The 72,089-nt window shown below is 34.5% G+C and overlaps 2 protein-coding genes across 2 annotated transcripts; one reads left to right on the forward strand and one right to left on the reverse strand.

The window, feature by feature from the left end:
* The first annotated feature begins 25,921 nt into the window (after positions 1 to 25,921).
* Positions 25,922 to 35,634, forward strand: LOC149580377 (uncharacterized). Its single transcript, XM_089790499.1, has 9 exons — positions 25,922 to 26,832; positions 27,656 to 27,879; positions 28,908 to 29,083; positions 29,527 to 29,811; positions 29,900 to 29,958; positions 30,164 to 30,200; positions 30,315 to 30,386; positions 34,323 to 34,647; positions 34,753 to 35,634. The coding sequence occupies exons 1-9, from the start codon at positions 26,622 to 26,624 to the stop codon at positions 35,152 to 35,154; spliced, it is 1,791 nt and encodes a 596-aa protein (XP_089646625.1). The 5' UTR covers positions 25,922 to 26,621; the 3' UTR covers positions 35,155 to 35,634.
* A 26,414-nt stretch (positions 35,635 to 62,048) lies between these two features.
* LOC149580378 (importin subunit alpha-1-like) lies at positions 62,049 to 72,034 on the reverse strand. The gene is made up of 11 exons (XM_089790500.1): positions 71,632 to 72,034; positions 69,221 to 69,317; positions 69,007 to 69,098; positions 68,780 to 68,911; positions 68,487 to 68,672; positions 68,199 to 68,362; positions 67,702 to 67,780; positions 65,511 to 65,639; positions 65,284 to 65,411; positions 62,365 to 62,741; positions 62,049 to 62,277 (listed from the first exon to the last, which is right to left on the reverse strand). The coding sequence occupies exons 1-10, from the start codon at positions 71,830 to 71,832 to the stop codon at positions 62,366 to 62,368; spliced, it is 1,584 nt and encodes a 527-aa protein (XP_089646626.1). The 5' UTR covers positions 71,833 to 72,034; the 3' UTR covers positions 62,049 to 62,277; position 62,365.
* Positions 72,035 to 72,089: the final 55 nt, after the last annotated feature.

Consider the following 72,089-nt stretch of genomic DNA (forward strand, 5'->3'; position numbering starts at 1 on the left):
TAATGCTGCTAAAGTGCCATCCTTGCTGATTTCTTTTGCTTTCTCTTCTTCTTCCTCCTCCTTAGTGTCATGAAATTCCTCATGCTCATCTAAATCAGATTCTGAAGCAACTTCAATATAGTGCACTTGACCTTTCCCCAAAAATCTGTGTCCTGGAACCCATGGTTCTCTACAAGTGAAACAAAGCTTTTTCCTTCGTAATTCACTCCTAGTCTCTTCATCTACCTTCTTTTTTGCCACATTTATCACATCTTTTGGTGGTAGTGTTGGAAAAGTCTTTTTCTAAAAATTCCCCTGATGTTGCCAAAGATTTGGGAGTTTTTTATTAGTGACTGGTCTCATAGGCATGCAAGTTTCAAGTTGCAAGCTTCTTTTGATAGCTTCCTGTAAGGTTGAGGGTGAGAAAGCCTTAACCAAACCCTTAACAGAATTTTTCAAACCATCAAGAAAAAGATAAACAATCCTCTTTTCACTCATATCAGGTACCATAACAGCCACTTTTTGAAACTCTTCGATATACTCATTAACTGATTTGGTTTGCTTCAACTTTGACAATTCTTTAAAATACTCTTCATCATCCTTGAGGTCAAATCTATTTATCACTCTTTGACTAAAATCATCAAATGTAGTTACCTGATCATGACCTTGAGTAGTCATTCCATGATACCACCAATCATAGGTTGCATCTTCCAATTGTAGACTTGCAAATTGAACAACATCACTCTCCTTCATGGGGTTAAGTGTGAAGAAGGTCTATAATTTTTGTAGCCATGCTCTAGCTGAAATTTTATTTGTTCCATCAAAAGTAGGTGTTGTAAACTTGCTTATTTTATTTTTGAGCTCTCGTCCACTTATGTCATGCTCCCTCTTGTACTCTTTCTTGGGCATCAAAGTGTTCATCATATCCACATATTCTCTAAAAGGAACCGAACTGCAAAAGTCATCATCTAAGCCATTGTAAGTAGCTCTTAATGCAATCAAGTTACCTGTAACCTCTTCCACAAGATTAAGGGCTAGATTTGGCATTGGTGGCTCATCTGTAGGCAGGAAAGTAGTTTTTGGTGATTTAGAGGGTATGGGTTTCAGATTTCTTGGCTCCTCTGAAGTGCTCCCTTTCTCATTAATGGATGCAACTCCTTGCAATTTTTCTTTCAATATTCGCAAAGCCTCTCTAGTTTCCGCCAAATTATCCACTGTTTGCTTCTGAGTATTTTAGATGTCTTGGAAGAGTTTCTTTGCCATCTCATCTGGATCAGCCATACTTTTTCCTTCCTTGGATTTTGTACTTTTACTTTCAACTGGAGGTTTGATCAAAATTTCTTTATTCTTTTCTCACTGCAAATATCTCTTTTCTCTTTCACTTAATTGCATGCAAACTTCTACAAACCCTTAGGCTGGCAAGATCATAGCTTTGATACCACTGAAATGTCCCTTTTTCTGATTTTATATGATATTTCAAGCTTCTAATCAGATTTTTAAAATCAAACAACCAATATTTCAAAGATCCACCAATTTCTCAATAAACTCCAAATCTGGTATGCCCGAAATAGTGCCAAAAACTTCATAGCTTCACATATTATTAATAAATCTAAATGTGGACATTTTTACAGAAATTTCAGCAGCATAACCGTCCAAAAAATGACATTTTCATATCTGTATAACGTTTACACAAAAACTCCCAAACTGAGGGCAAAAACAATGCTCATCGTGCTCTCGAAAATAACACAAAATAGCTCGAAAATACCACAAAAACACTAATAATCTATCACAAAATTTTAACCATGAACCAATACATATATTCAACTTTATTTTAACATTTAAATGTCTGAAATATAGCAGCAACCCAAACTGATAAGAAAAACTCAACCGGAAACACCAAACTCTTACAAAAAACACACGCGAAAACCCACAAATTTGCACTATTCAACACAAGGGAAAACTCTGCATGAGCTAGCACATAGAATGGCTTTAAACTCCCATCCTTAGCCTTCTTGAAAACCTACAAACTCTCATCCTTGGGTCTCCTTCTCCACAAGTTTGGCAGCCTCTGAAGAACAACAAAGCAATGAGCAAAAATCAAGTTCTGGAATGAGCCCAAAATGCCTCCAAATCTCTTAAAAGAGGGCATAACCCTAACTCACATCCAAGAGGGGTTAATAAAACATATTTTAATAATAATTTTTTATTTATTAGTCCATTGTTTTCCAAAGATTAGCCCCTTTTTCCGAAACTTCACCTTTTTGGGCCTACCTGCCTTAGCAAAAATTATTATTTTAATTATTTTATAAAGAATAATTTTTATTTTAATAATTATTAATGATAGATATTATTGTTTGGAAACATTACCATTCATATCTTTATGTTAGTATTGATTTATATTTATCTTTACAATCATTTATTTATTTTTTGATCAGTAATAGATATTTATATTTATTAATAAAAACATAAAACATAACATCATAACTATTAATCAAAAATCGCATCTCACCAAGAAAATCAAATTTAAACTAGATCAGCTTCAACGGTCACTCGGATTGCACAAAATGATGAAACCTTAATTCATGTTTTGCCTTAAATATCTTAGTCGTGACCATGTGATTCACATGGTTGTGAATGGTCAAGCACTAACTAATGTTAAGGTTGCGAGGGTGTGCTTACTTTGATTGCACCCAGTCATATGGTCATATTAGCATGCTATAGTTTAAGTTGTGATGGCACGACAGAGCAAGAGTCCCTTTCTTATCCCCTATGTCATCTGATATTTTTGATCAAACGGCCTAGCACATGATCATCGCAGATCAGGAGGTGGTCAAGCTCTAGGTTGTGATTGAGCGATTCCCTTTTGTTGCACTTGGTACCAAGGGTCGGACATTGGTATTTGCTCAAGGTGGTGAGGTAGTGATAACTAGTAACTCATGATTTTGAAAATGGAGGTAGTTATTTAGGGAAGATGGTGGCAAAAATGTGATTGTGGATAGTTGAATGCAAGACGTGAAGATTAGATGCTGACATATTGACATAAAAAAGGAGAAGTGCTTGGTCCACATGGCATAATTGATGATCAAAACTTGGTTGATCCAAAGATCATGATCGAGTTGGATGTCGGTAGTAGCGGTGGGAGTTCCTTGAGCAATCTTTTGATCCCCTAAAACTACTTTCATAGATCCCTAGGCTTGATGAGTGCAAAGAGTTACTCCACAACCATTTGTTGATCTATTCATTCAATCAAAGAGTAAATAACCATCATTTCTGACCTCTCAAGGATTTTTTTGGTAAAGAAGTAATCCTTGCATGCATAGATTTACATGAAAGTCAGATCTTTTCAATTTTTTGCAATGATTCTCCTCTAGAGATTTGATTGTAGTGGTTAAGCTCTGTCTTACGAGAGAAGTCATCCAGGTCATACTAGCACTATAAAAGAAAATATTGTACACTTTCTTAGGGTCAAATTTTCTTTGTTTATTTGGTACTACCTCGACATGCTACTATAAATTCCCTATTGCCTTTAAGTTATATGACTTCTTACCTTATCTCTTTCGACCGTCATTGTACTGTGCAAATTTTCCTTCCTATCGTTGGCATACTGTGAATATCTGTAATCTACACTTTCTGTATTTTTTTGACCCATGAATGATATAAGTAGAGTAATTTTCTTGTATCGATCATATGGTTGCCAATTTTTGTAGCTTATAGATTAAAGCAAAGTTGAATCCATATATCTTAGACTGTCATAATAATATCACTATGCATGTATGGTCAGAGATTGATTCAGACACCCTATTTTCAGTGTATCACCTCTTTAGAATAGATTAGGTAGTTTCTTTCATGTATTCCTTATCCCTTTTCTTCCAAAGATAATTTAGGTGTGTCCTGATAGTAGAGGAAGCCAACCTTCTCTAGAGATTCAACCTCATAGTTCAAGTCCCACAGCTTGGAGGTTGTTTCCATGTTTCACGTAGCTATCCTTAGGTAAGACTTTGGGCAAGGGTGCAAGCTTTCAGGACAACAATAACCATGTATCATAATGTCATAATAAGGCCCTATGACATCCACCATCCCTTCCTAAAGTCCTTTCATCATACTTCTACTTACTTACACCTAAATGTCCACCTCAACTATTACATAGAAGGGCTACGTTACAAATTGATATTTCTAATATCAATCTTGCCGATAAAGCATGATAGAAAAAAAACACCTAGATTTACTAGCTCCTTTCTACATAAAAACTTGAGTCCCATCCGTTCTTGCGTTGTCGTGTCGGTCGTCTATCTACATCACTAGGAACATATCCTTTATCCAACCATATTCACTTAGACTTCAACCTATACGTAGTTAGTATACAAAAACCATAACATCAATTGCCTTTCCAAAATAGGCTGGACTTATCATTTATCCCATTCAACACTACTTCCTTCTCACCATCCTAATAGATAGCATCCATCACCTCCAAACCACTTCATTTGATAGTTTCCTAAACAAAAATTGCATTCCCCAAAACTATGTTCTAACTATCAGAAAATAGTAGGCCGAAGAGTTTACTCTCCAATCATTCCCCCCTAACCCAAACCATGTTCCATCTCTACTCCATTGATGATGAGCAACATTCTTCCATGGCTCTACATCTTTAGTGTGTTCAATCTATTCCACGTGCTCTAATTTCCTCACAACCCTCTACCATGCTTCCTTTACCTTTCTATACATCAAGGGTTTGTCAACTTGGGCTTTCCAACATTGAAATGACACATACCCAAAGCGGTGTGCATCGTCTTCATCTGTAAATCACTCTCTTATGTCTTGTCCAATGCATGTAATTGACCACTCCAAATCAATTCCAACCCACCCACATATCCTTGTCAAACAAAGTCTGCACAACTTTTTCAATATCTTGGATGCTCTTGTTCAACTCCAAGCCCCACACAATGAAAATTGAGATGACATCCAGGTTAGTCCACCTTCTAACAACCCCTTCTTGAAACTATTCCCTAATAACCCCCATGACTGCCAAGACCATCTCCTCCACCTTAAGTTTGAGCAATCCCTTCACCCTTTCCCAGCTTGTTGGTCCTTTGAAAGCCTTCATTGGTCTATCTATATCTACTAAGAACAAAGCCTCCATTTTTACTAATCGCTTACAATCTTACAATGAATGATAAACCCAACTCTTTAAAACAACATTAACCTTGAATGATGGTAATTATATAGTGTAAACTTGTTCCACACTCTTTATCTCTCGTGCTTCACAAGTCTCATCAAATTAATTCCTATTCTGAAAAATTATAACTTCGCCACTGGGAATATCCATCTTCAACGATATAATTGTTGTAATTAATACTTGTCCATAAGTACTATAATCCCCTACATGTCTAACTCCCCCCATGTTATATTGATGGTGCCAACTTAAATTGTATTTTAAAGGCCGAGGCAATCACTGAAATCTTCAACTACCATGTCACCAATGTTAGAAAAGGATGTGGCTAAATTGGCCAACTTATCGACTTCCAAATTACCCACCGTATATGTATCACTGATTTTAAAATTTGTGAACTTGTCCAAAACACCATGTATCCCTTCAATTTGGCTTTGTAAATACCAAGTTTGGGATTGTACAGTACATATTAATTGTACTACTTATTCATGAAGTGTTTAAACTATTGTCAAATATATTATTAGTATATTGTTGAAAAAGTTTAAACTAATGTAAGTATTAGTATAATTCAATTAACTAAATAAATAAAGTTTTAGTTTTAAAATTTTAAAAATCATCTATATTTGATTTTTTAATTTTTCATTAAACTTATCTTAGATTCTATAAAAATAAATCATACTTAATTTTAGAATAAATTCAAATTCAAATTTTAGATATTAAACTTAAAATCCAGATATGTTGTAATCTTCACTTTTTATTCTACAAATATAATCTTTCTATTACGTTTTATATGTAAATCATTACAAATTTTACAAATAAGTTAAATTTTATTCATTTTAGAAAAATGTCAATTAGCATTAAACTTTTTACAAACTAACTAAATGCATAGATTACAAAATGCAACTTTCAATCTACATAAATGCATTTCTCTAATTAGCATATGAATAATCCTCCTAATAATGCATTCTCAATTTCTCATACAAATATTACACTAGCTCTCCATCTAATCTTGTTACTAATTATAATGATTCATTGATATACATGTTTTGTTTGCTTTTATACAAAATTGTTCTTGGTACTTTTATAAATGTATATGATCGCTCTTTACATTTACATCATGATTGAACACTTGCATTGACTTACAATTAACACTCTAACTATAGAATACATTTTCAAAAAATAAAGCATTTTCTCCTCCTACGCTAAAAGGCAAGGACACCAACTTGTCAAGAGCTCTTGTTTGTTTTGTCTTGTTTTACTAATTCAAGTCATAAATAACATTAAACATTATATAAGTATTTTCTTATTTCCCTAACCTTAGTGATTTGTGGAACTAGGTAAAAGGAAAAATTGAAAGAAAGATGAAGAGATGGAATAACAATTACCCATCCTTAGCTAGTAGAATACAAGTATGCCAGAAGAACCTAGCTACATATATTGTTTACTATTCATCACCTTGGCTTTTCAATCAAGCCCACATTAACTATGTACAAAAGGTGATCAAAAACTTCATTTGGTCAGATGGTAGAGGTAAGAAAAAGAAACATGTTGTGAAATGGGAGTGATGTGTCAGAAGGAAAGAAATAGGTGGGTTAGGGTTGAAGGATCTTAGATGCCAAGTGGGAAGCTAAAGCATTGCAAGGAGATGAACCTTGGAAAATCCTAATAAGGAACAATATTACTAGAGGGGTCCCTTAGTTAGGGAAATCATGGAAGAACATGCACATCCATGATCTCCTATCAAGTAAATGGAGAGTTAGAGTGAGTGGATATGATGTTTTCAAGGCAATATGGAAAGGATGGGAACATGTTAGACATCATAGAGTAAGAGAAAAATTGAGTGATAACTCATTTAAACTTTGTGGTGAAAAATCTCCATTTTGAAACCTTGAGAGAAATGGTAAGCCATTGGTCCTGCTACAAGGATGCTCTACTAGACATTGGTGCAAGCTTGGTATCTCCAAGTTTAGTGATTTAATCAAGGATGGTCATTTTCTTCTTTGGAAGGAGCTTTCCCTTAAATTAATTTTACCATCCTGATCATAAAAGAGAACATACTCTATTTTAAATGAAGCCTGGGCCCAAACTAATTTACCCTTTGTTGTTTGTGAAATCACTAACAAACTAATTGTCTTGAAATGGCCCGATGGCTCCCCCATAGTGGAAACCAAAGCCAAATATATCATCTCAATTGAAAATTGAGATTTAACCTAGATCAATCCTATTGGACTAAGTGCTTGCACTCTCTTTGGCATAGACCAATGGAACCCAAGATCCTTTATTTTCTTTGGCAATTCTTGCTTCATAAAATCATGTTTATATGCCTGATGGAAATCCTTACCCATGTATTATTTGTCTCCTACCTAAGTAGGTTGAACATATTTTCTTTGATTGTTCCTTTGCCAAGGCGGTTTGGATGTTGTTTGTCATTAAAATTGGATACCATACTTCCCCTCTTCATGTTATTTCTAGTCATATTCCTAATCTTTCCAAATCTTGTAACACCATATCGGGTACATTCTCTTCTTTAGTGGTTTGGCATTTGTGGATTCTTAGAAATGAGAATATTTTTAGGAGTAGGCATAGGGTTATTACCGGTTCTTTGTGGAGACTCATTATTAGACATATGTTTGCAAGTCTCCACAAATTCAAGGTTAAGGAACATAAATTCCATAAAGTCAAATGTACAAATATCCTCAATAGAGAAGAGCTTACAATTAATATCCATTCATAAGGTAAAGGAGATGCAGATACTGATTGTACTTTGAAAGAGATGTTAAATTAGATCATTATGAAGAAAAGAGTGGCCAACTACACCCCCTGCTAATGAAATTCCTAGTATTTCCAAAGACAATGGACAGTCCACCTGTCATGTCCCCTTTTCAAATAATTAAAAATAATAAACTTTGCTAAGGCAGGCAGGCTCCAAAAAGGTGGAGTTTCGGCAAAAGGGGCTAATCTTTGGAAAACAATGGACTAATAAATAAAAATTATTATTAAATTATATTTTATTAACCCCTCTTGGACGTGAGTTAGGGTTATGCCCTCTTTTAAGGGGTTTGGAGGCATTTTGGGCTCATTCCAAAACTTGATTTTTGCTCATTTCTTTGTTATTCTTCAGAGGCTGCCAAACTTGTGGAGAAGGAGACCCAAGAACGGGAGTTTGCAGGTTTCCAGGAAGGCTGAGGATGGGAGTTTGAAGCCATTCCATGTGCATGCTCATGCAGAGTTTGCCTTTGTGCTGAACAGTGCAGATTTGTGATTTTTCAGGTGTGTTTTTTGTAAGAGTTTGGTGTTTCCGGTTGAGTATTTCATATCAGTTTGGGTTGCTACTGTATTTCAGACTTTTAGATGTTAAAATAGAGCTTAATATATGTATTTGTTCATGATTATACTTCTATGATAGATTATTAGTGTTTTTGTGGTGTTTCCGGGCTATTCTATGTTGTTTTCGGGAGCCTGATGAGCATTGTTTTTATCCTTTGTTTGGGAACTGTTGTGTAAATGTTATACAGATCTGAAAATTTCATTTTGTAGGCTGTTATGGTGCTGAAATTTCTATAAAAATTTCCACTTTCATATTTACTAATAATATGTGAAGCTGTGAAGTTTTTGGCACTATTTCCGGCTACCCGATTTGGGGTTTATTGAGAAATTGGTGGATCTTTGAAAGATTGGTTGTTTGATCTTAAAGATCTGATTAGAGGCTTGAAATATCATATAAAATCAGAAAAGGGGCATTTCACCACCCCTTCTGAGTAGATGGAGCCAAAAACAATAACTCCTTTGCAAATGGTGCCAAGGCAAGCTATCAAAGATGAGGACAACATGAACTAGAACTTTACCACAATTGGTGAAGTGGTTAATAAGATGATCCCCAACAACATAGCTGAAAATATCCTGATTATTGTACTAATATGTTTTTGGATTCAATTGCGTTAAGATTTTAACCATCAAAGTTTTGAATCACACTACGTGATTTGAAATGTTAATGGTAAAAATCTTAACACAATCGAATCCAGAAACATATAAGTAAAATACAATGGATTGTGGAACTTTGATCTCTTTAACCCTGATTATTGTTCATAATGTCGGTGAGCTCAAACCTAGAGCGAGACCCATTGTTACCCTCATCCATGTACCTAAGTCTCCTGTAGTACCTCCTACAACCATACTAAAAAATCCCTTCAATGTCATTAGAGAAGAAGGGTTGTGACTCAGGTGGACTGAAGGGTATGTTGCTTGAACTGTCTAGATGGTAGAATGAATTAGGGGTCCCTTAGCTAGGGAAATAATGGAAGGATGTGCACATTCATGACCTTTTATCAAGTAAATGGAGAGTCAAAGTGAGTGGATATGATGTTTTCAAGGCAATATGGAAAGGGTGGGAACATGTCAAACATCATATAATACAAGAAAAATTGATTGATGACTCATTTAAACTTTGTGGTGAAAAATCTCCATTGTGGAACCTTGAGAGAAATGGTAAGCCATTGGTCAAGGATGCTCTGCTAGACATTGGTGCAGGCTTGGTATCTCCAAGTTTAGTGATTTAATCAAGGATGGTTGTTTTCTTCTTTGGAAGGAGCTTGCCCTTAAATTTATTTTACCATCCTAATCATAAAAGAGAGCATACTCTATTTTAAAGGAAGCCTGGGCCCAAACTAATTTACCCTTTGTTGTTGGAGAAATCACTAACAAGCTATTTGTCCTGAAATGGCTCGATGGCTCCCCCGTAGTGGAAACCAAAGTCCAATATATGTACAGTTTGTTATCTAACTCTGAGATTATCATTAATCGTCTCAATTGAAAATTGAGCTTTAACCTAGATCAATCCTATTGGACTAAGTGCCTGCACTCTCTTTGGCATAGACCAATGGAACCCAAGATCCTTTGTTTTCTTTGGCAAGTCTTGCTTTGTAAAATTCATGTTTATATGCTTGATGGAAATCCTTACCCATCTATTATTTGTCTCCTACCTAAGTCAGTTGAACATATTTTCTTTGATTGTTCCTTTGCTAAGGGGGTTTGGATGTTGTTTGTCATTAAAATTGGATACCATGTCTCCCCTTTTCATGTTATTTCTAGTCATATTCCTAATCTATCCAAATCTTGTAACACCATATGGGGTACATTCTCTTCTTTACTAGTTTGGCATTTGTGGTCTCTATGGAGACTCATTATTAGACATATGTGTTTGCAAGTCTCCACAACTTCAAGGTTAAGGAACATAAATTTCATAAAGTCAATAAGGAATGTACAAATATCCTCAATAGAGAAGAGCTTACATTTGACATCCATTCAGAAGGTAAAGGAGATGCATATACTGATTGTACTTTGAAAGAGATGTTAAACCAGATCATTATGAAGAAAAGAGTGGCCAACTACACCCCTACTGACGACATTCCTAGTGTAGACACCTAAATCTGATTACACAAATAGGTAATCGTATTTAGTCATCTCCTAGGACATTATTGATTAAATATTTATTATTTAATTAATTAATCGGCATCCCCTAGTTAATTAATTAATTTAATTAACTATAGTCCAATTGATAAAATCAAATGCTAACCCAAAATCAATTTATCAATTAAATCCCTATTCCTCCATTAAATTAAATAAATTCTCAAATCTATTTAATTTAATCACATATCCCCATTTTATTAAATAAATCATTTAATAAAATATGTAAACCCCTAAAACATCCCTAAACCTAACCTTTACCCCTAATCCAACCCATTCACCCATACTAACCTCACTTAGCCACCTAACTAACCCATCCCATCAAAGTTAAACCACTTACCCCCTAACCCCCTTTCTAAGCTAATCCTAATCCCCCTCCTAAAAATGTGCACAACCTTAAGCAAGGGTTAGGACTTGCTAACCCAAGCTAAAGTCAAAATATCTCCTCCCCTCACCCTCCAACATTTATGACACTTACATCCCCTTTATGACTCTTACAAAGAATTTATGGAGCCCTTATCTCTTGAGCCTCCTCTGTTGACCATCCACCTTGCCCTTCCCTTTATCCAATCACCCTATGACATCTTTCACTTAACTATTGGCCCTAAACAAGCATAATCCATGTGCTCCCTTTTGAGTGCATCTTGACCGTCCCTCACCATTTTGTCATCCTTGCATCCTAACCATCCGTCTCTCTACCCCTTAGCCTATAAATGGAACTGAAATTTTCCCTTTGTGATTTTATATGATATTTAAAGTCTCTAATCAGATGTTTAAAATCAAACAACCAATATTTCAAAGATTCGCCAATTTCTCAAATAAACCCAAATCGGGTATGCCCAAAATAGTGCCAAAAACTTCACAGCTTCACATATTATTAATAAATTTGAAAGTGGACATTTTTACAAAAATTTCACCAGCATAATGGCCTACAAAATGACATTTCTAGATCTGTATAGATTTTACAAAACAAATCCCAAATAGAGGACAAAAATAATGCTCATCGGGCTCTCGAAAACAACACCAAATAGCTCGAAAACACCACAAAACACTAATAAACTATCAAAGAAGTATAACCATGACCCAATACATATATTTAGCTCTATTTTAACATCTAAATATCTAAAATACAATAGCAACCCAAACTGATATGAAATACTCAACCGAAAACACCAAACTCTTACAAAAAACACACCCGAAAACCCACAAATTTGCACTGTTCAGCACAAGGGAAAACTCTGCATGAGCTTGGACATGGAATGGCTTTAAATACCATCCTTAGCCTTCTTGGAAACTTGGAAAATCCCATCCTTGGGTCTCCTTCTCCATAGGTTTGGCAGCCTATGAAGAACAACAAAGCAATGAGAAAAAATCAAGCTCTAGAATGAGCCCAAAACGCCTCCAAATCCCTTAAAAGAGGGCATAACCATAACTCACATCCAAGAGGGGTTAATAAAACATATTTTAATAATAATTTTTATTTATTAGTCCATTGGTTTCCAAAGATTAGCCCCTTTTGCCGAAACTTCACCTTTTTGGGCCTGCCTGCATTACCAAAGATTATTATTTTTAATTATTTGAAAAGGGGACATGACAAATCCTCCCTTCCCAAATATTGCTTGTCCTCAAGCAATGAAGGTTGGAATGCTCAAGAATATGTGCTCCTTCCCAAGTTGCATCCTCCAATGGTAATCCTTTCCATTTCACCAAATGCTCTATGATGCTCTTATTTCTCAATCTTTTCTCTCTTGTATCCAAAATCTCTTCTGGTATCAAAACTAATTTTCCTTCATCATCAAGAGGTGGTAATTCTATAGATACTATGGTTTGTTGGCCTAGAACCTTCTTCAGGAAAGATACATGGAAAACATTATGTATCTTGCTGTTTGGTGGGAGCTCCAATTCATAAGCTACCTCTCCTACCTTCTTGGTGATCTTATAAGGCCCATAGAACTTTGGCTTGAGTTTCTCTTCCCCACTCTTCTTCAAGGTGCTTTGCTTGTATGGCTACAACCTGATAAATACCAAATCTCCCACCTCAAAATATATTTCGGTCCTTTTGCTATTAGCATACAACTTTTGTTGGTTCTGTGCATGTTGTAGATTATCCTTGAGGGACCTTATTATGTCTTGGCTTTCCTTGACGAAATCACTCGCTGCAGGTACTCTGCTATCTAAAAGTGCTAGATCAACAAAGGAAAGGGCATCATAACCATAAAGAGCACAAAAATGAGGCATACCAATAGACATGTGATGAGATGTATTGTAACAATACTCCCCTAGGTGCAACCATTTCACCCAAGCATGTTGTTGGTTTGACACATAGTTCCTCAAATATCCCTCTATCCATTTATTAACTATCTCTGTTTGTCCATCTGTTTGAGGGTGATAGCTAGTACTGGGAGTGAGTTCAGTTCCTGCCAAATGAAAGAGCTCCTTCCAAAAAGAGCTGAGGAATCTATTGTCCTGGTCACTAACAATCTCTCTCGGCAAGCCATGTAATCTAAAAATTTCCTTGAAGAATAATTCGGCCACTTGTGATGCCTTGAAATCAGATGTGATAAGAAAGAAATGTGCATACTTAGTTAATCTATCTACCACCACATATATGGAATCCTTACCTTGAACCTTGGGCAACCTAGTGATGAAGTCCATGGAAATACTTTCCCATTTTTGTTCAGGAATAGGAAGTGGTTGCAACAACCCTACAGGAAAATTTTGCTCACTCTTGCTTTGTTGGCATACTATACATTCCTTAATGTGTTTAAGGACATCCTCCTTCCTACCCTTCCATGAAAATCGCTCTCGAATTTTCCTATATGTCTTGAAGTATCCCTGATGACCAGCTAAAGGTGTGTCATGAAAGGCCCTCAATATCCTCTCCTTAGTTTTTGATCCTGGCACTAAGAAGATCTTGTTCTTGTAATAAATCAATTCATCAACAACCTTGTACCTATTATCATCCACTAACTTATCCAAAATCTTGGTGGCAAAAGAATCTTTAGCATACTCTAAAATTATGGAGACTTTCCAATCAGCAGAGATAGATGTTAAGGAACACAAAGTGGGCTTTCTTGAGAGAGCATCAGCAACCACATTATTCTTTCCTTTCATGTATTCAATATCAAAATCATAAGCTTGCAATTTGCTTACCCATTTTTGTTGACGATCATTTAAATCCCTTTGGTTCAAGAAGAACCTAAGGCTATTATGGTCTGTCTTTACAATGAATCTCCTACATACCAAATATTGTCTAAACTTATGAAGTGCATGCATGATTGCCAACATTTTCTTATCATAGATGGAGTAACCTTTCTCTGATTGATTTAGTTTTCTACTCTCAAATGCTATTGGATGTGCCCTTTGAGTTAGAATAGCCCCTATACCTTCTCCAGAAGCATTACATTCAACAACAAAAGGTAAAGAGAAATTTAGAATTGCAAGCACAGGGCATGAACTCATTACCTCCTTAAGCTTATCAAAAAAAATTTATGCCTCTTCTGTCCACACAAAAGCTCCTTTCTTTGTCAAATCAGTCAAGGGGGCAGCAAGCTAAGAAAATCCCTTGGCAAATCTCCTATAGTAGCTACACAACTCGAAGAAACCTCTCAACTGTGTAAGATTAGTGGGTGGAGGCCAATCCAAAATTGCCTGAATTTTTTGTTGATCAACCTGTACTCCTTTAGAACTTATAATATGTCCCAAATATAGGATCTTTGTCAAACCAAACTCACATTTAGATAGCTTAGCATAGAAGGATTGCTACTCCAAGATTTCCAAAATAGTGTCTATGTGCTTTAGATGCTCTTCCCATGTTTTACTGTAAATCAAGATATCATCAAAAAATACCAAAACAAATTTTTGAAGATGCTGGCTAAATGCTTTATTCATACAAGATTGGAATGTTACAGGTGCATTAGTGAGGCCAAATGGCATAACAAGAAATTGAAAGTGCCCATAGTGACATCTGAAAGTAGGCTTTTCCACATCTTCACTCCTCATTCGAATTTGATGGTACCCTGATCTTATGTCACTTTTTGAGAAGTATACAACACAATGTAACTCATCAATGAGTTCATCTATGCATGGTATGGGATACCTATTCTTTATGGTCTTCTTGTTTAGAGCCCTGTAGTCTATACACATTCTCATTGTACCATCCTTTTTCTTGACAAGTACCACAGATGATGCAAATGGACTAGAGCTAGGCCTTATGAATCCCATGTCTAGGAGTTCCTTAATAGTTTTTTCAATTTCTTCCTTATAACCTCTTGGATGGCGGTATGGGGTTGTTATAACTGGTTTGGCACCCTGTTCTAACTCTATAACATGCTCAAAACCTCTATCTGGTGGTAATCTTGGAGGCAAGTCATTGAAAACTATACTATGCTTATCAAGAATATTTTGAATTTCAAAATGGAAATTACCTTGATTCTTTGGAGAGCTTGTTGGATGGATTATGACTCATGCTGCCCATGCTACTTGTCCTCTTCGAAAAGTCCTCTCCATCCTCTTTGCAGAAACTGCATTATGTGCTCCATTCGATAAGCCTCTCAATAAGACTTCTTTCCCATTGGAATGAAATTTAAACTCCATAGTTTGATGGTTCCTGTAATAGCCTCCAATAGAGTGCAACCATTGAACACCCAATACAAGATCTGTCTCCCCAATGCCAACAACATAGAAGTCATCACATAACTCATAATCTCCTAAGGTCATCTTGAGTTGTTTCACCACCCGTGTGCAAGGCATAGTGAATCCATCAGCTACTGTAACATTGAATCCCTCAAAATCTTCTGCTTTAAGCCCTCTTTTCATGACAAATCCCTCATCAATAAAATTGTGAGTTGCTCCACTATCAAGAAGAACTGTCAACCATTACCCTGCTAGTACCCCTCAAATTTGAAAGGGATGGTATCTTGGGACTCCTAATAATGCTGCTAAAGTGCCATCCTTGCTGATTTCTTTTCCTTTCTCTTCTTCTTCCTCCTCCTTAGTGTCATGAAATTCCTCATGCTCATCTGAATCAGATTCTGAAGTAACTTCAATATAGTGCACTTGACCTTTCCCTAAACATCTATGTCCTAGAACCCATGGTTCTCTACAAGTGAAACAAAGCTTTTTCCTTTGTAATTCACTCCTAGTCTCTTCATCTACCTTTTTTTTGCCACATTTATCACATCTTTTGGTGGTAGTGTTGGAAAAGTCTTTTTCTAAAAAATCACCTTATGTTGCCAAAGATTTGAGGGTTTTTATTAGTGATTGGTCTCATAGGCACGCAAGTTTCAAGTTGCAAGCTTCTTTTGATAGCTTCCTGTAAGGTTGAGGGTGAGAAAGCCTTAACCAAACCCTTAACAGAATCTTCCAAACCATTACGAAAAAGATAAACAATCCTCTTTTCACTCATATCAGGTACCATAATAGCCACTTTTTGAAACTCTTCTATATACTCATTAACTGATTTGGTTTGCTTCAACTTTGACAATTCTCTAAAATACTCTTCATCATCCTTGAGGTCAAATTTATCTATCACTCTTTGACTGAAATCATCAAATGTAGTTACATGATCATGACCTTGAGTAGTCATTCCATGATACCACCAATCATAGGCTGCATCTTCCAAGTGTAGACTTGCAAATTGAACAACATCACTCTCCTTCATGGGGTTAAGTGTGAAGAATGTCTGTAATTTTTGTAACCATGCTCTAGCTGAAATTTTATTTGTTCCATCAAAAGTAGGTGTTGTAAACTTGCTTATTTTATTTTTGAGCTCTCTTCCACTTATGTCATGCTCCCTCCTGTACTCTTTCTTGGGCATCAAAGTGTTCATCATATCCACATATTCTCTAAAAGGAACCGAATTGCGAAAGTCATCATCTAAGCCATTGTAAGTAGCTCTTAATGCAATCAAGTTACCTGTAACCTCTTCCACGGGATTAAGGGCTGGATTTGGCACTGGTGGCTCATCTGTAGGCAGCAAAATAGTTTTTGTTGATTTAGAAGGTGTGGGTTTCAAATTTCTTGGCTCCTCTAAAGTGCTCCCTTTCTCATTAATAGATGCAACTCCTTGCATTTTTTCTGTCAATATTCGCAAAGCCTCTCTAGTTTCTGCCAAACTATCCACTATTTGCTTCTGAGTATTTTGGATGTCTTGGAAGAATTTCTTCGCCATCTCATCTGGATCAAACATACTTTTTCCTTCCTTAGATTTTGTACTTTTACTTTCAACTGGAGGTTTGATCAAAATTTATTTATTCTTTTCTTGCTGCAAATATCTCTTTTCTCTTTCACTTAGTTGCATGCAAACTTTTACAAACCCTCAGGCTGGCAAGATCATAGCTCTGATACCACTGAAATGTCCCCTTTGTGATTTTATATGATATTTAAAGTCTCTAATCAGATGTTTAAAATCAAACAACCAATATTTCAAAGATCCGCCAATTTCTCAAATAAACCCAAATCGGGTATGCCCAAAATAGTGCCAAAAACTTCACAGCTTCACATATTATTAATAAATCTGAAATTGGACATTTTTACAAAAATTTCACCAGAATAATGGCCTACAAAATGACATTTTCAAATCTATATAGAGTTTACAAAACAACTCCCAAATAAAGGACAAAAACAATGCTCATCGAGCTCCCGAAAACAACACTAAATAGCCCGAGAACACCACAAAACACTAATAAACTATCACTGAATTATAACCATGACCCAATACATATATTCAGCTCTATTTTAACATCTAAATATCTGAAATACAGCAGCAACCAAAACTGATATCAAATACTCAACCGGAAACACCAAACTCTTACAAAAAACACACTTGAAAACCTGCAAATCTGCACTGTTCAGCACAAGGGAAAACTCTACATGAGCTTGCACATGGAATGGCTTTAAAATCCCATCCTTAGCCTTCCTGGAAACCTGAAAACTCCTGTCCTTGGGTCTCCTTCTCCACAGGTTTGGCAGCCTCTGAAGAACAACAAAGCAATGAGCAAAAATCAAGTTCTAGAATGAGCCCAAAACGCCTCCAAATCCCTTAAAAGAGGACATAACCCTAACTCACATCCAAGAGGGATTAATAAAACATATTTTAAAAATAATTTTCATTTATTATTCCATTTGTTTCCAAAGATTATCCCCTTTTGCCAAAACTTCACCTTTTTGGGCTTGCCTGCCTTAACAAAGATTATTATTTTTAATTATTTGAAAATGGGACATGACAGGAACCCTCTCCCTTTACAAATATCATCCACCTTTCATGAAATGTTATAATACTATTTTGAGAGCTTGAAAACTACCAAAATACTATTATAATGTTGAAATCTCTCCATACCTCCATTGTTGAAACCATCCTCCATGCACACCATCCATCCACTTGAAGCTTGAGCACAATCATGAGCACACATCTCTACTTATCAGGGACAAATCCACTTCATCATGGGTTATACCATAAGGAGCCTACCATTCTTGGTTTGCTTCCTTTTGTGGTGATAACCATTAAGTCCTATCTTAAGTGTTAGTTTAGTTTAGTTTTGTTAATGCTCTTATTAGTATTAGTATTCAATTTACACTACTAGATATTAGGTGATACACCTAGTACTTTCAAAGATAATGGGAATTCCACCCCTTCTGAATAGATGGAGCTAGTAACAATAACTCCTCTATAAATGGTGCCAAGGTGGGCTATCAAAGATGAGGACAACATGAACTAGAACTTTACCACAATTGATGAAGTGGTTAATAAGATGATCCCCAACAACACAGTTGATAATATACTGATTATTGTTTGTAATATTAGTGAGCTCAAAGCTAGAGAAAGACTCATTGTTACCCTCATCCTTGTACCTAAGCCTCCTACAGTACCTCCTACAACCATACTAAAAAATCCCTTCAATGTCATCAGAGAAGAAGGGTTGCGATTCAGGTGGACTAAAGGGTATGTTGCTTGAGCTGTCTAGATGGTAGAATAAGTTAACTAAAACTTAGATATTTTGTTATTACTCTTTTTGCTAGAAACAATAGTCCACCAAGATAACTAGGGGGGGGGGGGTGAATCAATTATCCAACAATTAAAACATTTATCAACCTTAAACAATCTTATCCATTCAACCAAAGTAAACAACAACCATAACAAGATGCACATAGACAATTACACTAGATATGTTAACTAGGGAAACCCTTGATCAGAGGGAAAACCCCAGTGGGAATGATGCCCATGAGATGATGTACTAATATAAATATTCTTTATTAGAGGATGGACCCTGTTAGGAGTCTATTACTATATTTAGTACATATGAGTCCCTATTAGGAAACTTTGAATCCATGTTAGGAGATTCCAACCCTGTTAGGAGTTGTAGTACAATGTATGCAAGAAGAGCCCACTGCTCAAACATGCAATTTCAATTACAAGAAGATTCCACTACCCAAACATGCAATTTCAATTACAAGAAGAGCTCACTACCCAAACAAGTAGTTTACTATTAAGTTCCTCTTTCATCTGTTCTATCAACTGAACCAATCACTGCTAGACCTTGTAGGCCAGGTCATGAACCTCAGATCCAAGTATCCAACTTCAGATCACTCAATAAAATCTCAACAATGAAGTTTCCTTCACTTCCGCTCTGCCCTACTCAACTTCACATTTCGCCTTTGTGTTGCTTACAATCACTTCTCTTCAATACTCATGATAAAGGAAAATGTCCTTCCTTTATATATCAAATTCATAAAACAATTTCCTAAGTCAGATGTTACACCTTCTCAATTAATTATTATAGGACCACATTAAGAACACGTTATACTTAGCGATAACATTAATCTTTTTCCTTGAAACTTGAATATTTTTCCATACACGTAACATTATGACGAGTGAACTTAGCTGTGTCATCACCAACATGTTTTCTTCACATCTTTAACTTCAACTTCTCAAAATAACAACTCTACTAAGAGATATAACAAGTTTACCAGAACATGCCTCTCTAAACTCTATCCCAGAATAGTCTTTACCAAAACTTGCATAACTTCTTTCAGACTTAATATCTTGTTCTTGTGAGGTTAGTGACATATACTAGACACTTAGTAGTATCTCCCTTTAACCTTGCTACTAAAAGTACTCAATTATCTATCAGTATTGACTTGATCTTTCCAATGTTCTTTTGTCAGATACCACAGAGAACTATTATGTTGACATCAATGACAAACACAGTCATGAATGTAATATATCATCATGATAACATATCTACAATATACCCCCACATGAATATCATCAACATTCATGCTTCCAACACTTTTTTGATATTTGATAGCCTGATGTTTAAAACTATTATATGATCTGAACAAGCCCAGATCTTAGATACCATTTCTACTTATGTTGTCTATACTCTGATACTCTTTTGAGTTGCAGTTACTCATTTTTTGGCTTATCAAGTATACTTAATAGAAGGAGAGAACAATCTTGTTTTGTTTTGATAGACATTAATTTTCTATTGTGTATTCCTTCTTTTTTCAATAGTTTAGAGTCCATCATATAAAAGAAAGTCAATAATAGAATTGCATAAATAACTATCAAATATGTATAACTTACTCATGTATGATACTTGTCAAGATTGCTTATATTCTACCTTGGAATGCAATAAGGGAAATGCAACCTATTAGGATTGAGACATTGTTTTGATTAAGAAATAAGAACAAAAGACTTATGAGAATTAGGCAATGACTATTTGTAAGCATGTTGATTGAAAGTCTACAACAATACTAAAACAAGAGACACAATGCGTCGTAGTTCCTGCCTAACACATAATGGTTGTAGAGGTGTAGATGCATGAGAATAAGGTTAAATAGTTCTAAACTAACATTGTGAATGCATTAATTTTGGCCTAGAAATGCACTTGTGATCTAATAGGATGGCTCATATTCTATTGTTAAGTTCTCATGTTATATTATTATATCTTTGGGCATTTAAGCCTAAGAATAAGATGCCAAAGTCCCCAATATGGCACTAAGTACTTAATATCATACTACGATCAATACATATGCTTTAAATAAATTTGCACCTTCTACATTGACAACTTAAAATATGTGTAATGAGGAAAGATATCCATGCTAATATTTGAATTATAGAACTTGAAGAAGTGATGAAGCATTTTCTAATCATTACCACTGGACAAAAACTACGATAAAGATATAGATATAGATAAATAACAGTATAGAGCAATAACAACATAAGCATATATGCAGAGGAGAAAAGGATAGATAATATAGAGGAGGAAGAGGAAGACGGATAAAATAGTAAGATAGAGTGATACCAACATAAGTTATGTGTGTGTGTGAGAGAGAGAATTAAATATAATTATTTTTCTTAATTAATAGTGAAAATAAAATCATGGTTATAATAAAAAATTAAAATATATTATATTTTAATTAATGAAACTAATAATTTAATTTTTATATTAAAACTCACATTTATATAAGAAAAATGAAATGTATTGAAATATAAAAATATTTTATAAGTAAAACTAATGTTTAATTTTACACAATTAGAGAAGGTTTACTATTTAATATTTAATATTTCTAAATTTTTTATAAAATTAAGTATTTTTTAATTATGAAATAATATCTATAAAATTTAGTATGTACATTTGTAAATAATAAATAGATGTAATACATATAAATTTGATGTTGATGAATAAATATGATGTAATAAATAAGAAATAGAATATAACTAAATAATTTTAATACATAATTTATAAAAACTTAATAATAATTTATATATCTTTAACAATTGAATTATTTATTTTTTGTGGTTATTTTTGTGAAAAATTTAACTATTGCAATCACTGATTATTAATCTCCTATCATAAACGATTATTAAACTGTTGAAAATAAATTCCTAGCTAATATCGAAAAATAACACAACTGCAACTTCACTTATAAAATACGGAAAGAAATACACAACACAATGAACACAATATTTTCGGACAAATTGTCCCTGGAAAAACCCCTAAGGGAAAACCAGTTCTACAGATGAGAAATTATATTAAACTTCAGCAAATCAAGAGATACAAAATTTCTTGCCTCTTACTGGCAGAATTTCAACAACCTCCTAATTTCTCCCGCTGATATTCCCCACTACTATTCCCACGCTAACACTGTGCCCTTGCTAACATTGCAAAACTGTTTGCTAACACTGCAAACGTTTCTCACTTCATGTTCTCCAAATGCCCCACTGACCTCCTTTTATACTACTCCTGTTGGTAAACCAACGGCCGAGAATGATTTACAATCAACGGTTGAGATTAAAAAAACTTAACAACCCTAACCAAGTTAGTTTCTAGTTGCTTCCAAAAGTAGTCAATTAATTAACAAATATTTGTTTCTAATCTAACCAATTAGTTAGCAAAACAATTACTTGCTAAATAATAACAAATGGACAAACAGTTGTCCAAAGCTAACAAAACTAACAATTTCCTGTAGTATTTTTTTGATATAAAATATAATTATTAATTTTAATATTAAAACATATATATATATATATATATATTTAAGTTTTAAATATATTTAAACTAAATGATAAATTGTTTAAATATAAAATATTAATAATAATAAATAATATAATTTATAAATTGTAACACTTATCAATTATAGATATTACAAACACTATTATAAAATATAATTATAAATAATATTGTTTAATTTATTTTTATCAAATTAAATAATAGTTATAACTTAACTACTTTTATTTAAAAATCAAAGTTTTAAAAAAATAAGAAATTCAAATACAAAGATATAACATATTGAAATTATATTAAACACACACACACACACACACACACACACACACACACCTAATAATACATATATTTAAAATAAGAAATTAAAAATATTTAACTCTATATTTTAACTTGGTAAGAAAATTAGATTGTGATAATTAATATTGATTAGACATGTTAGGATAAAATGATTGAAAAAAAACAAAATCTTATCAACTTGTCACAAATGTGGAAAAGATAGAGTTGTAATTAATGCATTTGTTGAAGTTGTTAAAAAATATTTGTATTTTGGTTGAAATTTTTTAATTTTCTCCCCCACCAAAAATAGTACGGACCAATAGAATGAATGAAAAATATGATTTATAAAATAATGAAAAATTAGAAAAAGATATAAATATTTGAAATTTTATATAAACATTTAATTTTTTTGATTTGATTGGTCAGTGTTAATGTCATATTAGCATTGACATGAATGCATAACTATTCCTACCATGGGCAAGCACTAATAACCTAAAAATAAAGTTCAAGATGGCATGAAGATTATTATTATTAAATTATTTGGTCGTAGATCTAAAACAATCTTTATCTTCATAGAAAATTGATTGCTTATCTCTTTTCTGAAGGATATTATGATTGTAAGTGATCTCTAAGTAGTTATGAGTTGAATCAACAACTCTTACAAGTATGGCATTCATCAAGATTGTTTATGTTTTGATTATTGGGTAGCAACACGATAGTTTATTAATATGCTATTTTAGTCAATACAATTTTCTTTCTATTTAAAATATAAATGTTGTATAGATTGGAACATTGCATGTAAATTATGTATTTCCTATTCATTAGAATTGTTGGTTGAACCTCTAAATGAATACTAGGCTAGAAAAGTCATATAAATGATAAGCATATGTCCCTAGTGCATGCATTGCTCATGTCAAAGAATTGTAGAGAATGAAAGATGTGTGTAGAATCTTGCATGATTAAGAATCTCATGATTCACCATCATGTATAGGTTTCTATTGTAAAGTATGAATGTCTTAGAACACCATCTAAGTAGCACATTAGTTTTCAAGGTAAATCTCAAGACAATATATAACTATATTAGGGATGAAAAAGGAGACAAATGTAATACTACATTTAGAATAAAGGATTTGGTGGAAATATTTGGTAATACCATTTGAAATGGCAAATATGCAAGCCGCATTTGCAACATTGATTCAATGGAATTTTAAAATAGTATATTGATAAACTCATGGTCATTTATCTCAATGATGTTTTCGTGTTTAAAAAGATGAGAGTCAAAGGGAATGACATCTTGTACAATTGACAAGTGTTGTCATAACTAAGGAGGAAGAAGTTATGTAATAGTGTAAATAAATGCACATTCTTGAGGAAAGAGGAAATAAGTTACATATTAAGGATTCATAATGTCTCAAAAAGAATTTAATATGAGCCAAGAAAATGGTAGAGAAAATGTCGAGTATCCAAAACCAAGAAGAACACTTGAGGTTAATTTTTTATGGGTTAGTAACATTCAAATGTTGAGTATCCAAAACCAAGAAGAACAATTAAGGTTAAATTTTAATGGGTTAGTAACATTCTATAATGATGCAAGGAGGAATGAAGAATTAGGCCAAGGACACACCTAGCTATCCAAACCACCTTACAGAGTAAACACAACAGAAACATACAACAAAGAACAACACCAAGGAGAGAGAGAGAGAGAGAGAGAGAGAGAGAGAGAGAGAGAGAGAGAGAGAGAGAGAGAGAGAGAGAGAGAGAGAGAGAGAGAGAGAGAGAGAACTTTATTTTTTATTTTTTATTTTCAAATAATCAGCATACATGCCTAGCTGTAAGGCCTTTTGGGTTATGACCATTTACAAAATACATTCAAGATCCATGATCCAGCTTCAAATTCGCACTTCCAGACACATATGGCTCCTACTTTTGAAACCCTTTAAATTCTACCTTTAACCTAAGCCTAAATACTCTATTTATACTTGCCAAAATGACTTACAAAAGATTTTAGAACATTACATCAAAAAAAGGTCAACCCCAAAATGGTCAACACTCATCCCTAAATAAGATCCTATCATTAAATTCACTATCCAAATTAAATGCGAAAGTCGGCTTCCACTAAGAACTAAAAGACAAACAACTCGGCCAAAGAAGGAACCAAGCATCAACAAATAACATGTTCACTCGACACATGAAAGAACACACAACAAACACTAGACACCATGGTAGCAACTGGAACTTGGGAGCAATTGGCACTCGGTAATAACTGGCACTCAACAATAATTGATAGAATGAACAAAAGTGCAGGATTACAAGGCAACCCAAGATGCTCCTGCATCATATAGGAATTTCATCATGAGCTCTAGTAAAATACAAGGACCCCTAATTCTCTACATACAATAGGCTTGATGGGACCAATGCTGCTACCAAGACTTTTACATTCTTGAAGAAGAAAAAGTAAATAAATGATCTTAAAATGTCACAATATTTGATGAAGGTTTTGCAAATGGGGTTGCAAGTAGAGTTAATTTAACCATAGAAGAAACTATGTTGTTAAGTGCACTCAAGTTGGAGTACTAGAAAGGGTGACCTTGATAAAATCTCAACGCATCACCTTTGTGAGTACCACCTATATCAATGAGTGCTAAGTGTTTCATTCATTCTCATGAGAAATGGATTCATGTAAACCACTACTTATGAAACATGTATAAATGATCATCCATATTGTACTAAGAGGGTAAACCAAGGCTAAGAAAAAATATTTCATAAAATTTAAAAGATTACTACTTTGAATATTTTCATAGACCCCAACTATTTATGTAATCTCCACTTAGCATTACCATGCAAGTAATAAGATAGCCTCAACAACAACTTGGTTTTGGCTATGGGGCAACTTATATGCACTTTAGCCGGTGTTAAATAGTGTAAAACTATAATATTTTCACTACATATAAGTTACACCGTAGACGGCACCCAACAACACCCTCTCACAAATCTAGGGATATTCATAATAGAATTCCAATTTATTACATTAAATAAATATAAAATCCCCCATGCAATTCATTCCGACAAATCTCTCATTTCCAATTTTAAATGCACATCAATCGTCTTTCCTCGTTTCGCTCAAGAATTTAGTGTCTGAACCCCATCCTTACCTCTTTTGAAGAGGACTGCAGTAAATAGACACTTAATTATTATATTATTTATTTTCCCTCAGCTTTCATTAAAAAATAGTTAGGATTCTTGACGTGTCTATATCAGTCAAAAAGCTGTCTGTCTACGAAGGTTAATAATCGTATATACGTACAGTGTACGTAGATTGGCTAACCGTATACGACAAAGCCCATATCAGATCTACGTCGTACGTATAAAATAAAATAAAATATCACGTTGCAAAAAGTGTCTTACGTCGGGGGAATCGTGAAAGGCTTTTTAGGGCTACTAAAAAGTGCACAGCTAATGCTCAACCGACGGCGAGACACACTTCAGAAGCTATATAAAGTCTTTATTCCGCGAGAAGCTAAACAGCACAGCAGATGCACGGCAAAAAAATGCCACGCCATAGTGCAGAGATTGATACGGCAGAAGGGAAGAAAGAGATAAATTAAATAATGCATCAAATATATCAAATCTGGCTTTGAATTTGCAGATTTATGTGCAGTGTCTCTCGAAACAGAAGGATTTAATTTATGGAACCGGAATCGCCGATCTAGACTCCGTCGAACGAGGTGCCATTTGCGAGATATGGACATGGCGAGCTCAATTGATGGTGAATCGGGGGTTAGGATCTTTCTCTGGAGGAAAAAATTGGTTGTGGACTTTGAGTAAGGCTTAACTGTAGTGGTTTTAGATGATCTAGTGGATTTGAGGAGAAATGAAGCTTAATTGATGGTGAATATCGGATTAGGATGTTCCTTTGTAGAAAAAAAATGGATTGAGAAGTGTGAAGGAAGCTTAATTGTAGTGGTTTTGGATACTTTTGTGGACTTGAGTAGGAATGAAGCTTAATTCCGTCAGTTGAGCCGCGAAAAGCTGGAGTCAGATGTTGTTGTGCCTTTGTCGGTGATTTGCTCGTTCCGGAGTATTTTGTCTCGTGTTTTGGCGGGGGGGATTTTTAGAAGTGTGAATGAACTGGATTTGTCTATAAGGTAGAGCCCTTTGCTGGCCATGTGGACTGCGGAGTGGCATTGTCTTGAAGGCTGTGGTCTTTGCTTTGTTTCTAGTTGATGTTGAAGATGGGAGTAAGTACTCGTGTTGTGTGGAGTCGCGGTCCGCGGTTTTGTCGTGAAATGCTGGAAATGTGCGGGAGAGGTGGTGGATTTTTTAGAGTAGTGTTGTCATCTCTTCTTTTGTTGCTTTTTTGTACTGAGATAGCCAAATCAGAGGGTTTCTCGCGCGTTGGAGGTGAATTAGTGCCGACGGAACTGTATATCACTGGTAAGTTGTTGAACTTGATGTTTTTGGTTATACTGCGGAGGCTTGTTTGTAAGATAATTTCCGGTTTGTTCGTTGTTGAAAAAAAGCAATAGCTTTGCTGAAGGATGTACGCCATGCGTATTTCAGAACATCTGCACGTGGGTAACTAATCCTAAAATTTATGGACAGATTTGCCTAAGGATGTACTCGAGTCCGTGTGTTTTCTCTAAAGATTCGCTTAAAACCACTCAACTCTGAAAATTTCAATAGGTTTCTTAAGGATATGCTCAAATCCTTCCGGGAAACATTACTTTCATGCTATCTCCTTCTGCGTCTCATAATTCGATTGTTTTTTTTTAAGCTTTCCTTGCGGATTTGTGATGGAGAATCTTTCTCGAGAATGTTTCTATATTTCTATAAATATTTGCATCGGGGCTTCTGACCCTTAGAAGAAAGATATTAAATGATTGTTCAAGGGGGCGTGTTTCAATTCCTTGTTGAAAATGTTTCTTTCTTAAATTTCATACAAACATTTGTTTAAGGGGGGCTCTCAAGCCTTTAAAGGATTACATAAATTTTCTGGAGTACGTGCTTCTGATCTTCTAGAGTTTATTAAATGCTTATGTTAAGGGTTTGTCTAAGGATTGTTGCTTTTTGAAGTCCAGAAAACCTTGCTAGCTCTGGTGTGACAATATCATTAGTTATTAAAACGACTAAAAATTATAGTTTGTGATTTGATCTTATATCATTGTCAGATCTTTAGATTTGCTGTTCTTTTCCATTTAGGGAAATTGCTTTTGCTTCATAAATATATTTATTGTCTAATGTCAGATCTGTTCTGTAGGAAGACAAAATGCGAACGATATGACTTCGATCCCTTGGATGCGTGGACTGAAACAAATCCTCCCTGCTGCACTTGCTGCTGTGCCTGCATATGCTGAGAGCAGCAGTATAAATTCAAATTATTCTATAATTTTGGCTGAACATCGAAGTAGGCGGCCTGATATTTTGAACAAATTCAGGTTGTATAGAGGTGGATGGAATATTACCAACAGACACTATTGGGCTGTAAGATATCTACCCTAATGCTATTGTTAGATCTTTCCAAAATTATGGAGTTGAACTGCAATTATTGTCTGCTTGAAATTTTTGGGGTGAATGATATAGTTTGCATCTGTGGGGTTCAAAATCTTTTAAGGGGCCCTATGCAATTACATTCTGAGCAAATCCCATATGCTTTCTGTATTCTGAAAGCAGAAAAAAACTCCCATCTCATGCGTTGTATGTATCTCATACACTTATTCATCAACTTTTTTTATGTGATTTTAAATGGTGCACTGGTCCCAGCTTTTTTCTCCATTTCCCTTTTAAGTACAAGTACATATATCCTTGAGATCAGCAGTGTATGATATGGCTTGCATTTTTGGGGTTCAAAATCTCTAGGGACCCCACGCAAGCATTTTCTGCCCAATCCCATATGCTATTTGAATTTTGTTTTATGGGGCAGAAGAAAACTCCCATCTCACGAGAGTCATATATTATGTTATCACACACTTAATTCATCGAACCCTATTATGTGATTTTGAGATGGGACAACTGTCCCATCTCTCTCTCTCCATGTCCAAAAAGTCCTGGTCACTTTGCTTCGGACTTCAGCTCACTAAGATGATAGAAACATTCTGCAGACAAGGTTTTCGTATGAATTGATCTGTTTCTCATATGAAGATTTTTATTTTACCAGAGCTTTTATCTAACTTTAGGTGAATTTGTCAATTTGTAGAGCTGTCTTCGTCACTCTGTTTTATAATGTTAATGACAATGTACTACACCAGACCTACTCGGCTTTATGGGCATATGTTTTTAAAAGAATGCTTCATATGGGATTCCTTCTAGCTTTACAATTGATGCAACCCAAGTTACTTTTCACTGGTTGTAAATTAAAGAATTGTCCAACTTTGACTGCTTTCTGGTTTGCATTTTTGACCATTGAGTTCTTTTGGTTTTCATACTGGGAGCTGAAATTTACTTTCCTGTTTTTAATCAAACATTTTGATAATCGTCATGCAAATAGCTGATTTTGTTTCTCTTTTTTGCAGTCTGTCAGTTTTACTGGCGTGCCTGGTTTTATACTTGCCATTTTATGGTTTACTGCATTTGGTCCAGCCTTTTTTGTGCTTTATTTCTGCGGTCAAATAATCAAAAGGGAGAATCAAGAGCTGCAACTTTCACACTGGGTTCTGCTGCTGTTAATTCTTTTCACAGTCACTGCAGTGTAAGCTTACCGTACCGTTTCTTCTGATGTTAATTAAAGACTTTAAAAGGAAAATTTTCAGGATGTTTGACATTACACTATATGCGATAGGTTATTTAAATGCTGCTAAATCTAAAGGTTTGAACTTAGAGCTTATTTGGTGTCATCATAAGATACACCAAAGTTGAAATTTAGGCATATTTGGCATACTTGAGATTTGGTTTTTGTAACAAGCTATCTTATTTAGCATTTTTTGTATAATGCAAATTCTTTTGTGAAGTCCTGTTATGCAATTTTTCAATGTGGGAGCTATGACATTTTTCATTCTTTGCTCATAAATTACTTAATATTTTTCATGTCTTTCCTCTTAATTTCCCTTGGTAACTTGTAGATTTCTTTTATGATGTCTAGTGAGGGATTTGCTTTTATCTGTTTCTAACACAGATTTTCTTGTCTCTTTTCAGGGTAGGATGTATATTGCTTTCAATGGGTCAGGATAAGTTCCATTATGAGATTTCTCAGACTCTGGATTTTGTAGTTAAACAATCAGACTATGTAGTTGAGAATCTTAGGAATGTCACAGTATACCTCACAGAAGCGGAGAATATAAGTGTAGCTCAGTTTGTGATCCCAGAATCTGAACAAAATCAGATAGGGCAGTTGAATGAAAACTTGGATATTGCAGCAGATGAACTTGAAGAGAAAACAACAGTCAACGAAGAGAAAATACAGAAGGCTCTTGATGCTCTGTAAGATTTTGTTCTCATTTTATTTTTATTGAGTTTTTCCTTAAATGTGATTATCTGGAAGCTAAGATGTTTAAGTTCTATATGGCAGCCGGGATGCCTTAATTGCAGTTGCTGGTGTGATGCTTCTGGTAGCCATTCTTGGTTTCCGTATGTGCCTCTCTCTCTCTCTCTCTCTCTCTCTCTCTCTCTCTCTCTCTCTCTCTCTGCATCATTTCTTACAAACATTAAAAAAGAATATTCCAGCTTTAGTGGCTCTAGACTCTAGTGTTTTTGTTTTTGGCTCCTCTATTCTGCTATAGGTTAAAAAAATCATATATATATACTGATGCTTTTGATGGTGACTGAATGACAGTATTGACTATTCTTGGCTTCAAGCATATTATATGTGGGTAAGCCTTGTATTGGTTTCTTAAAAAATTTAATATGCTTTCATGAAAATATCATTTTATTAGTTTATTTTTTATTTTTTTGGCATCTTGAATAAGATCTACTGTTTCTGGCAGGCTGGTCATTATTGGATGGTTGCTTGTGACGGGTACATTTGTTCTCAGTGGTGTGTTTATTGCACTTGACAAGTAAGTTCCCATTTGTTGAATGTGAATTTCTTACAAATGTTACGATTATTAATCTAATCTACTCTGCCTCTGTGAGTTTGTTTGGTTGAAACTAGGATTCCCACATTTGTTGGTGAAAAGAGATTTAGATTTAAAAGGGGTTAGTGTTATTTCTATAAAGATTAGGACCTTAAAATCCTTTTACTAGAGATAAAATCTGAGGCTTGATTACAGGGTTATTGAATTATCTATGGATGTAACAAATAGCCTTATGAGCTAGAGTCACTTTTTGTACCTAAGAGGCTATCACTTGTATTATTGTGTTTGTGTCTGTTAAAATAACTAGAGCATGGATATTTGGACCTTTCCCGAGGGCATCTATAGCCCATTGGATACCTGTTTATATTGATTTTCTTCCTTCATAGCTATCTTCATATGAGGATTATTACGGACAGAATAGTATTCTTTCTCTAGGTTTTCGCTTCAAGCGTTATACTTTATTGGACAGTCTTATACCTCGGTCCTGGTCTTATACCTTAATCCTGGCATTCGCTGTAAATCTAAAAGGATGAAGCTTCAAAACTTGATTTTAGGGTATAGCAGACAGTTCTGAATTTGTAGTAGAATTTTTCCAAAATACCTCGATACTTGAAAGTTTAAACATTTCCTTCTGTATTCCCTAAATTATTTTTCCCATTTAATTCTCCTAATCTAACATTCTCTTCATTTCAGGATTCATATTTATCTTGATTTGATTCAGCCATACGAGAAACAGTAAAATAATGATGGAACTAACCCTTTTTAGAGATCGGATTTCTGCATTCATTCATACCTTTTTATTTTGTAATCAACCTTGCTCCACTCACTTTTATCAGGTAATGAAACAGTTATCAGATGTTTGCAGATACGTCTGCACTTACGCTTTAGCAGCTAAATTGTTTTTTTGGATACAGAGAAGTGTTCTGCTTCACTCAGGTGATCACCAGCAACATCCATTCCATCAGGCTTCTACAACGCTGCAGATATGATTTTATCATTTTCCCCACATGCCCTCAGACAACAATTAGTGCAGGCCTCATTATTAATCTTGAAGGCCAGATCTAATCCAAAGAAAACTTACAAACGCAATTTTTGGGAAGGAAATTTCAAGGTATTGTTGCAATCACACTATCCCCAAAATAAGAAATTACATCTCTTGAAACTGTTACAGTAATCAGGAGGAGAATATTAATGTCTTAAATGGCCAATGGTGGAGAATTCTATTCCATGGTGTTTGAGAAGTATTACGAGAACAATGTAATTGCGGAACAAATGACAATTCCATATACTTCTCATTAGAATGGAGTTGCATATTGAATTAATACAACATTGATGGAATGGACTAAGACTGTTTAGTTGTGATAAAAACACACATATTCTGAAGGAGAAGAGGTCTAAGTTAGATTTCAGAGCTATGAAATGCATCTTCATTGGTTATGGTGACAGTGTCAAAGGATGCAAGCTTATGAAACTTTTTAGGAATTATGGTATACAGGTGTAAATTGTAATGCTCTCTTTAAAGGGATCAAATCTTCTATTGAGCACCTAGGAGACGAGGAGAAAAAGGAAGTGCATCAGTGCCAAAGATTGATGAAATTGCTCAAGGACATATCTAGAGTTCATGAGGGACTTGCAAAAGGGAAGTGATACAGATGGAATGGACTAGGACTGTTTTGTTGTGATAAAAACTCACATTCTAAAGGAGAAGAGGTGTAAGTTAGATTTTAGAGCTATGAAATGCATCTTCATTGGTTATGGCGACAGTGTCAAAGGATGCAAGCTTTTGAAACTTTTTAGGAATTATGGTATATAGGTGTAAATTGCAATGCTATCTTTAAAGGGATCAAATCTTCTATTGAGCACCTAGGAGACGAGGAGAAAAAGGAAGTGCAATTAGTGCCAAAGATTGATAAAATTGCTTGAGGATGTATCAAAAGTTCATGAGGGACTTGCAAAAGGGAAGTGATACAGATGACGAATCAAAGGAGAAATAAATACCTTGCACACTTTACTCTTGAGAAGGTTTATTCAGAAAAGAAGAGGATCAATGTGTATCACAATTGATTTTGCTATTTTTTTGCATTATCTAGTAGCAATGATGAACCCTAGAACAATGGAGGAGGCAGTTGAACGAGAGGAGAGTAAACCCTGTGATAAAGCTATGGATGAAGAGATGGTGGCTTTAGAAAGACGAAGGCTTGAGAGTAGGTTCACATTTCCAATGACAGGAAACTTGTGGGATTCAAATGAATTTTTATGCACTTCTTTATGGTAAAATTGAAATATATAAGGTATGATTGGTGGAAGGGGCATTTCTAAAGGATTTTTGTAAAGAGGGTTTTTAGATATCTTTATGGCACTTCTAAATATTTTGCTACCAAGGAGGACCTAATTAGGCAAATAGTTGAATATGCAAGGTTTTGTTTTGTGGATTGAATTGGTGATATTTTTATGAGGTCTTTTAGTGTTTATGTGTTCAACGGTCAACCTATTTGGTAGTGTAGTTAATTGGATGACAAGAGAAACTGTGGTGGTACTTTCAATTATGGAAGTTTACATTGTAGCTACTCGTGCTTGGAAGGAGGCAGTTTGGTTTCAAAGAGTGTGATTTGATGTTGGCTTGAGTTAGGGTATAATGTGGATTGATTGTGATACTAGTGTTCTTTGTTTGGACAAGAACTCTTTGTTACATGCATATCCAAAGCACATTGATGTGCACTAACATTTTGTTCATGACATGGTGGAGGGTTAGAGGGTGATGATCAAGAAGATGGCCACTTCTGGAAATGTTGCAGTCTCATTGACCAACCTTTTGGGCACAAAGTGTAGTTGGGTATAGATGTTTCCCGTACTAGTTAGATTCTTTTGTTTGTTTGTTGTTTCCCTTATGCTTGAGTATGAGAGGATATTTTTGGTGGGGAGATGCTCTTTAAATCCTCCTGGAATGACATCAAAATTTTGCTGTAGAATCTAACGTATGAAAATTCTCATTGTATTTGTATAGGTAAATAGATTGTTGGGACTATTATAATTGGTGGCACTGTCATTTTGTCTGGGACACTTACAGTGACCATATCATGCTCGACATCCCTTTAGCTTTGTTGAGCAACTTTTTGGATAATTGTTTTCTCAATTTACCTTTTCCTCTTCCTGATGATGGATCACTGGGTATGATCCAAAATGATGATTGGAACAAATACTGTTTAATCCAAAAGGTTGCTCAACAATGCTTATGGACTATGGAAAACTGGTACCATCCCTTTAGCTTGTGTTCACACTGATACCCTTGCCATAAAGTTTGTCCTCTTCTTGTGTTATGCTTCCCAGCGTTAAAAAGCATGATAACAGCTCTAGATCCAAATTTCTGTTAAATCTTAGATTTGACAATAGCTTTTTGATTCCTATACCATAAGTTTAAATATTCCACAAAGTCCAGAATTTGTTTTGTTTTGACCATATCCATGTGGACATGGCTTCTTGTCTACCTAACTATAATGGGAATTTTCTAAGCTAAATAGTCGAGGGCCTTGCATCTTTATCATATAGAAGTTACTAATTCTTTCCAATTTTGGTGAGTTGCAGGTTGTGTATGAAAAATAAGCTTGGTTTGCAATTTTAGTTTTGTGTGACCCCCTAAAAAATGAAGGCATTTATTTTTCATTATTTATCTTTAGACTTTAACTGGACTCTAAATGTACGAGTTTTATATTTGTCTGCATGTGAGAAAGAATACCTACTTTTGTCTGCATTATTTTTCATTTATTCACAATAAAAGGAGCACATTAGTAATTAAAATGTTTAGGATTTGTAGATGAAATCATTTGGCTTACTATCTACCACTTTATTTCTAGATAAAATAATCAAAAGATTATATTTTCAAAACAAGATTCTTGCTGATATTGTTTCTTTTGGTTGTAGTGCTATTGCAGATACCTGTGTTGCCATGGAAGAGTGGGTGGATCACCCAAATGCAAATACCAACCTTGACCATATCCTTCCTTGTGTAAATCAATCTATGGCAAATCAAACATTATATAGAAGCAAACTAGTAACAAGTGACTTGGTAAATGTTATAAATCAAGTGATATGGAATGTTGCAAACATATATGCCTATCCCCAAGCAGGTCCAACCTATTACAACCAATCTGGACCACAGATGCCTGTGCTCTGTAATCCATATGATAATGAGATGCATGATCGGCAATGTTCGCCCCAAGAAGTTAATTTTACAAATGCAGATCAGGTATACTCAACAGAAAATTTCCAATTGCTCCCTTGTTTTAACATTATTGTGTATGTGTTTTCAACAATGTAATTAGTATCTTATCCACATAGATCTTGTTTGCAGGTCTGGCAGAATTATGTCTGCAACGTTTCCAACAGTACCTGTATTTCGCCTGGAAGGATAACTCCAGATATATATAATCAATTGGTAGTTGCAGTAAACCTTGGTTATGGGTTGAAGCACTATTCCCCATTTCTTGTAGACCTAATCGACTGCAAGTTTGTACGTGATACATTTACAACAATCAATCATTCCTATTGCCCCCATCTTCACCTACATGCTAAGTGGGTGTACATTGGTCTGGTACTTGTATCAGTTGGGGTGATGCTTTCATTGATATTCTGGATTATCTATATACGACATGTACATCACAAGGATGTGCATTTCAAGCTAGTTAATTGGAAAAAGAAGGGAGTAAGTAATCCATCCATGGAAATGGAAAGTGTAGAGAAGCCAGGCATCTAAGTGTGCAATGGCATAGGACACCAAAGTGAGGAGGAGGTGAGGTTCTGATGAACAGTGATGCCCATTAAGTGGGACATAATGTAATTATTTATGTGCCCACAGTGTGGCTGTTATTAGACATATTAGCTATGAAAGTTACAATCAAAATGCACCCCGACACTTTGGTGGTAAATTTCTGTCAGCATCCAGTACTTATATTAGTCATGAAAGTTATATTTTGTTTAAGGTCGAAGGCCTTAAATATTGTGTCAGTCTGCGCCTTTCTTTCTCCTTCCCATCCTAGTTCTGACATGTGCTGAGGCACAGGTATACAGTGTGCTCTACAGAAACATGCAGACTTCCTTTTTCCTGAATAAGATGCTACATCAACTTGATGTCACCAGTCTTTGGTAAGCTATCCACAATGTCATCCATGACTCGTGTAATCTTCTGATGTTTCTATTTTACAATATATTAAATGAAAGTTGGAAGCGTCTCAAAGGCAATCTCTGTTCTCTCAAATCCTTAATATGTTTATGCTTACAATTAAGCCAGAACTTTCACCCTTGTTCATCCAGGATTCTAAGGAGATAGATCTAGTTGTGATGCACACTCATGTTAATGGATACAAATGAACTATTTCATACAACTCCTATACAAAATGAATTGATGTTTATAAACGTCTTGATGATGGACAACTTGTCCTCCTGTTGTAGCAGTGTTGTCAACACACAAGAAGCTTGATAAAGTCCAACTGAATGTATCTTTTTAAGGATGGGCAGTGGAAACAATTTTGGACTTTCCTTTCAGTAGCTTTTTGGTTAGAAATAAAATGCAGAGTGGCTGTTTTGCATATCATCACGATAGCTATCTCTTGCAAAGAGGCCCTCGCTTGGGTTTCATTGTCAAATTCTATTCAGATGCTGAAAACCCACCTATTTGATGATGGCTAGGTTCTAAACAAGGGCAAAATATAAAATGTGCTTTTTTACAATAATTGCTTGGAAAATGAGATGACTCTATATAAATAGCGTGTAGAGAATTTTGTAGAGGAAATTAATCTTTATCTATGAGTTTAACTTGATTTTATTAAATAAATGCACCAAATCAGTACAATCAGTCTGTATGAATAAAATATGATAAATTGATATTTGTGTTTGGGCAATCGAATGAGGATTATAATGCTCGATAGCTGAGGAATGAATGCCAAATGGATAAAATTTTGGAACGTACCTGATATTCAAAACTCGGAAAGAGTGTCTGGTAGTGAACCACTTGGAAGTTTGTGCTTGCTGCTTGCTTGTCCTATTTCTATGAACATTAAATGTTAAAAAAATAGAACATCATTTCCTTTAGCTAGTAATAAATATACAAGATTGTTTAGATCAGGTAAGCTCACAAGAGTGCCCAATCCTGTTACAATAAAAACAACCTTAAAGACGAGTATAGTCCGTCTAACCAAAAGTGAGATTGAGAAAACCAACCAAATACTATAGTAGAGCAAGGAATTGACAAAAAAAGGGGTCTTGAACATATATCAAAGAATTTAAATTTATGACGAGTAAATGTGCGGGGCACACGAAGAGGTCTTTCTTCCTTATATGAACTATACTCCAAGCAATACTATTATCCAAGATCCCATTACAAGAGGTAACCCTCTCATTGTGGGAACAACAATCGACAAGGGTGCAACAAGAAGATAGGGAAAAATACATTCATCAACCAAAAGAAAAGGCTAAAGTAGTGTGTGCAACACTCGTCAAACATGTAGTGGGGACAGTAGGGCTTGACAAAGCCATGCTTGAAAAAGACTCACTTGAATCTTGAGAGGAGACATCTCTGCAAGGGCTAAGAACCTTGATAGGCAAGTGATATTTAGCATAATTCCACTAGGCGGCAGTTCCTTATTGGCATGAAAAGAGCAATTCAAATCCAAATGTCAAGTAGTGAAGCAATGACTATATCTAAAGGGGAGACCCTCATAATCTAATGACTGTGTCCAAGGCATGTTACCAATCATCATAACTAAATTGAAGTGAAGGGGTTGGAGATGTCTACACCTATCAAAATTTAAGTGACAATGGAATTCCTCATTGGAGAACTAGGGTTAATCTTTTAAGAGATGACCAATTGAGTTGTTGATGGCCTCATTAACAAAAATCCTCTCAAAATTGAAGGGGGAGATACATAAGCCTCACTCAAATCAGACTCCCAAATAGTGCTTCAATGACAAGGTTAAGGTAGAAGACCAAGGTTTGAGCTAGAGAGAATGTGCTTCCATAGTTTAAGTTGACTTAATGATGAGTTTCTATCCTTGGATGAGCAAAGAGAAGCAATGGAAAAGCCATTAACATAAGGAACGATCTGAATCTTACCAACCATAATGAGCTTTGAAGTAGTCATAACCCAATTGTGCAAGTTGAAAAGAAAGCCAAAGATAGCATAAACATCACATTAAGCTTCTACACGGGTAGAAATGCTCATTATCAACAATATATGCACCATAAACTACCATTAGAGAAGGTTCCACATGGGATAGAGATTGGTTTATTACCTAAGGATGAGTAGGACCAAACTTTGTAGCTTGGCAAAACTATGATTCCAAATTGATGATCTAGACACCAAGGGAGGGACAGGATCAATAAGGTCAATGGAAACCATAGGGTCAACCAACACAAGAAACAACACATTGCGCTAAACAAAGTTTTGAGGAAAACAATGTCCTAACCTTGTAAAAATAAAAGGTAATTGTTGATAAATGAGCACAAGAAGTTGCAAGGGGGGTACCTCAATTGTGTGGTTTGGGCAAAGGTGGTTGAAAGCCACATTTATGTATGACTAATCATTGTAAACCTTTGATTGTTTGTCATTTGTGTGCATTGTTTGCCCTAGAAGGAAAACCTATTTTATAAGGACATTATATTACAACTTTATATTGTGACATATATTGAGAATTTAATAGTTGTTGAGTTGCCTTTGGATCTTTATTGGTGATACTCCTATGAGAAGCTCTATTTGGAAATATATTGGACAACTTTTGGAATGTGGGTTTTTTTCCTCTTAAAAAAGTTTTTTTCCATGTAAATAGGTGTGCTATGGATTGCAAGATGTTATGCTCTTTTTTATTTTGTCTCAATACATAATCATTGTGAAGATATCTAAAGATCTGTATAACTCCCCTCTCAAGGCTAGTGTAGGAAGTTGTTCCACTACTTTTAAATTCCTTATAAGTTGTCTCGAAGCATGATCACCTTTGGTTTTAGTTGTAGCATGTTGGATTTTTTGAACTATTTCATATTTGAGTGGGGGTTTATGCCAAAGGTCCTTTATGATCTTGTTGCTTGAATTTTCAAATACAAAGTTTGTCAGGGAGGATAGGGGAGAAATTTTCTAGAAATAACTTTCAAATCTAAAAGTTGAAGATGGAGGATATATTTGAGGGATGTTATTAGTGATTATGTCATCAAACCTACAAATCCTATTACAAATGCTCAATATGATGTTATGGATAATATAGCAAGAGGTCTAATCATATTGTTCTTGGCAGAATCTATTTTGAGCAATATCCATGAAGAGTACTTTGTAAAAGAAGTTGTGGAAGAAACTTGGAGAGGTGTATCAAGCCAAATCTTTAGTGGATAAGATTCTCTTCAAGAAGAAATTGTATTCCTTGAGAATGGAAGATATTGACTGAATTATACATCACCTGGAAGCATTCAATGGGTTGGTCCCTCAATTAGCATTTGTTGGTGTTAAGACACATGGGTTGAAATGTTAGATCTCAATTTGTTCTTTGCTTGATTCACAAAGTTCTATTGTTATGGTTGTGATAGTACTTTTTTTTGTTTTGAAGACTAAGCATATGGTGGCTTCTTTGCTTTCTCAAGAGATGAGGAGTAATGTATCCATTAGTGTCAAGGAGGGCCTTAGCAATTTCTAGAAGACCTAAGGAATAAGTAAAGAAGAATGTGAAGCATGAATATCCAAAGTTATCTACTTCAATTATGGTAAATATTGACACTCTCATAAGGATTGCAAAGAAGATTAAATGAGTTCCAATTTTGAATATGAGAAGAAAAACAATGATGTGGTTGTTGCAACTTTAGCCACTCGTGTTTGTAATGAATGATGCATGGTAACTGACTCAAGTATATATTTTAGTATATAGAGATTGGTTTTCCTAATATGAATTTTTTTGATGGAGGTAAAGTATAATTGGGTGGTAATTCACATTTAAATAGTGTTGGTCATTATAAATTTAGAATCTAGCTTCCTAATTGTACAATAAAAATGATTAATGATGTGTAGAGTCACAAAATTTGTTATCTTTGAGAAAACTAATGGACAAGGGTGTGCGCATAGACTTCTTGTTATATGGAATGCAAAACAACAAGTAATATGATGATTACTAATGGTGTCAAATTTTTTTGTACATTGTATAAGCTGGATTGGATACTTTGTTGACTATAATAGAACTTGTGGCAAAAGTATATCTATTAATACTTCATTAAAAGAGGTGAGGGTTTCACCTCCGATAAAGAAAATGTATTAATACTTCATTGCAAGGGGTGAAGGTTTCACCTTCAACACACAATCATAGCTTTTGGGTACCTAGGAGAGATCTTTCTTCTAAAAAGTTATGTATAGATAAGACTTTGTTATGACACTAGAGGTTTGGCCACATCATAGAATGGTCCAATGACCTTGAAAAATGAAAAAAACATGTTGAAGGTTTAAATGATTATAATATTGATTTTGATTTTGTGAGCATTGCATTTACAAAAACAAATTATATTAATCTTTACTTGAGTTATTATAATCATGTAGCATTTCTAATCTTATCCATTTTGATGTGTTTGGTCTTGTAGCTATCCTTCCATTAAAAGAATCACATATTATGTTCATTAGATAAATATTATAGTAGGAATTGGTGGTAAAAAGGTATATTCATTAGTTAGTGATGGGTCTGCAATGGTCAGGTGGGGTGAATCTACAAAGATTAGTGTAACGCCCCGCTCGAAAACTCAAGAGAAATAAACCTAACATATTACAATGTTTACTGAACTATTTTATTTTCCTTTATAAATTTTATACAACATCAAAGTAACAACGCGGAAGCAATATACACATATACAACATTTACACAAATGCAATTATAATATGGATTTCGTTCCTAAAGGGTTCCTTTGCATTGAGTCACGTTTAAGAAAGTTTTATTGATTAGTTAAGTCTCAAATACAATGTTCATGATCATAAGGAATAACAGATACAACATCTCATAAGCCAATACATAAATATAACTAATACAATGAAAGTACATCCACTGCACATGTCACAGGGTATGCAAGAATAGATACAATACATCAAAATATATGATGACATAAATACATCAAAGGAATAAAAGTCTCCAAGATAGGAATAAGAGTGATAAAGGTACAATTGCTACAACGAACATCCAACATTTATAAGTTTGAGGGGGACCCAAATGGTAAGAAGACACTACCTCCCGACCACGTGATTGCCTAGTTAGTCTCCCACTCCCACCGTGCAAGGAAGATAATAAACGATCCATATACGGTTAATCAATCATGAAACATTCCTAGGCAAGGAATCCTAATAGCCAACAACTACCTCAAAGGTAACACATACTACTCAAGAAGAAAAGATAATCCAAATAGAATGAACACTCAATCCAATACAAACACCGCAATCAACACAACATACATATACCAAGTAGAAATCAAAAGCCAAAATCCTGATATACAGTCCTGAAGGATATCCACCTCAGAACAAAAGCCGCATGTCAACGAACAATAACTATCAGATAACAATTGTCATCAATAAAAGTAAATCACCAACAATAAGTACATCCAATAATAAGTACACCAACAAGAAGTACATCACCAATAAATACACCACCAGAGGCAAATACAAAATCTACGGAGGAGAATGAGGCTACATACTAGGGAGTGTCATCACATGGTCAAACTACTTGAGTTACCCTGGACTGGTCTCTCATTAGGCCCCGAACCCTCAAGCGTTGAGTTACCCTAGACTGGTCACTCTGGACCCTGGACCCTCAACGTGACACATGTAGAACCAAAATACCCTCTCACGAAGATGAGAAAAACTAGTCATACCTCTCACTAGGTATCATCCCATTCCCATCCTTAGCCTATACAAGCACTCAAGGCATAGGCGAGGCAAACATCTCTAACTTATCTATTTAGTGTATTTCAAGGAAAGGGCTAGGCAAGATATTTTAATTACTATGTTATCACTTTTCACACAACTTACAATAGGTTATCCTGGTATTGACCACTTTGGGTCCCAGACCCCTATTGCAAGCCACTCCCAAAACACGTACCTAGACAACCTCCCCTAAGCACATAAATCACAATTGTGTCCCAAACCACAACACCCATAATGATGGAACTCAGTTCCTTAACAAAGAACCCAAAAATATATTTTGGTTCTCAAAACCCAAGTCATCATATTTACGCACCAAATAAATCTCGTAAACATAAGCCCTCAATTTTGAATCATAAAGTACATCCTGGCATCTAGTCAAATGACATCATAAAAGAAATTTTAAAATACGCCTCTGGTGCACATCCTAGTTTGGCCAGCTAAATAGTTCACATAAAAGCCATCACAAAATAAAACACCACATTAAAATTTCCAAAACCCATCACAAAATGAATACCACAAAACCTCAATTAGACACACACCAAATAATACAAGGTTCTATCAAATGATTTAATTAGACTGTTTTCAGAAGTTATGTTTGATTATATAAAGGTTATAAAAGTTTAGATAAATTTAGTTTGTTAATTATCTAATAAGTTTAGATTCAAATATTTTATATGTTAAATCAATAATATTTAAAATAAAGATAAAACATTTTCAAAGTTCATAACGTTGAGTTTTTATGCATTTTCTCTATGTAAATCAGCTAGTATTTTAAATGTTATAATCTCATATGGAATGGTAATTATCTACAACCTATATCGATGGAAAGATAATTTAATTTCATATATTCTTTGTTATTACTAGTCCTAAAGAAAAGTTCATTTGAATGGTGTAAAATATGAATCTTCTTAGCAACACTATTTAAATTTGAAGGTTACCAATTTAGAAGAAAGAAAACTTTTGTTTGAAATTTTGGATCTTCATGAAAATCAAGAAAAGTATTCATAATAGACTTCTTTACAATCACAAAGAAGAAATTTTCCTATGTACTTTTAAAAATGTATAAGTAATGGTTTGTGTGTCTCTAATTGAAAAATCAAACTCAAATAGACCTTGTTTTAGCATGATAGTCAATCTTTGACTATGTCTATACAAAACAATCATATATGATTTTTATATATGTTAAATAAAATCCAAATGGGTGTCTAAAATTATCTTTATATTTTTTATAAAATATATTAAATAAAAGTTATAGCAAAATCACATGTTTCAAACCTTCAAACTGACACATAAGTAATTGCAAACAAATTTATTTATAATCAAGAAAACACAAAGAAGACAATCTTTCCAACATAAATTGCAAAGAGATTTTAAAACCCCTACCTTCAAACACCAAGTTGATTTGTTAAGAAGAAGAAGAAAACCCAATTGTAGACTTTACTTCGACGCTTCGAAAAAATTCCTCCCCCCAAAAAGACCAGAATGACCTCTTAATAAATAATAAATAAATAAAACTAATAAAACTAAAGTTTCTAAAATAATTAAACTTACAAAAAAAAGTAACTCAACTAAAATAAAATAATAGTTTCTTTTGTTTTCTTATATTTAGAAAAAAAAAAATAGAATCACTTTATTTACCATTTTTAATAAAAAGAAATACATAATTTCTACTTTTTTCTCCTTTCTTTTAATATTAAATAAATACATATTTTTATTTATTTACTTTCTTTTCACAAAACAGATTTATCTTTTTATAATAAACTAAATAAATATACTTTCTTTTAAATTAAATAATTTATTCCCCACTCGAAAATCTTATTTTGGTTTCTCCAGTTTGGATACTCATGGGGTGGACCTAATAAGCTTGTCAGATATTTGGGGGTTCCCTTTTCCATCTCCCCATCTCTCAAAGACACGTGGATTTGGATTAAGGATAAAATTCTTAAGAAGCTCTACAAGTGGGATAACAGCGTGTTGTCACTTGCTGGTAGAGTGCAGGTGTGTCAGAAAATCTTGTCATCCTATAGTATATACTACTCCTTTGTTTGGATGTTTAGTAACTACCAAGTGTTTGAGATTCAGAAAGCCATTAGGAGATTCTTATGGTCTGATGGCAAAGGTCACAGGAAGAAACATGATGTTAAATGGAGTTGGTGTCATGTTGCCAAGAACTCTGGTGGCTTAGGCCTAATTGACCTTAGGATCCAAGGAATTTCCCTTGCTGCTAAGTGGATCTTTCAGGCTCTTGATGGTCAGGAACCTTGGAAGATTCTTCTTAGAAACAACATTCAGTATGGTTATCCTAAGCAGGCCAAACATTGAAAAAACCTTCCTTTTACTGATTTGGTTGTTGGGTCATTCCCTGTCTCTGTCCAAGGTTCCATGGTTTTCAAGTCTATCTAGAAAGCTTGGGAGCTTGTGAGGGGTTCCATCTATAATTCCAACTTTGCTAGTAATAACTCTATTCACGGTGAGCATTCTGTATGGTGGAATCTGTATCATAATGGTAAGCCTCTTGCCATGACTCAAGGTTGTTCTACGAAATTTTGGAACAACCTTGGCATCCAGAGCTTTATTGACATTTTGGAGAATGATAACCTTGTTAGTTGGCAAGATATTAGAATCAAGTTCGATCTTCCTATCTCCCATAAACGTACATATAATATGGTTGCCAATGCCTGCCACACTCTTAATCTTCTCTGCAGGTGTGATGTGGACTCTCATAGATTTCTGAATTTCTGTTGGGATGATGGATCTCTCCTACATAAAATTAAAGCTAAAGATATATATAAGGTTCTCAATAAAGACAACTCTATTATTTCTCACCTTAATACCACTTGGTATATGAACTTGAACTCTCTTGATTGGCAAAAAATTCTTGACAGATTTTGGAAATCACATATTCCCCCTAAAATCTTACATTTTAAATGGCAACTCCTTCTCGATAGACTTCTTGTTAAAAATCATGTTGGTGATGCTGAACTTTGTACTATTTGCAGGGTTCCTCAAAATTTAAGGCATATATTCTTTACTTGTGAATTTGTTAGGATTATGTGGAAGTTTTTTGGAATTTCTATAGCTGATCATGTTCCTGTTTTAGATACCATTCTTGGCAACTTGTTTGGTCTTAAAAAGGATGCTAATTTTTTCTGGAACATTCTATCCTTTCACATTCTTTGGTTTATTTGGAAATGTAGAAATGAGGACAAATTTCAAGATATTGGTAAATCCCTTAATTTGTTTCATTTGAAACTCATTCATTTTAAGATTGTCTCGCAGATTTGTTGCATTATGAAGCTCGAGATGGACAAGCTAAAAAGATTCCTCCATGATGGGCTCGCTACGATATTCATTTATGAGATGAAGCATGGGATGGAATTGGCTAGCATTCTTGATAACCAGACTGCTTTTGGAAAAGCTCTTAAGGAGCTACTCAAGGAAATACATGAGAACAGAGGCCCCTTTTCTGATGAACATGACTTCTTTGCTCACACTCTCGAGTGGAAGAAAGTCATGTGGATGGAAGGAGCGTTGGGATGGACAACTTGGTTCGATGATCATGATGATCTTTTGGAATAGCTTTTCTATCTCCTCTTTTTGTAATCTCGCTAGAACTGCTACTTAATGTGTTAGTTGGCTATTTCTAGCTGATTGTTGGACTTTGATCTGGGTGGTTGAGGCTTGCCTCCTCCCCTCTTTTGATATTGTACCTCTTTTTTGTTCTCTCGATTATTTAATTTTAAAAAAATCTTATTTTAATTTTATTAATTAATGTGCAATTAAGTTGCATATAATTAGTTTAATCATTAATAATAATTAAAGTCCATTAATTATGTGCAACTCTAATTTTATTATCATTGATTAAATATTCATGGTTTACTATTTTAATTTATTCTTTTTGCCAACTTTCATATTTAGACTTTTTTAATCAAGTTTTTAAAATAAAATAAATAAATATTTAATTAATTTAATTCTCCAATTAATTAAATATCCTAATATTATAATTTTATTTTTATTTAAATAATATTTAATAATTCTAATATTATGTGATTGATCTAAATATCACAATTAAATATTTTACCAAATACATAACATAGTCAAATCCACATAAGCAAAACTATTCAAAATCCAAACTCAAACAACACACACAAAGACAAACTTGGGGTTTAAAAAATGGTAGAAAGTCAAATACGAGTCCTCCTTGTAGGACAAGTGTTTAGGCTATGGCTGGGATTGGACCTAATCATTATTTTATCATTCTTACCATTGAGTTATTGTGATATGGCACACTCATCTTGACCTTTATTGTGATAAAAAAAGGGCATATCAATAAAGGTCCTTTCGTGGAATGTTAGGTGTTGCAACGCCCCTGACAAAATCTGCCTCCTTAAGAGATGTCTTTGAGAAGAAAGACCAAATGTTGTATTTCTTTAGGAAACAAAGTTAAAAGTTATTGATGTCGATTCTTTTAAAAGAAATTTTAGAAGATGAAATGGTGTATGATGGGGCTTCAAGTGGGTTGGAAGTGCTATGGAATGAATTCTTTGTGGAAGCAATGAGGATAAATCAAATCAATAATTAGTATTTTTTGGAGATTTTCTCAAAGCAACCATGGGATAAGTTTAATGCTATCAATGTATAGGGCCCAATAGTTGGATTAAAAAATGCAACCTATGGAGGAAGTTGTCTAGGGTCTTTAGCAGCAATAAGGATAAATTATTCTTAGAAGGTGGTGATTTCAATGCCATTATCAAATTGAATGAAATGAAGGGAGGAGGTTTCAAAATGATTTTACGGTCTTCTAGAGAATGGTTTGGTAGAAGTAGATATGTGTAATAGGAAAAGATTCCTAAATATTAGAGAAAAATTGGGCAAGCTTTTGTTGGTTGGAGGTTGGGGTTTAAAAGATTAGATGTGTATGCTAGAAATTTTGTGTATAACAGGGTGGAATCATTACCCATTTTTTCTAACAATATAAGATGATTCTACACTGGATAGGGCTCCTTTTAAGTTTGAAGCAATGTGGCTCCAGGATGAGAAGCTTATGGATGTGATTGATCATTAGTACTGGACCAATGGCCCACCTAGAAAAGGTAATAAGGCTTTTCTATTCTTTAAAATAATAGTTTCTAAAGGATTAATCAAAGGTTTGAAATAGGGAAATATTTAGGAATATTTTTGTTGAGGAGTTTCAGTTGGAAAATAAGTAATTTGAGCTAAATGGTAAGATTATTGCTAGTGGTATGGGTGAAGAGGATTATACTTTGGAGAAGGATTTGTCTAAACCAATATGGTGAATTTTTAGCAAGGGAAGAGATTTATTGGCGATAAAAATATAGGGAGACTTGGCTAAATGAGGCGGACAAAAATTATAAGTTTTCCCATAGCTTGATTAAGGTAAGCAGATCACAAAACAAGATCCTCTCAATTAAGACCTTATTTTTTGTTGTTCCAACAACATAAAAGACATTGATAGTGCTAGAATTAACCATAGACATAAATAAGAATTACATGCAAATATAAACAATGTCATAAAATAATAAATCAAACACAGAAGAGAACACAAGACACAAAGATTTAATGTGGTTCACTCAATCCCTAGGCTATGTCCACCAACAAGAAGTCCAATATTATTATTATCTAGTGATTACAATTTGCAATCCCTTACAACTTAATACTGTCATAAGAAGCTACAATCTCATCATACCATTATGACATCCCTTACCCTATGCCATTTTATACAAGCTTTTTGTTGGATACATTAGAATAAGTCATCCAATAGAAAGATAACAATCGACACCTTTTACAATAGTCAATTCATTTTTGGCTTTAGGGGCATTGCCCTTTGCCCTCGTCTTGGGGTCACTGCCTCCAAACCTTCAAAGTAATAATCGAGGTCGGGGTAGTGGTGGCAGGAAAATCACACCAAATAAAGGGGGGAAATTGACCTCTAAGTTTGATTAGCTTCCACAAGAAAACATATAGGGAAGCAATTAGGTTTTTTTTTAATATCTTTAATGTGGATCATGCAGTTTTGATTTTCAGTTGTTTGGAGTGTCTCCCAAGCAACATATCATAGATGTAGAATGAAGCATTAATAAAGTCAATTTCTTTAGAGGAGGTCAAGTATGATTTTCTTTTTATATGGAGGATGACAAGGCACCATGGTCAAATGTTTTCCCAACCATATATTTTTTGGAAGACTTGGGATGTTGAGAAAGAATTGTGGGATGTGGTTGAGGAATCAAGGAGAGGTGGATTTATCTCATTTTGAAGAAGGTCAAGAGATCCTCCGTCAATGATTTAGATCAATTTCTTTGTCTAATACTGTGCATAAAGTAATAGCTAAGGTTATTGTCAACAGGCTTAAATGTGTTAGGAGTCCTAATCTCTTGACAATAGAGTGGTCTTCCACCCAACATATCAATTTATGAGGGGGTTGCTATGGTTCATGAAGCTATTCATTCAATAAGGAGAACAAGATTGGAGAAAATGTTTATAAAAAGAACTTGACATTCAGAAGGCATATCACAATGTTAATTGGGTTTTTTTGCTACAAGCGAGTTCAAGAATTTGGCTTTTGTGAAGAGTGGATTAAGTCGTAGCCCAAGGTAAGTAATCTAAATTCTACTCCATCATTCCACCCCAAGGTTCTTTGTATTAGTAAAAAGTATCTAGGTTTAAGTATCTTTTGAGTTTAATTAGGGTCTTAGACAAGGGGATCCAATCTCCCCATTCTTCATTATTATGGCTAAGGTTTTAGGGAGACATATTACTGCTAAGAAGATTGAAGGGTAGTACAAATGATTTTGGATTTTTGATGGGGTTGACCCCTTATCAAATCTACAATTTTTGGATGATACTAATTTGATAGGGGAGACATTGTTAAGGGAAGCACTCATGATCAAATTAACTATTGATAAATATTGTGTGGTTTCTAGATAGAGGATTAATTGGAAAAAATATGAAATATCCTTCTTGAATACTAGTTTACAAATTCAAAAGGATATTTGTGGAATTTTGGGGATGAAAGGTGGGAAGTTACCAGAGAAATATTTAGGCATTCCTCTATTTGAAGGAAGGAATTGATTAATAGTTGTGTAAAATGGATGGAGGGATGGAAGAATAAGAAAATGTCTTCAATACGTAGGATCCTCTTTCTTAAGAATATTGTTTCTACTATTCTCATAAATTCTATGAGTTATATTAAGACCCCAAAAAGTATTGTTTGATTCATGTAGAAGAGAATGAGGAAGTTCTTTTGGAATGGGGCTCAAGATTATGACAAGATTCCCTTGCTTGTGTGGGATAAAATCTATGAACCAAAAGTGTGAGGTTGGTTAGACTCAAGAGATGACACGTTACGAATTTGGCACAAGGGGAAAGCTAGTTTGGAGTTTCTTTTATAATCCATATCTTTTGTGGGTTAAAATAGTGAAAGTTAAATATTTTTTTCAATGAGCAGAGAGACATAATTTTGACTATTGGAAATCCTCTGCAAGGCTTTGTTGTATGCAAATTTTTGGTTGAATGTAGAAAGGTAATCACATATCACTTAACATGGCAAATAGGTAATGGGAGGAAGATTTCCTTATGGGCAAGAATTATGGAAAGGGTTTCTAGCTATTCAAAATTTAGGAACTTCCACTAGTAAATTTGGACCTATTTTTTGACGTGGCAGGTCAAAATTTTGACACTTAAATGTTGAAAGTCAATGTCACCATAATTGCATCCAAAGTTCAATGCACTCCATGGATTTCAATTTATCAACGGGCCACTCTGTCAAAAATCATCCCCATCTATGTCACATGGTGGCGTCAGACAATTAATTTGAAATGTCGAACTATCGAAACCAGCCAAAGATGATTCAACGGGTTTATCATACCATTGACGAGAAGATGTGTCAAACTATCAATGATAGCTAGAGTTTTCAAAAAAAAATTGAAATAGTCTCACTTTATATCAGGCTAATAACAGGGTAACTGGTGCTAACCAGTGATGTTAACATTGGATGGGAAACCCCACTGTTGGTTTTGATGTACTCCATGGTAGTTTTAATTGATAGTTTGATGACCTCATATTGGATATTCTTTGTATACTTTGACAAAGTCATTTTTGGTACCACTTACTTTGCCTACATTATCTAGAAAGTTGAAGATCACGACCATGCAAAAGAAATACCCGATGCAAGCTTGTTTGCATGTTGTTTCATTGATTGGGTTTATGTTTTCATAAGCATTCCCTAGCCTGATCCTAGTTTGATGTGCCTTGATTGAAAAGTTGGATTGCCTCCTTGTCCAACCCATGCAGAGCATAATCAATGATAAAACATTTAGTCTGATCAATTTTTCAAAAACCATATGGACATCTACCATACTATGCAACTACATTGGGTATACTTTGTAATAAGAGTGCTATCTATAGAGATATCCAACTCCAATCCCTTTTAATTTCTTGAGAATGAAATTGTCTACCTTGATTAACAATTGATAGGTGTGTGTACACCCCTACCACACTGGTGAAACAAAAGTTATTTCGGTCAGTAGATGACCACAAGTCTAAAACATTTTTTGAGATTCCTCACCATGTCCACTATAGGCATAGCTTGCAACCATTGTAGTCAATGTTACCATATCAAGCCCCAGAATTTGATTGACCAAATTGTGTGCACTCTCCATAGCATCACATTTTGCATACATAGTTACGAGAGTACTTTCTAAAAGAATATTTGATTCATAGTCCATTTTAATGATGTAAGAGTGGAATTGCTTTGCTTATCAGATTCAACCCCTTCTAATTGCATTTGCGAGAAGATATTTTGGGCTTCAGTTCCATGTCCATTCTAAATTTTGAACTCTATCATTTCTTAAGTGATTGGAAGGTAGTTTTATTAAGTGACACACAAATTTGATGATCTCAAAAAATTAAAGATCTTCAGGTGTTAATGCCTGATACAACCAACAAAGATTTTGTACGCACCATTTTCTAATTTTTTAGTTACTCATATTCGAACTTGGGAATCGGTTCATGTCATACCACCTTCTAGAAAATGGAAAATCCACCATTAGAATAGATTGTTGGCCTATCCTATACAAAGAAATATGAAAAAACTAAGAAATTTTCATATAAGCCACTAAACTCAAAACTTTCAACTAATATCATCCATAGGAGGAGAGAAATCTCCGCAGACCAGGTTCCCTATTTATCGCGTTTAAATAAATGTTGATAAATAACATAATGTGGACCAGATTGTTTAAGAGGATTAAAAAGAAAAGATAGATACCCTGAAGGTTATTTATATGCCACTTGGTATAGGAATTAAAAGAAAAATTACCATTTTGCTTGCCAAGATAAGTCAATATCAAATTTCTTAAAAATAGCAAAGAGGAAGTCGAATAAATGTGCTTACTTAAAGTCAACTTAAATCGTATTGATTCTTTTGTAATCCATCCCTATAAATTAATCAATAACAAATCAGCTACTCAATACAAGAATATAGTAGATTATTATGTTCAAAAAGCATTCCAAACAAGTATCGAAACATCCCAAAGAGAGCTCTGGAATTCTTTCCTTTGGATGCTCCAAAGCTATTGCAGATTTTCCCAAATATTGGCTATGAATGGTGCCAATATCACCATGTTTGAAACCCAAAATTTTCTTGTGGTCCAAGCCCCAAATACCTATGGCACACACTCAACTAAACCTAATAAATGCTATGGTCACCATGGAAATCCGGTTGGTGAGCTACTTTTCACATTTTCTGGCAAGGTTTCCCTCTTGCCAACATAAGACAATATAGGATAATGAGAATAGTTTGGTAGATGTGTAAGCCAAAACAGGCCTGTCAACTTAAAAATGTGAGAAAAAATAACAATAAATTAAAGACATAAAAGCATAAATCTATAGAATTTTCAAACAATTATGTTTACCTGATTTTGAAGGTTTATATCAAATGCAATTTTTTTCTATGGGTCCATTTATTTGTGTAATATCTCAAAGTGCTTATCTAGTGTGACCAAATCTGAAGTTCCAGGACTGATAAAATAGAGAAAATGATAAATAATTGGACTCGTTCTCACACCAACAAGATACATGATTGGAAAATATTACTACTTTTTAGCTTATGGGAATTTGAAGATAGAATTTACTAATTTAGACTAATATCTAATTTATGGGATTTTAAGAATAGTACTTTCTAAATATCTGAAAAAGGAACCACCCATCAATTTTTTAATGTACAGTTATTGATTGAGGCTTCAAAGAGGGGGAAATTCAAATGCTTGGGACCTGATTCTTATATCCAAAAGAAAGACAAACTAGCCCATCGATGACATCTTGCTATAAGTATCTAGAGTAAATGTAACTTTCAATTCCACTTGAGAACTACTATTCATCACACAAGGTCTTTCACTTGGTGTGCTCATTCATTAAGTCAAGCACCCAAGTTTCTATTTCAAATCATGATTTATCTTTTTGGGCTTAAGAACTAGTGCAATAGCCAAGAACATTCATCATTTAAAATTCATTAACAGTAGCACATAAACACATAACATTCAATAACATGTGAAACAAGGTATTTAAACATACCTCAACCAATTATGATTCATTTTCGGATCACCTACCTGATTAATTTGGAATTTTTCTCACCAATAATCATAAAATGTAAGAACAACTGTGCCAAAAAGAGCATAAAAAGATGATTATCATGCACCAACATGGTAAACTTTAAGAAAGCCACCTCCAAAAAGAGATATAAAATATTGGCAAATCTTTCAAAATAAAATATCGGCAAATCTTTCACTATTTTGAAAAAACAAAATTATTTCTATTGGCGAATCTCTCAAATTTTTATTCTAAATATGGTTAATATTGGTGACTATTTTTTAATCATAATTTTTTTGTATAAAACATTGATGAATCTCAATAATAATAGGAATATCATTAATCACCATGGAATATTACAAATCTAAATTGAACATTTTTTTACCTAGTGGAATATTATGAGGATCGTTACATATACTTTAAATCAATAGTGAAAACTAAATATTGGTGATATATCCCTAAAGTAACTAATAATTATTGGTCTTTTCAATTTAATTTCTCCAATAATATATTATATTTAGGTCAATCAAATCTAATCATGTAACAAATATTGTGACGAATATTTGAGTTAAAAGTTTTCAATAAAATAAATTATTGAGTGATTTTAAATATCCTAGAACTAAATTTAATAAAAATATGGTGATTTAGGTTGTATCAAATCTTAAATTATTATCCAAATTACTAGACAAAAAATTATAAAATTAGCCAATTTGTGAATATTAGCAACTAAAAATACCTTGTGCACCAATCATTTTTTTAGGTCTCTTGGCACAATCGTTCTTATAATTTTTTGGCTCAATCTCCAGTTGGTCAGTATGTGTTTTGAAAAATTATTCTTCGACTATAGGAAAAAGAGAAATAGCAAACTTGAAAAATATGTACATAAATGCAATTCATTTTTAAATTTCAATTTTATAAACTTACAAAGAGAACCATAAAATTATAAGAAACTATTGTGGTTTGTACTATTTGAAAATTAAAGTTAAAAGTGATAAAGTCATATACCTTTGATTTAGAGATTGCAAATAATGAAAATGAAGTATTGCAAAAGGTGCAAGCTCAACTACCCCCACCCCACCCTATGTGGATGGCACTGTTAAGTAAAGAATAGTTACATCCATCCATCCATACATACATACATGGTTAAGTGCTACCTAACTATGTCCAAGGCATTTGCACAATGGAGCCATACTCTACCTACCAAATTGCCTACATACCCGTATCTACGAGATCAAGACCCTTGAACTACTCACTCTAACAAATATGTAGTTATGGTTTCTAATTGTTTTGATGTAGTTGTATTCCTATAACCACTAGTGAGCTTTACTCACCTAATACAACTCTTCACCGTCATACACCCACTCAGGCGAATCAAGTGGTTTTCTATAATTACAATCCTGTAATACCCTAGTGCAACCTTTGTGTGACCTGGTTAAAGGATTTAACCACCCATTAGAAGTGGGCCTGGTTAGAGGACTTTAGAACATTCACTTGGAATGCCACCCTATTAAAGGATTTACAAATGGCTATTAAACCAACCTAAGTCCACAGTAGGTGTCGAGCATCAGTAAAATGTAGTTGATGTTGAGTAACACAATATGTGCTGAGCACCAGAATTTCTATAGTGTCAAGCTACTGCATTATCTTAAAATTTGAAGATTCGCCAAATCTGAGCCGACAGAGTTGTTACCTAGAATTTTGTGAACTAGTTGGAGGATAAGGATGATGAGTTGGTGGCACATAATTCTATGTAAACCATTTTTGAACAAATTCAAGAGGATTCTTCGTGATGTTTCTAAAAGGAACAAGATGTGGGTTATATTCAATGAATCCTACCTAATCCATTCTAACCAAAACTAAAGGAGAGAAGAATCGAGCAGGAAAAGCAATTCCAGACTTCTATTTAAGGAGTCATAGACCAAGAAGCAAGAGCTGGTGGTGTGCCAAATTGCGAAGTGGTTGAAGGGTGTCAAGGAGAAGACATCTAGGAGAAGGAAGAACAGAGCACAAAGACTTTGCTTTGATAAGTGGTCAGAGAGAGAGAGAGAGAGAGAGAGAGAGAGAGAGAGAGAGAGAGAGAGAGAGAGAGAGAGATAAGTACATTGGTACATTGAGCATGAAGACTCAAAGAGACAAAGCTTGAAAGGAGGGCAAACTGTCAAAGCTATAGAGACTAAAAGCTAGGCAATGTGAAGAGCTAAAGAGTAATCTGAGATCTGCAAGATAAATTGTGAATTGTAATCAGGTCAAAACCCCTTATTGTTACTCTCTAGCAATTGTATCAGTTAGGGTTAAATCCTATGGACTTAGATTGGTTTAATAGACATTTGTAAATCCTTAACAGGGTAGCATTCCAAGTGAATGTTCTAAAGTCCTCTAACTAGGCTCACTTCTAACAAGTTGGTTAAATCCTTTAACCAGGTCACATTTAACAATGTGTTGTAGCCTTTAACAAGGCAGACCTTTCATAGGGCATCACTTCAGAAGAGTGAGAATGGAGTAGCATCTTACTGGTGGTTTTTCCCAAATTGGGTTTCCACGTAAATCACTGTGTTATGTGTTGATTCTTTATGTGTTATGCTTGCATGTTGATTTACAATAACTTGCTAAGTATGAAAGTATAAGCTTGGATGAATGAATAGTTTGATGGACACATTTTATTTGGTGAAAATTTTTGAATTGGACATTTGGACCCTGAATAACTGATTCACCCCCCCCCCCCTCTCAGTTATTCTAAAACATTTCTAACAATACCCTAGTGCAACCTTTATGTTGCAGTTTATAGTTAATGTAAGGTTAACCTATATACATCCTAACTCACTCCTTATATAGTTATGTTTAAAAGCTTGTGACAATAATCAATGGGTCTAAATAAACCAATCAAGTTAATGCTAGCTGGGAACAACTGATTGTTCATTTTATTGTACCTAATATGATGACAGTTCTACAAGAATTTGTAATCAACCCAACTAATCAACAACTAGACCAATTGAACTAGGTTACGTCTTGTCACTTAGCACGGGTTGAGTGAATTTTATTGTTTCATTATTTGGATTCTAGAATATGTATGCAGTTGGAACAATTTTTTTGTTGTGCTAATATGTAATATGCACCTTAATAAATATCTCTTTGTATATATAAAGACTACAAGTTGTGCAATTTATCACATATTGCATCTGCATTTGCTTTGTCATTTCTTAAGTTATAAGAGTGTTTCAAGGTTGGGAACCACTTCAACATCCTTTGCATGGTTTAGAGGTAATGTCATTGTGGCCATGAGAATAACTTCTGTGAAGAGTTGAGTGTAAGGAGTTACTACCCTGGACATTCAAGAAACATTCAATAACATATGAAATAAGGGTTTTTAACATGCCTCAACCAATTATGATTTAATTTTGGATCGTGTACCTTATTAGTTTGGAATTTTGTTCTCACCAAAAATCATAAAATGTAAGAACAAATGTGCCAAAAAGAGCGTAAAAAGATTATTATCGTGCACCAATCATGCTTTTTAGCTCTTTTGACACAATCGTTCTTACAATTTTTTGGCTCAATCTCCAACTAGTCAGTATGCGTTTTGAAATATTTTTTTTGGATTGCGAGTTAGGAAAAAGAGAAATATCAAACTTGAAAAAGATGTACATAAATGCAATTAATTTTTAAACTTCAATTTTATAAACTTACAAAGAGAACCATAGAATTATAAGAAACTATTGTGGTTTGTACTATTTGAAAATTATAGTTACAAGTAAGTTATATAACTTTGATTAAGAGAGTGGAAATAATGGAAATGAAGTATTACAGAAGGTACAAGCTCCATTGACCCCACCCCCCGCCCCACCCGCATGTGGATGACACTGTTAAGTAGAGAATAGTTACATACACACACACGCGTGCGCACACACACACAGACACACACATATATACATGGTTAAGTGCTACCTAACTATGTCCAAGGCGTCTGCACAATGGAGACATACTTCGCCCACCAGGTTGTCTACATACCCATATCCACAGGATCAAGACCCTTGAAATACTCACTCTAACGAATATGTAGTTCTAGTTTCTACTTGTTTTCATGTAGTTGTATTCCTATAACCACTAGTGAGCTTTAATCATCTAATGCAACTCTTTGCCATGATACACCCACTCGGGCGAATCAGGGGGTTTTCTATAATTACAATCTTGTAATACCCTAGTGCAACCTTTGTGTTGTAGTTTATAGTTAATGTAAGATTAACCTATATACATCCTAACTCACTCCTTATATAATTATGTTTAAAAGATTGTGACAATAATCAATGAGTCTATATAGACCAGTCAAGTTAATGCTAGCTGGGAACAACCGATTATTTGTTTTATTGTACCTAATCTGATGACAGTTCTATAGAAATTTGTAATCAACCCAACTAATCAACAACTAGACCAATTGAACTAGGTTATGGCTTGTCACTTAGCATAGATTGAGTGAGTTTTATTGTTTTATTATTTGGATTAGAGGTAATGTCATTGTTTTATTATTTGGAACCACTTCAACAACCTATTAATAGAAGAGCAAAGGGTAAAAAACTAACCATTGCAGACAAATAAAGAGCATTAATGATATATGTCATGTGGTAGGTAAAGCCTTTTGTTGACCGGTGTAACCCTAAAATTATAATTCTATGACATAAATATGTGAATTCCAAATTAGTTGACACTGCATTATTGAGATATTTTTTGCTTTCATACTGCAAAACACTAAGGGCTCAAAGGCAAATTTTCTAGAACCCTGTTTGAAAGAAGAATCTTTCACAATCTTGCAAAGTGGTTAATCAAGACTTAAGCAAGAACAATGGCGGAAGAAATCAACAAGATAAATATGATTAATAGCCAAGAAATTGATCATCTTAATTACAAGACCATCATAGAAAAGGGGAAAGATCTAGAAGACAGAACTGGACTGTCATCACTCTATGATGATGTGTTACTTATAGAAGATGTAAGTGCATACCTAGAAGTTGAATTTTAGGACATAGTCAACAAAGAGATAGGAGAGTTGTATAGCTCATTCTTCTCTGAAGAAGCAATGGAGGATGAACACCACGATCTGGAGAGTTCCACGCTGAGCAGAGCAGTTGACATACCCAATTTCTTCCATGAAAATGGTAAGGTTTGTTTTCAATAGAATTCATGAGCAATATATATGGTTGGACAAACCAGATAAGATTACAAAGGCCCTAATAGAAAGGGTAACTAGTTTCAATGCAACTAGCATTGACCTATTGATGAATGTTATATCGATGAATCAAGCAGCGTCAATCACTGGAGGGAAGCCAACCCATGATGGAATAGGTTGCATAGTAAACAAGATTCCAGACCCAAAGATAAGGTAATTTGCATTTGGTGATGGGATATAAGATGTGTCACACAAGAAGGGAAAATCATATTCTCAGTATCAAAACATATGCAACAATTCAAGTCATTCATAACCAGTCTCAAATTCATCTATGGATATCTGCACAAGTAGATAATGGAGAACCTAGGTATGATTATGGATAATCAAACCCTAATATTTGGATCAATACTGGTATGCATATTTTTCTCCCTTAGAAGAGCATTTCTTGGATCCCCATTCAATGAATGGAGTGATGACTAACCAATCACCATGCAAATACATGATCTCTACAGGAAGTAATTGGAAGGCATGTAGTAAATATTGTGTTGTGGAGTATTTTAAATGTTTCAAAAAGGAAATGAAGCAAAGAGAAAGGATACCCACTAGTTTAGTGGAGAGTTTCAAAAATCAAGTTTATTTTTGTGCAAGCATAGACAAGTGCATTGCATTTGTAGTTTAACTGAGAACTCGCTAGTTGACATCATTTGGCTATGAGGTAAAAGAGGAAGAGACAAGGATTTACATAGAATGACTAGTAGAATTGGAAGAAAGATCAATCCTACTAAGGTTTAGCACTTGTGTAGAGATAAGGAACTAATTTCTCACCGAGAAGAAGAATTCCTAGTAGCCAAGCCCACAAAGGGTAACCAGGAGATAGGCCACAAGATCATTCAAGACAACATCATTCAACGTAATGGGCACTAAAGAAATGCAAGCAGAGTTGGCTATGAGTCCCTTAGGGATGACTCAAGTTCAAGAGGAAGAGGAACCACCACCAACTCAACTAGAAACTGAAGAGACCGAGTTTGATGATGATGGAGCTAGTTTGATTGAAGAGGCAACTGGGGAAGCGGAAGTAGAAATACCATAGGAACCTAATAAAGGTAAGAAAAAAACTAAATTGGTTCTCATTGAAGAAATTGTAAGTACAATTCTTAAAAAGCACGATTACTCAAATTTGAAGAATAAATTTTCAAGTAGGATGGAAGATGATGTTGCTTTGGCTATTTTTTTGAATATTGTGATGGTTTCACATTTAGTGTTTACATAAACACTAAAACAAGGTTAGGAAAATGGAAGCAAAAGAAAAATGGCAATTTTGTGTTTGATCGTGAGGCAAAAGGCGTAAGCAAGAATAGTAAAAATCTTTTCTTGCAAGTTTCTTGAGATATAGATGATTGATTAATGTGTTTACCAAGCTACACAAGGGCTTTAGTAGATTTCAATGATATATAAGTTGCAATCTCAATGATCAAGAAAGTTTTAGTTTAGAGCTAGTAACATTAATGTTTAGGAGTTGGGTAATTTGATAATGACATTCAATGATGCTAAGTGCTATAAATTTTCTTTTATATTAATAAACTATATTGCTATAGATTGAAAAAATAATTAAAGATTATAGTAGAAAGCTGTGTGTATATTATCTACAAACTGAGTATGAAGGTTTCAGTTGATTTAAATAATTTAAAGCAATGGTTGAGTTGTATGTTGAAAAGAAAAAGATTATAGTAGAAAGCCATGTGTATATTATCTACAAACTAAGTATGAAGGTTTCAGTTGATTTAAATAATTTAAAGCAATGGTTGAGTTGTAGGTTGAAAAGAAAAAGAACTATTTTGAGAATATATAATGGTGATGAACTTTTCTCTAATTATTTGATAGATTCTATAAATATTGTGACATTCATAGACAAAAGATGACTCGTTATTCTCCACAATGGAATGAAGTTACAATAATGGAAAAGACTATTAGTATGTTGAATAGGTGTTTGTCTAGAACAAAAGTTTTTAGTTGAAGTTGTTGCAATTACTTGTTGCTTGATTAACAAGTCTTGTGTTGTTAAAATGCTCATAAAGATATGGACATTTCATAAGCCTTCACTAGAACATCTCAAAAACTTTGGTTGTGAGGTAAATGAATGTGTCAAATAAGACGCAAACAAAGTTGTGAAAGGATAAAAGCTTTGGAATCTCATTACACACAAGGTATTATATAGTAGAGGTGTAACTTTGGGAGGGACTATCTATCCTTTTGCGACATTACAACCATAAAAAGCTAAATAGGAATATGTAATTCAACTTCCTTCTACTTATGAGAAAGTTGAATTGAAACCTTTAGATAGTAGATAAGCTTGACAGAGCTCAACTAGTCTTAAATCTTTAGAATAGGATGAAGTTGCAATTTATCTTTTTTGAAGGTCTACAAGGCATAGACAACCACTTGAAAGGTATTTACTTGATTTGAGATGCATGTTTTTCTTGAATAGTAATATGGACAAATGATGCAAAATCCTTGAAAATTATTTTCGAGTAAAATGCATCATAATCCTTGAAGATTATTTTTATTAAAACAAAGGCGTTGTCACTTAAACAACCATGTCCCATAGGCATCAGTAGAGATCAATACCACACTTACAATAAAGATGTTGGCTATTACAAGGATAGGCCATAATCCACATAGTAACAAAAAAGCTATGGGAAGGAGAAAGAGAGGCTACAAAATGATTTTTCCTATATCATAACACCATTGTACAATTGAGATTACCACTAGGATCCCCACCACAAGGGGAGCAAGTGGTGAAATCCTATTTTAAAGATTGTCTACACAAGAGGTGAAGTGGTGAGAATGTTGTTAGGATTAACAAGACATAAATAACAATTACATGCAAATATATCCAATATCATAAGATAATAAATCACACGAAAGAGGACACAAGACACAAATCAGAAATATTCAAGGTGGTTCATGCAATCCCTGAGCTACATCCACCAAACAATGAGTCCAATATTTTGATTATCCAGTGATTATAATTTGTAATCCCTTACAGCTTAATACTGCCGCAAGAAGCTACTATCTCATCACACATCATGAAATTCCTAACCCTAAGCCATTTTATACAAACTTTTGCCACTTACAAAATTAGGACTAGATAATTTTGACAAAATCCTAAAAAAACCTTGATGAGTCAACCTTGGGAAATGATTGATGAGTAAACTCAAAAATCTTGGATGACTTAATCAAAAAAAATTCCTAAACCTTAAAGAATTTATGAAAAGTGTATAGTACTTTCCTGATCAATCATCATATATCAACAATCTCCCACTTGGAGACTAGTCTTGTAGCAACACCACTGCTCTATAAGGCTCCCACTAGATCGAACCACCCTAGACTCAATTATTCATTTATTTTGTTCAGCCTAGAAGACAAACCGAAGTTGAAGAGGATTTCAACTTCTCCTTTGTCACGACCTTAGCAAACATATCTATTATACTATCATCTATATGTACCTTATCCAACATTAATTATCTATCATCCAAAACTAACTGAATGAAATGATACCACAATTGCATGTCATCATTGAATGTAGAGTGAAATTCTTGGCAAGATGAATGAAACTTTGACAGAGAATTATCCCTCTGCGGTGTTCCAATTCTTCCATGAAGAATTGAATCCATATCATCTCCTTGGTTGCCTATGTAGCAGAAACATATTATGCCTCTGTAGTGGACAAATTATTCACCTTTTGTAACCGAGATATCCAACTCACTATTGTCCCATCAATTGTAAATGTATAACCTATAAGTACCCCATTTAGTATCAAGATCCCCTACCAAATCTAATTCACTAATAATAATATATAACTTTTGGTTGCTTTAGGATCATGTCCCTAGCTTTTAATCACGGCCATTGATTTAATTTATAATCTAATGGCGAGTAGTGTTTCCCATTGGTTAACCTTCAGCCTCAGAGCTTTATTATCCATATATCCCAATATTGTAGGTATATCATTGAAGACTTAGACTAACGATCAGCATTAAATTTTGTGGACCAAATACTCTACAAAGTTTCAATGCCCATGGGCCCCAAAATGGAACTCAAACAAAAATGATCAAGTGGTAAAGAAAATTTACAGGTCAACTAAAATATTCAATGTTTAGTTTAGTAGTATTTAATAGAAATTAATAGTATTTTTTCCCAAAAAGATGAAGTGATCAAGTGCCTTGGAGCTATTACTTGATATTCTGAATCATTGACATTACTAACATTTTGTTTTCCACCCAAGAATGTGATCAAGTGCCCTGAATTTCAAGTTCTTCTATTCAAACTCTTAGGTGAATGGGCAAAACAAATAGAGAGGAGTGTTCAATTATCACTCTAAGATCACTCAAAATTGACACAATGTGAGATTGCTTTGACACCAATGATCTAAAACCCAGGTGTAAAGCTCATTGGACAACCCAATCGAAAAGATCCAACCAGTTACGTATGTGGAAAGTGAGTTACAGTGAGCATTCAAGATAATGGAATTAATACTGAAACAACAAAACAAATACCAGTTTTAAGCAACAACATTTAAATGATAACAACAAACTTGTATTATGCACAGTTCTGTATATGATCTGTGAGATTGCCCATTTGGCTGTAGTTGTCATTCTCAGTTGAAAGTCAACCCACAGTAAATAGTTTTACACATTTATACAAAAGATGGGAAAAGGAGCTGGGTACAAAGGAAAAGGATCACAGTAAAGACAAAATGATTACACATTCTGATGATATTGTCACAACCATCAATACACACCAAAACATGGGGTAATTTAGGCCTAGATTCATTATTTACGGTTTCAAATGTACCCTCGCAAAAATTCATTTTCATACAAAAATTTATGCAGCTTCTAAGATAATCAAAGTCTCACTTATGATTACATTCATTTTATTGTAAGAAAATTTTAGAGTGACACACAGCTAAATTGAATATATTTTAACCATTAAAATCATTAAAATTTGAGATTTTCTGATATTTTACTTTGAATTGTAGAAATGAATGTCAAAAACTCTTAACTATTGCTATAAAATTCGATACATCTTTAAAAAAAATGAAAACCTAAATTGAACTCGTTTCTTTGAAATGACAAAATCATTGTTCAAAAACTTGAACACCCATTCATCGTATGATCCAGCAAAAAGAAACCCACCTGCCACATAATTTTCCAAATTTTCAACTACAAGAATGATAGGGAAAATTGACATTTGTTAAAATATATGAATCGGTAAAACCATACCTCAACCAAAGGTGAAACCACCTTGAGGGGCTTGTGCTCTATTTGTACCAAAACTAAAAGCCAGTTGGCCATCAGTACCAGGAGGAGCTATGTTTTGCTCATCCACATCTTCTTGCCAATAGGTTTCAAGGATCTTCACAGCTTTCTCATAGATGTCCTCATTATCGTGATTTTGCAAGTTCTCAATCTTTTCAATTCCTTCAGCATCATCAATATACTGAGCGAAAATATTTATATCAGTTTTTCCTAGATCTTTTTCAGCCTCTCCTACTTTCAGGATGTTCTCAAGGCCCTCAAGGCAAACTGATACAACTTTTGAGTCTCTGCAGTCTAACAAGTCACATAGTGGCTTAATACATCCCTGATTCACCAAATACCTGCCAGATTAAACACATCAGTCTTCTAGGTTCAGACTTGCAAAACTAGATTTTTTTGTGGCTTAATGCTGCTCTCAAAACCACAAAAACTACATCTTTTAAATAAATAAAAATGTGAACAAGAAAACAATTTAGTTGTGCTGCATATTACAGTTCACATAATGTAATGAATCTTATCTTAAGAAAACATGGCAGAGGGATGCCAAAAGATACATGAAAATATTGCACGTAACATACCATTTTTCAGACAGTGCAGGAAGATAACATGTTCTAGAATTGTTTTTGATAAGGGGCTATCCATTTATTGATAGGGATATGGCTAAGAGGCTAACTCAATAATAAGTGCAACACTCTCTTATTCTATTATTTATCCGAATACATTCAGTCATTGTAAGCACTATTCTTTGTGTTTCATACAAGCTGGTTTGGGTCCAGAATAGGATAGCTGTACCATTCAAATTCAGCAACTGTGATCTATCATTTTGTTCAGAGTTATTTCACCTTGTGCTAAATTTCAGGTTCTTGCTGAATTCTTTCAAAAATGAAAAAATCTGAATTTCTCTATACAATATCTGCAAACATCAAAATTATACAATAAGTCTAAGAGACTTAGGGCATTTTTCATCCGATCATATAGTGCTTAACACTGATGAGGGGCAGGATTATAAAATTATATTTTAAGTAAACAATGCAAATCAGGCTAGGAGGCAGTTCTTTGGCTGAAATTTGAGTAGGCTCCTAAAAAACCTGCTACACCTGTAACATGCATTTAAGAGTAAAAGGTGTCTGGTGCTAGTTAAAGTGACCTTGAGGTCACATTTGAGTAGGCTCCTAATTAACCTGCTACACCTGTAACATGCATTTAAAAGTAAAAGGTTTCTGGTGCTAGTTAAAGCAACCTTGACGCCACATTTGTAGCAGGAACGTCATCCAAATTTGTAGCAAGAGCTTTATCCAGAGGGGATTCATCATCATCCTATAGTGCAATGTCAGAGGAAGAATCAGAAGCTAAGCTAGGACAATCAAATGTCCATCGCTAGCATCCTTCCACCAACTAGCAATGCCCTTACACTGCAAGAGAAAAGAATCTATTGCTAGATGACCAGTAGTCCTCATAATCCCAATTGCTTCTCCTACCCATGAGAACCACACATCTCCAGGGGGAGGTGTGGATATATCAATGTCTTCTAAAAAGCATGCAAAGGTAGAGAGACACATGGAGGTTGTGATATTATCCTCGTTTAGAAAATAACCAAGAGTTGTTAGTGGCATCAAAATAAGAATTTTCCTAGAAACAAAGGGAAATGAAGGGAAGTCAAAATCACGCTTGATGTGCATTCAGCGGTTTAGTTAGAGGATCAAAGGAGACTACTTGTTGTGGCTTCACAATAAACGACTCATTTTTGACTTCACAAATGGGGACCCCCTTCTTTTTGTTTTTCGGCCTTTTATCTTCTTCTCTCTTGATATGTCAGATAATGGCCACTTCTGTGTGACCTCGATAGTTGAGACAACATTGGGAGATAGTTGGTAGGTCTCTAGGTCAGTGGCTTTGTTTTCACTTTTTGTTTTCTGAGTTTTCCTCGTAGATTTAAGTGTTTTTCGCTCTTGCAGAGTGAGAAATCTAAGTGTTTGCACAGCTGCACACATGCGCAGCTGCATGAATATGGGGCACAAACCCCCAGGCTGATGTCATCCCATCTGGGGCCATATAAGGACTCCACTTCTTCATTTTCTCCCATTGTGTTTTTGTCATCCGTGCTTTTTGGCTCCTTCAGTTTGATTTTGTTGCGCCTTTGTGCTTTTTTGATCTTCTTCATCTAGTGGATCTATGTTCCCTCCATTTTCGGGGATGTCCTCTTCTTGGTTTGAAAAACCATATTCATTCTACTTTATCTTCAGATGATTTTTTGGCTTACATTTCTCAACTACGTCAAGATGGGGCCACATCTTTAGGATATACAATCATCACAACTATTGAAAATGTTATATGTATAAAATAGACAATTGAATTAAAAAGTGATCATTCAGTACAAGAAAAATTCTCTCCATTTGAATCCAATGTTCTTTACCAAATGGTTTCATTTCTCAATATCACCTAAAAGATTATGAGTTTGATTCATTGTCTTCAGCAGAAAGGTGGGTCTTCCTAGCTCTTCATTCATAGGCCATCTCCCTGTCAGCTGAGTCATCTCTTTCTGACCAAGTGAGATTTTTTTCCACTCTACCTGCTACCGTTATCTAATTGAACTACATATATTTATATATATGCATACACATCCATACATATATATATTATTATTGTTTTTATGGATGAACCAAAATGAATTCAAACCCACCACAACAAAATTTAACAGATTTTGAACCTGACTCTGAATGGGCAACTTAGATTAGTAAAAATCTTATGAAGAGAAACCTCCTAAAGTTTTGTATTACATAATTTTTGTGTTTATGCGAAACATGTAAAGTAGCATTGGAGATTCCCAGCCAGGCAAAGACTTATAAGAAACAATCCTCAAGAAAAACTTCATAAGTTACGTACTTGATTTGTTCGTGAGAACCACCCGAAGTGGCATTGGACATTGCCCATGCTGCCTCTTTCTTGATTTCAAATTCAGCAGTTTCGAGCAATTTCAGAAGAGGAGAAATAATGCTTGCATCAATGACAGCCTGTAGAACAGAAAATATAACAATAAATGAACACTTAAGCTGGAACATATTTTGCACTAAGTACATAAGAGATTTGAACAATTCAGATGGATGACCGACCTGTATCTGATCCTTATTGCCTGCTGTGACGTTTGAAACTGTCCAACATGCTTCCTTAATTATACTCTTTTTATGATGGTTTGTCAGCAGTTGGAAAAGGCATGGAAGTACACGATTTTCAATCATGAACTGAAACATAATGACATTAAAGTATGGTAAGGTAAGATCATCTACCAATAGCAAAAACAAAGTTGATTTGTAACATAATGAACTGGTTAACACATCATATTCAACAACTATAGGCTATCGCTGTACATGAAATGTCAGGAACACAAATCCATTTTTAAAAATCTATTACATACCTACAAATGAAACATGAAGCTAGTCAGAAAAAAAATGTCAAATGAAAGCATTATTTACTTGTACTATGGTTAGATACATTTTATTTTATGGTACAAATCAAAAGCTCCCACTAGATACTTCGGAGAAATTTTATATTTCCCCTTTTACTAATGGACCAACCAATAGCATATGGTTTTCAAAGATATTTTGGATGCCATCTTATGATGGTTGCACTGGCAATGCCATCTTGACATTCTGATAACCAATTATCCTTAACTTCATCCATTGACCTTCCCAGAATTTAGATCCTCTGGACTGCCTAAAGCAATCTCAACCTTCTGTTAACCACAAATATCCTCTGATCTCTACAAGGTCATTTAGCCACCATGTCCATAAGATTTTCTGCTTGTTTGCCTCTAGTTTTAATTGAGCTTCTCTGAAAAGTGCATTTGATTTCAATTTACATGGATAATAGCTATCATGTGTACTCCTCAGTCTTCTCTAAATCAACACATAAAACATAATGAACTGGTTAACACATCATATTCAACAACTATAGGCTATCGCTGTACATGAAATGTTAGGAACACAAATCCATTTTTAAAAATCTATTACATATCTACAAATGAAACATGAAGCTAGTCAGAAAAAAAATGTCAAATGAAAGCATTATTTACTTGTACTATGGTTAGATACATTTTATTTTATGGTACAAATCAAAAGCTCCCACTAGATACTTCGGAGAAATTTTATATTTCCCTTTTTACTAATGGACCAACCAATAGCATATGGTTTTCAAAGATATTTTGGATGCCATCTTGACATTCTGATAACCAATTATCCTTAACTTCATCCACTGACCTTCCTAGAATTTAGATCCTCTGGACTGCCTATGCAATCTCAACCTTCTGTTAACCACAAATATCCTATGATCTCTACAAGGTCATTTAGCCACCATGTCCATAAGATTTTCTGCTTGTTTGCCTCTAGTTTTAATTGAGCTTCTCTGAAAAGTGCCTTTGATTTCAATTTACATGGATAATAGCTATCATGTGTACTTCTCAGTCTTCTCTAAATCAACACATAAAACAGGACACAGATAACACACTAAAAATAACTGATCTCACGAGTTGGGAAGCTAAAAATGCTTGTATAACACAATGACAACATACAAGGAAGTTAATTATCAATGAAAACAAATTATCCCACCAATTGTCATTCTAAATAGATTTCCATAATGCAGTAATATAAAATGAATACCAATATCATATTTCATCATCCCATATGTACTGCATCATCTATAAAAGATAGGGATAATAAATTTAAGGGCTATTCACAATTATTTAAAGAATTGTGACATCTGAAGTGTGGTAGGGCCCTAAAGTTAATGTATGGCACGCTACTCCCAAACTAGCATATGCATTGACAGTGGATTCCCTACACAACTGTTCTAGATGCTCATCATAAAGTGCACTGTGTAATGATAGAATTAGAATTAATGGAAGGCTGTCAATGGTCACTACTAGTCAATGTGGGAGCACTTTCTCAAAGCAATCTACTTTGGCTAGCAAATTCATAAATTTCTTCATCCAGTTGCATACCTCAAGAACACGTAAGTTTGCTTTAGACACAATTCTTGGGCAATTAGGAGGATTCCTTAGAAATGATAGGATTATGATTAATGAAAGGCCTGAAATGAACACTATTAGTCACCGTGAGAGCACTTTCTCAAAGCAATCTATTTTGGCTAGTGCATTCACAAATTTCTTCATCCAGCTGCATACCTCAAGAACATGAGTATTCTTTAGATATTATTCTTGGGCAATTAGGAGTATTCCTCAGAAACAAAATTTACTTGAATGCTCATAAACGAAAATTCAGATTCCTAAGGATACAGATCAATATATACCTGTGTTTGTGCATCATCTCCAGTAACAATGTTACCGACTGAGCGAAGAGCCGGAATGAGAACCAGAGGGTTATTGTGCCTATCAAAAAAAGAGAGATCCTGTCAATTCAAAGGTTGAACAAAACTAACATAAAACAAAAGGAAAAAAAAGGGAGAAAATATGCTTGCAATTTCTAGTGCTAAATTTATGAGACAACAAAACTACCACAACTGCCCAATGGAAAACAAGCCATAATAAGCAAAGTACCACATCTCTATATAATATACATCCAAAGGCTCTAGTTAGCATACATAACAATACAAACTATTGTGCCCTGGAAAAAAGCTGGTGACAATTTACTAAATGCTAGAAGATGTGAATCACACTATAAATCTGGACAAACAAGAAAAATTAAGCATAAATAGCAGTCTCCTCAAATAAGAAGATCACAAATAATGTAACTGAAAGTGTCCTCCATGTAGCCAGTGCAAACATTTCAAAGGAACTGCAGACATACAACAGAAGTGCAACAAGCCTATGACAAACACCAGCCTCTATCACAGCTTGAATTTTGTCATTTGTTCCATCTGAGAGGTATGAAAGAGCCCAACATGCATCTGTCAAAACTTCCTCGTCATCTGAGTGAACAAGGCGTTCAAGAGCTGGAAGTGCTGACTTGGTCTGCATTAAAAAAGACAATTATAAGAGATATATGTAGAGAGTAATATACCATAGATTGCGAGCATTGACTTTATCATTTTCTTTTTGAATTTTTAAATTCCAGAAACATTGCCCAAAATTTCACCTGTTCAAAAGGTGCCGGTGGCTTGCCACGGCAAAAATTGGATAGTGTCCAAGTGGCGTTTCTCAGCATTGATAGATTGGTTTTCTCATTCAGTTGGGCCAAGAGTGGCATAAGAGCACCATGACTGAGGACTAGATCTCTAAACTTAGAGTTGTCACCAGCAATGTTTCCCAATGCCCAAACAGCCTGGAACAATATTAGAAAGCCAAAGATAAAAACATATAGAAGAATGGTAAACAGATGAAAATGTTGTGTCAAAAGCACAGTAACAAGGAAAATGTTAAAAGATCAACCTGCTCTCTAACATCATCATTTGGGGAGTTAAGAAGCTGCACAAAGTGTGGCACTGCACCATGATCAATCACAACTCTTGTGTGTTCTGAGGTTCCTGATGCAATGTTTGTCAAAGACCACGCTGCCTCAAACTGTAAAATGGCTAACAAGATTCATTAATATGATTGAGACATTTTTCCCTGTGCCAATCTTATAGAAAGGCAATGAAAATGCACAGAAATTTGACCTGAAGTTGAGGGAAATCAACCCTTGTGAGGAACTCTACAAACCGGGGGACAACTCCAGCATGAACAACTTCCTCAATAGGGGGACACCGTTCTGTTACATGTGTTTGTTAAAATGGTCAACTTTGAGCTTTTTGAAACTAAAGTGTGTGTGTGTGAGAGAAAGAGAGAGCGAGAGAGAGTCTTGTGATCCAACAATTTGTAAAACATGCATACCAATTGAAAGAAGCTTCCTAAACTGAGCAGTTGCTTCCAATTGCAAAGCAAGATCATTTGACATTACTCCTCCCACAAGTGCAGGAAGACTCTCCAACTGTAAAATTCCAACAAAGCAAAAACAATAAGCAAATCTCTAATAAAGAATTATCAATGCCTTGCGTACAAGTTAAAAAGGGTGTTAAATTCTATTGATTCTATTAAATGACATCTGCTCATGATTTTACAGTTTCACTAAATCAAAAGAAACTTAACAGAGCGCACCCTTGCAAAAATATATAAAATAAGGTAAATTGATTTACTTACATTGGATATTGTAAATATTGTCTGGTGAGTTCACATCTAACAACTATTTCTTCTTCCTACCTTCCCACATAGAGTATTTACAGAGATAGAAATCATTCAATTTTCAAAATTAGAAGAATTCAAAAGTCAAAAAATATGCTTACATACTTGGCTACTTGTTATTGCAAATTAAGACCAGCACATGCTGCACAAAAATGAATTCCACACAAGAACTCAATAATTTATCCTTGATACCCTCAAAGAGATTAAAACCCAGCTTATGACAGTGACAAATAACTACCAGCTAATTTTATGTAGATAAGTACCAAATAATTGAGTTGCTTATATGGAAACTATCTCTTGCTCCTTTGATGGTAATTACTAATGTCTCAACCTCTTCAACCAACAACGAATAGATGAATCCTGCTGCCTTTGATCAATACAAATGTTATCTAATCCTCCCATGTGTAAAGGATTACTTTCTCATTCTATTTACATTGTTAGTGATGCTATAGAGTGTTTCCCTAAGCCCAAGGAGACACCTTACGGGAAACTGGAATTCTGTTTGTCACAGTTGGGGTCACTTCAGCTGCCATGGATTCAACCCAAATCAATTATGTGGGGGTGGAATCAACCCCACAGGAGCATGTGTCCTCGAAATCAGGAATCGAGCCCATACCTGTCCTCCAAATTAGGAATCAGCCCCAAAGAGCATATATGTCCTCAAAATCAGGAATCAAGCCCATGGGAGTACATCTGTCCTAAAAATAAGGAACCAACCTGATAGGAGCATATGGATTGTTATTTACATTGATCTTTCTACAGATTCCCTTTACAGTTTACTGTTCACAAAATTTCATGTTACATATGTTTTTTTATTATTGTTTACTCATTGCTTCACTCCAATGTTCTCCAATCCTTGAAGCCCTTGTAGATAATAGTGTTGCTCTCATCATTAAGCACTATCACATGATGATATGAAAGAGTCTAATGCGGTTGCTTGATGATGCAAGGTCAATAACAATACGATAGCAATGATAGGATATACAGAAATATTCAAATGGTGGTTGGATGTAGGCAGAAATATTCAAATGGTGGTTGTTAGGCCAAATAAGAGGGAAAATTCATGTTATATATATGATGAATTTTCTAAACCAAGATTCAAATTCTTATTGGGATGTTATTGGTGAGTATTCACCATAGTGATCTCACTGATTCATAGCTCAAATCAAATAATGTTTACCATAAATTCTTAAAAGATATTAATACAATTGTTATTTATCTATTCAATTAATTAAAGCAACTATGATTAATGTAAATATTTGTTCCAATTATCCTTCCACCTTTCTTTGCTATTTGGTAGTATTGATTTTTGTTATTTAGTTTGATTATTTCTATTTGTTCATTACATTTTATTTCTACATTTTCAATATGTTTTACCTTTTTTATTAACTTTTAATTTATTTTATTTCTAGCTTCAAATATTACATTAGCCTTCTATTTTTCTCTCTTTTGCCTTTTTTCCTTCATTCTTGTCCTATCATTCCAAATCATACCAACTCCCCCGCCTCGCTCTGGACTGTTAAATACAATCCAAAACGTTGGTTCACATGGGTATACATGAAGAATAACGACACATTTAGTGTTGAAAATGGATGGAATAATCTTACATCCCTGGGTGCAGTGTCATTCAATGAAGAACACGTGGTGCAGGCTCAATGGTCACCATCTCTGGGTGGAATTTGTGAGTAAGTTCAAATTAAGAGATACCCTCTTCTCTCTCAATTATAACATATAAGTGAGATTCTGCCCAAAAAGCCCAATTTACCAATAAAAAGTGACGAATTTAAAAATTAAGTATTGTTGATTGAATGGCATCCTTCCTTCGGGAGACACTTCCCATTGAAAATTTTCCTTACAGGAGTTACCATGTAATTTAGGTCAAATTGTTTTTTCAAACGAAAAATTCAAATTTCTCATTTGAGGTGCCTGTGCCACTGATATTATTTTACCGACAATTTAAAATTTACGCATTTCAGAAGCAACTGCATGCAATCCATACAAATACCTATGGAAACTAAACCTTAGGTCAGATTTTGCAAAACTAAAATATATATTCTACTCACATTCTTCGCGAGATCAATCTGCGGCACAGCCTGAGCCAATTGCATTCCTTCTCTTCTCTTTTTTTGGAGATTGTCTTCCTTCTTACTTTTCCTGATCTCAAGGAGATTGTCTTCTCTCTTTCGCCGAGCTTCGTCTGCATCGACACCTACCTTGTAAGATTTCTTCCTCACCTCTGCCCGCGAATTGGGTCTTAGAGACATTGTAAAATATGGATGATGTGACCAAAAACTCTTCAAGGAAAAATCGATTCGCCGAGATTTCTGAGCACTGAAGATTTGTAACGAATATGGGAATAAGTGAACGAAGAACCGAAATAAAATCCTCAAAAGGGGTTTAGTTTAGCAGAGGTCAGAGGTCTGAGAGAAAGTTGGAACAGATTAGCGTGAGGAGCTTGTAAAATATGCAACTAAAACTACTGAATTTGCGTTAAATCACAGAGGTTTTGATTTTCTGTCGG

Source organism: Cupressus sempervirens, chromosome 1 (genome assembly GCF_028749045.1).
Source record: "Cupressus sempervirens isolate cs-2001-9-10 chromosome 1, ASM2874904v1, whole genome shotgun sequence".
NCBI classification, from domain to species: domain Eukaryota; kingdom Viridiplantae; phylum Streptophyta; class Pinopsida; order Cupressales; family Cupressaceae; genus Cupressus; species Cupressus sempervirens.

Coding starts and splice junctions, on each gene's coding strand:
- LOC149580377 (XM_089790499.1), top strand. CDS start 26,622: ATGTTGAAGATGGGAGTAAGTACTCGTGTTGTGTGGAGTCGCGGTCCG. Junction 29,812..29,899: donor CAGAAGGCTCTTGATGCTCT/GTAAGATTTTGT, acceptor TCTATATGGCAG/CCGGGATGCCTTAATTGCAG. Junction 30,387..34,322: donor GTGTTTATTGCACTTGACAA/GTAAGTTCCCAT, acceptor TTTTGGTTGTAG/TGCTATTGCAGATACCTGTG.
- LOC149580378 (XM_089790500.1), bottom strand. CDS start 71,832: ATGTCTCTAAGACCCAATTCGCGGGCAGAGGTGAGGAAGAAATCTTAC. Junction 67,781..68,198: donor AGGCTTGTTGCACTTCTGTT/GTATGTCTGCAG, acceptor TTTTTTTGATAG/GCACAATAACCCTCTGGTTC. Junction 62,742..65,283: donor GGTTCTCACGAACAAATCAA/GTACGTAACTTA, acceptor TTAATCTGGCAG/GTATTTGGTGAATCAGGGAT.